At 38.3% G+C, this 72,089-nt stretch overlaps 2 protein-coding genes across 2 annotated transcripts; one reads left to right on the top strand and one right to left on the bottom strand.

Moving 5' to 3' along the window:
• The first annotated feature begins 38,056 nt into the window (after positions 1 to 38,056).
• On the top strand, positions 38,057 to 63,034 carry tmco4 (transmembrane and coiled-coil domains 4). The gene is made up of 14 exons (XM_073834288.1): positions 38,057 to 38,188; positions 39,015 to 39,150; positions 40,604 to 40,778; positions 41,569 to 41,596; positions 43,354 to 43,483; positions 43,973 to 44,070; positions 45,684 to 45,827; positions 46,366 to 46,485; positions 50,639 to 50,803; positions 53,986 to 54,122; positions 55,321 to 55,405; positions 55,656 to 55,776; positions 57,764 to 57,881; positions 60,400 to 63,034. The coding sequence occupies exons 1-14, from the start codon at positions 38,143 to 38,145 to the stop codon at positions 60,907 to 60,909; spliced, it is 2,013 nt and encodes a 670-aa protein (XP_073690389.1). The 5' UTR covers positions 38,057 to 38,142; the 3' UTR covers positions 60,910 to 63,034.
• A 315-nt stretch (positions 63,035 to 63,349) lies between these two features.
• Positions 63,350 to 71,540, bottom strand: htr6 (5-hydroxytryptamine (serotonin) receptor 6). The gene is made up of 3 exons (XM_073834289.1): positions 68,795 to 71,540; positions 67,358 to 67,492; positions 63,350 to 63,849 (listed from the first exon to the last, which is right to left on the bottom strand). The coding sequence occupies exons 1-3, from the start codon at positions 69,776 to 69,778 to the stop codon at positions 63,490 to 63,492; spliced, it is 1,479 nt and encodes a 492-aa protein (XP_073690390.1). The 5' UTR covers positions 69,779 to 71,540; the 3' UTR covers positions 63,350 to 63,489.
• Between the last annotated feature and the right edge of the window lie 549 nt (positions 71,541 to 72,089).

The following is a 72,089-nucleotide window of genomic DNA, read 5'->3' as shown; positions in this document are numbered from 1 at the left end:
TGTGATGGGGGAAAACACTAGGAAACACTAGACAAAACAGGCTATAATCCTGACAACAGCTGTGTTGGAGCAGGACTGGACCCAAGTCTGCAGGTCTATATCCGGACTATTACTTAACATCCCACTGGCACAACTTAACCCTGCCCCTTTGGCACAAATTACCCCAGCCCGACAATTTTGAAAGACTAGCATGATCCAGCAGTTTAGAGCTAACATAATGCTAACTGTATAGACTCACTGTGTAGCCTACTAAAGCACTAAAACATGAATATTTTCAAACGTGTCTATAATTGTTCAGACACAACAATCAAAAAACCCTGATCATATAAATTTTACTTTGAAAGGCAAAAAACTGTTCCCTTCCGGGAACTCTACACTGCGTCCTGAAACGCTGTGGGGAACGCCATTGGCGGGCCGCACTCTGAGTCATGTCCAACGTCCAATGAGAAACGGGAGTGACGTCACAGGCGCGGTGACGTCATCGACCAGGAAGTATAAAAGCATGTGCGTTTGAAGCTGGCGTCAGCTTTTGTCATTCAGCGAGAGCGCTCTGTGTTATTGTCTGTCTGATTCACATTCTGCTGTTTTTCAGTGCCAATTGCACTACTTTTATTTGAGCAGAAATGCCAGGGGGAAAACGTTCTTTTAAGAACGAACGTTCTTTTAAGAACGAGCGATCTATGGCGGTTCAGCAGCCACATAGACGGTGTGTCCCTCCCTGCCAACGCTTCATTGTTGGTGGGGATACACACGATCTATGTGTAGCCTGCTTGGGAGCGGAGCACGCTAGGTCAGCCCTTGAGGGGGCTGGCTGCCCGCAGTGCGAGCGGATGCCGCTGCGGTTGCTCCGTTCCCGGAAAGCCCTCTTTGAGGAGGGGGCTTTCGCTAGCGTTCCCCGCGGGTCTGGCCCCGCTTCCGTCGAGGCGGAGCGGCAGCTGCACTCGTGGGGTTCGCAGCTAGATCTGCTGGAGGGAGTTGAGACGGGTGATCCCCTATCTCTCTCCTCACCCAGCGGATCGTATGACCTCCTCTTGGATGAGGAAGCCCGCACTGCGGTTCCTTCCCTCCGAGAGGAGGAGTCAACGCTTCTCCTGTCTTCCTCCGAGGAGGTTGACATCGAGAGCGTTGACCTCCCACAACCGCCCCCCCATTCACCCCAGTATGAGGAGCTGGTGGAGGTGCTGACGAGCGCGGTGGCCAAGCTCAACATCAGCTGGTCACCCTCTCCAGATCCAGAGCCCCAGGCGAGCAGGCTTGATGAGCGCTTCCTGCGGGCTAAATCAGCACCTCCCAAACGGAGCCTTCCCTTTTTCCCCGACCTCCATAAAGAAATCGCGAGGTCGTGGGATAAGCCGTATTCCTCTCGTCTCTACTCCCCCGCCTCAGATTACTACGGTAATGTGGGGGGGATGGAGGGATACGGCTACAGGGCGATGCCTCAGGTCGAGCAGACACTAGCGAGCTATCTGTCTCCCGGCCTGGCATCGTCCCTGAAGGCTCCGTCCTTGCCCACCAAGCCATTAAAAGTAACATCAGGCTTGATGGGCAAGGCTTATGCGGCAGCAGGTCAGGCTGGTGCATGTTTACACACCATGTCTGTGCTCCAGGCGTACCAAGCCGACCTGCTGAAGGAGCTTAGTGATGGCGAGGAGGTGAGCGTGTCAGAGATGCGTAGGACCGCTGATCTGGCGCTTCGGGCCACCAAGGAGACCGCTCGCGCTGCTGGGCGGTCTATGGCAGCCTTGGTGGCCGCGGAGAGGCATCTCTGGCTGACCCTGTCCGACATGAAAGAGAAGGACAGGGTCACGCTCCTGGACGCCCCCCTGCACCCCGCTGGCCTCTTCGGTGACTCTGTTGACACAGTTGTCAACAGGCACCAGGAGGCCCGTAGGCAGGCAGCGGCGTTCCAGCGCTACCTCCCTCGCCGCACTTTCTCCTCTGGGGCTGCTGGACGGGAGCAGCCCCAGCCGCACTCCAGCTCCTCACACAGGGAGACCCAGAAAAGGAGCGTTGCTACCCGTGCCCCTCCAGCGCGGCCTAGAGGGCGGGCTCAGCAACGCTCCAAGCCGGGGTCCTCGAAGACTAGGCCCGACCTGAGGGTCGTCCTACAGTCTAAGAGGGCCGCGGCTAAACGGCCCTGATGGTCGTGGCCCAGGGCCAATGAGGGCAGCCCCTCTCGAAGATTCAGGTGCCTCACCGCCTCTGAGGAGTACGGTGACCACCTCTCTTCGGGGCCCTCAGGAGATTCGTCAGCTAACCCTGCCGGTGTTACAGGGCGCGGCAGTCTCCCGCGAACTTCATTCTCTGGTCCTTCCGCCCGGAAACGTAGCGGAACCAGAGTGTTCGCCACCCCCACGGGGGTCTCGAGAGCGCTCACTTCAGGTGCATCCTGCCAGTTCGCTGCTACAGGTCACCAAGTTAGCTCCTCTAATAAATCCAGAGACCAGTCTCGAGAGGCTGGTTCCCTTAGTAGAATTTCTGGCAGCGTGGAAACTACTGCCAAATATTTCTATGTGGGTCCTGCGTACTGTAGAGAAAGGTTATTCCATTCAATTCGGCGCCAGGCCGCCACCTTTCAGCGGGGTATTTCCTACTCTGGTAGGCCCCGAGCAGGCTCTGGTATTGGAACAGGAAGTGAATACTCTCCTGAGGAAGGAGGCCATCGAGGTGGTCCCTCCTCAATACAGAGAAGCCGGGTTCTACAGCCGGTACTTCATTGTTCCCAAGAAGGATGGGGGCCTGCGGCCCATTTTAGATCTCAGACAGCTAAACCTCTCAGTAAGAAAACTGAAGTTCAAAATGTTGACTGTCAAACAGGTCGTGTCCCAAATCAGGTCCGAGGACTGGTTTGTCACGATAGATCTGAAAGACGCATACTTTCACGTCTCCATCCTTCCTCAACACCGGAAGTTTCTCAGGTTCGCTTTCAGGGGCAAAGCTTACCAATACAGAGTTCTTCCGTTCGGCCTAGCGCTCTCTCCCCGAACTTTTACGAAGTGTGTGGATGCTGCTCTGGCTCCATTGCGACTCCAGGGCATCCGCATACTCAACTACATAGACGACTGGCTCATTCTAACCAGTTCAGAACAGTTAGCGGCTCAACATCGAGATGTTGTTCTTGCTCACATGAAAAAGCTGGGGTTGAGACTCAACGCCAAGAAAAGTGTGCTATCTCCATTACAGAGAACCACTTATCTAGGTGTAATCTGGGATTCGACCACGATGCAGGCACGATTGTCACCTGCTCGGATAGAGTCGATCCTTACTGCAGTAAATGCGGTCAAGCTAGGCCTGCTACTCACTGTCAAACAGTTCCAAGTACTGTTAGGTCTTATGGCAGCTGCATCCAACGTGATACCTCTTGGGCTGCTGTACATGAGACCACTGCAGTGGTGGCTCAAAACCAAAGGGTTTTCCCCGAGGGGGAACCCATTCCGCAAGATCAAGGTCACGCGGCGCTGCCTACGTGCCTTAGTCATGTGGAAGAAGCCCTGGTTCCTACTACAAGGTCCAGTGCTGGGAGCTCCTTGCCGCCGCGTCACGCTAGCGACAGATGCATCCCTCACCGGGTGGGGAGCGGTCATGAGTGGCCGCTCCGCCCAAGGCCTATGGAACGACCAGCATCACTCCTGGCACATAAATTGCCTAGAGATGTTGGCAGTGTTCCTGGCTCTGAAGCATTTCCTTCCAGACCTGAGAAACCGTCACGTGCTGGTCCGCACGGACAACACGGCGGTGGTCTACTATATAAACCACCAGGGAGGTCTGCGTTCACGCCCCTTATACAAGCTGGCGTACCAGATCATCCTGTGGTCACAAGGGAAGCTTCTCTCATTGAGAGCAGTTCACATTCCTGGACGTCTCAATGTGGGAGCAGACGTCCTGTCGAGGCAGGGGCTGAGGCCCGGGGAATGGATGCTTCACCCTCAGGTGGTGAAGCAGATATGGAGAGTTTTTGGTCAAGCCCAGGTGGACCTCTTTGCGACTCAGGAGACATCGCAATGTTCCCTTTGGTACTCTCTAGTTCCTCCAGCTCCTCTAGGACTGGATGCCATGGTACAGACGTGGCCGAGGCTTCGTCTGTACGCTTTTCCCCCGATCGCTCTGCTCCCGGGAGTTCTGGAAAGAGTGCGCCGGTACGGAGTACGGCTGCTGCTAGTAGCCCCGTACTGGCCGGCCCGAGTATGGTTCTCGGATATAATCGCTCTCCTCGACGGCTCTCCATGGGAGATTCCTGTCAGGAGCGACCTTCTTTCTCAGGCTGGGGGCGCAATACGCCACCCCCACCCAGAGAAATGGAAGTTATGGGTGTGGCCCCTGAGGGGGCACAACTCATAGAAGCTGGTCTCTCAACCGAGGTTGCTGAGACCATCCTTCAATCCAGAGCTCCCTCTACGAGGAAACTTTATGGCCTAAAGTGGAACCTGTTTGCGTCATGGTGTCACGAACCCAGTCCACTGCCCGATCGGTACAGTGCTGGAGTTCCTGCAAACTCGTTTGTCCGCTGGGTTAGCTCACTCCACCCTGAAGGTGTACGTGGCGGCTATATCGGCTTACCACGCCCCTCAGGGCGGCCTTTCAGTGGGCAGAAACCCCCTGGTCTCACGTTTCCTCCGCGGTGCACTCAGGCTGAGGCCTCGTGCAAGACCGAGAGTCCCTACATGGGACCTGGTTGTGGTATTAGAAGCGCTGTGTAAGCCTCCCTTCGAGCCTCTGGAGGAGGCCTCCGATCGGATGCTTACCCTAAAAACAGCACTGCTGTTGGCGCTAACATCTCTCAAGAGAGTCGGTGACCTACAGGCCCTTTCAGTGGCCCCTTCTTATATTGACTTTGCCCCAGGGTTGGCCAAAGCATTCCTCTACCCAAGAGCTGGGTACACACCCAAGGTCCCCTCAGTAACACCACAGCCAATAACGCTGCTAGCGTTTTATCCTCCTCCATTCGTGGAGCACGACCAGAGGAAGTATAACTTAATGTGTCCAGTAAGAGCACTAGACACTTATGTCCACAGAGCTGCCCTGTGGCGTAAATCAGAGCAATTGTTTGTCTGTTACGGCCCCCCTAAGAGGGGGTGCCCGGCTTCCAAGCCTACTATCAGTAAATGGATCGTTGATGCCATCTCTACTGCATATGAGTCCTCTGGTCTCCCATCCCCGATGGGAGTCAAGGCTCACTCAACTCGAGGCGTCGCAGCCTCCAAAGCTCTGATGGCAGGTGTCCCAATCAAGGACATCTGCAGTGCGGCGGGTTGGTCCTCACCTCTTACGTTCGTCAGATTCTACGAACTAGACCTCAGAGCCACTCCGGGCTCAGTCATCTTTCAGCCCTAGCATTAAGGCTAGGCTCAAGAGGTCAAAAAGGCGCTTTCCTTCGAGTAAGGAAAAGAGTTTTTACCCCTTTTTGTTCTGGCAAAATTCCCCAGACAAAGGCGTATGACTCTCCTCTACATTCCTTCCAGCCTCGTGTGCCTGAGGGCCGAGGCCTGTATTCCTCGTGTCTGGTGGTTGATCACAGACAGAGATGAGTTCCAGTGTCCTGGCAGGATCACCAGGCACTTCCTATGTCCCTCTTGTACTGGCTGTACGCAGACAATGGACTGCCATTTCTCCTCGTGTGCCTGAGGGCCGAGGAGCTTTTTCTCCCTCTGCACTGGTCGTGTGACAGGCAGCGGTTGAGAACCCTAGCCTCGTGTGCCTGAAGGCCGAGGTCTCTTATCCCTCTTGTCTGGTGGTGGATCACAGACAGAGATGAGTTCCAGTGCCCTGGCAAGATCACCAGGCACTTCTTGCGTCCCTCTTGTACTGGCTGTAATGCAGACAATGGACCACTATCTTTCCTCGCGTGCCCAAGGGCCGAGGAACCCCTTTCTTCTCCCCCTGCGCTGGTCTGTTGACAGGCAGCGGTTGAGAACCCTAGCCTCGTGTGCTTGAGGGCCGAGGCCTATTCTATCCCTCTTGTCTGGTGGCTGATCACAGACAGAGATGAGTTCCAGTGCCCTGGCAAGGTCACCAGGCACTTCTTGCGTCCCTCTTGTACTGGCTGTAACGCAGACAATGGATCGCCACTTCTCCTCGAGTGCCCGAGGGCCGAGGAGCATTTCTCCCCCTGCTCTGGTCGTGTGACAGGCAGCGGTCGAGAACCTCGTGTGCCTGAGGGCCGAGGTCTCTTATCCCTCTTGTCTGGTGGTGGATCACAGACAGAGATGAATTCCAGTGCCCTGGCAAGGTCACCAGGCACTTCTCGTGTCCCTCTTGTACTGGCTGTAATGCAGACAAAGGACCACCATCTCTCCTCGTGCGCCCGAGGGCCGAGGAGCTTTTTTCTCCCCCTGCACTGGTCTGATGACAGGCAGCGGTTGAGAACCCTAGCCTCGCGTGCCTAAGGCCGAGGCCTACTCTATCCCTCTTGTCTGGTGGCTGATCACAGACAGAGATGAATTCCAGTGCCCTGGCAAGATCACCAGGCACTTCTCGTGTCCCTCTTGTACTGGCCGTAACGCAGACAAAGGACCACATCTCTCCTCGTGTGCCTGAGGGCCGAGGCTCATTATCCCTCTTGTCTGGTGATGGATCACAGACAGAGGTGGATTACCACTCGCGTCCTGGCAAGATCACCAGGCGGAGTTACTACAGTGTCTCATCAGGTAAGTATTGCTAGACACTGTCCCTTCTCGGTCTTGCGAGACCAGACGAAGGATGACATGACCTTGTGGGCTCGAGGGCCGAGGTCTCTTTCCCTCTGATCTGGTGGGCTACACAGTCAGAGATGTATTACCGCCCATGTCCTGGCAGGATCCCCAGGCTGAGGTTTGTAATGTACTAACGCTGTCTTTTTCCCCCCTTGTTCTAGCAGACACTAGGCAGGGTGCGGAAATTATGGGGACGTTGATACCTCGTTCCCCACAGCGTTTCAGGACGCAGTGTAGAGTTCCCGGAAGGGAACGTCTCAGGTTACGTATGTAACCCTGGTTCCCTGAGGGAACGAGACACTGCGTCTCGGACCATAATTCCCGCATCCCTGCTGCGCTCGCTTCATGCCTATGAGCTGACGCCAGCTTCAAACGCACGTGCTTTTATACTTCCTGGTCGATGACGTCACCGCGCCTGTGACGTCACTCCCGTTTCTCATTGGACGTTGGACATGACTCAGAGTGCGGCCCGCCAATGGCGTTCCCCACAGCGTTTCAGGACGCAGTGTCTCGTTCCCTCAGGGAACCAGGGTTACATACGTAACCTGAGACGTTTTTTGAGCTAAAATGTGCTTAGCCCTCATGCCATGTGTCTCTCTTCTTTGAGGGATGGGTAAATTGGATGGCTCTTCAAAAGTATGTGGTCAAATGACCAATTTCTTCTATGGTTTCCTAGAAACAAGGGGTGGCACAACTTCCCCACTGGCACGAATCACCCCACTCTCCCCTATATTATATATTTTAACACACCAGGGCCCATATTCATAAAAAAATTATAGTGCAAAGAGTTGCTCCTAGTGACAAAATATTAAGAAAATTCTTAAAAATGTGGGTGTTTCCTCTGAAAATATCCTAGTACAGAAAAAAAGTAATCCAGAAAGCATCTTAACCCTCAAACGTAGGGTTGGGTATCGTTTGGTTTTTTCGATACTGGTGCCAAATTGATACTTTTAAAACGGTACCGGTGCCAAAACGGTGCCTGAACCAATACTTTAAAAAAAAGCCACAAAAAATGGTGAATGACACAAGAATATCTTTTTATTGGACAAAAAAGTTCTTTAAAATAAAAAATGTATTAAAAGTTTAAAGTATACATTAATATTTAAGTAAATACAAAACACAACAATAAAACCTAAGCCACCTAACCCAACTACAATAATTTAACAGCTTCAAATTTCAGCAATTCTTTTGCAGAAATATTACCATATTTGCCTTCTCTGGCAAAATAGGACACCTCTCCTGACTTATTGCATGTCCTGGTAAGACTAGGGCAGGGGGCAGGGTTGTGGCTAGAAGGGATACAGCTCCGACCGGAAACTAACAAATGAAATTAATTGTTCTACCTAAAAGATTGTGTTTTTTTAACGTCTACACCTACCCCAACCCTAATCTTAGCCCTTACTATAATACAAATACAGTATTATTGTTGTACAGTGTGATAAATAACGTTAGATTGATGTGCGCATGCCCAGTGGTCAGATCTGTCTCCCTTCTAGTCTAAACCAGGGGGCAGAGGGGGGCTTTTGAAAACCTTTTTTCTCTTCCTACAGGTGGGAGGTTGACCAAATTGTTAGTGTAATTTGTTACGTGTCACGTCATGAAATGTTTTTAATACGAAAACTGTCTAATGTGATCATAATTTGATAAAAAACATTGTAAGTTAGGCCTATTAATTGTAATGATTTAATTTCAAACAAATAAATTATATAGAGAAAGTGAGCAAAGTATAAACAGAGCTTTTTGAAACTATTTGAAACTAATTACAAATAAGTAAACCACTGTGTCACAAAATGATTCACTGTTTCGAAGTGCTCCATTCGGATCGCGAATCATTTGATTCATTTGATTTGATTCATTTGAAAACGAAACTTAAAAGCAAGTACGGTGAATCATTTGATTTAGAACAGGACTTTAAAGCGCTGATCGCGAAAAATTTGATTTAGACGATTTACTTCAGGACGTAGGAGAGCTTCACAGGATGTTTTATCCCCACCGGGAATAAAACAAATTCAGCAGAGGCAGGGATGCATAGACTAGAGCAAATCGCGCCCTGCTGATAGTGCCAGCTGATGTCCGCAAACTGTCAAACACTGTACATCCCTCTGCTTTCAAGTTTATTCCACGTGCCCTCAAATGTTTCATTAAGTTTGACGTGTTTTCCCCCTTTACACACAACTGTTGTAAAACATTTGCAGCATGTCTCAATGTCTGAATCATTTCTCGTGAAATATAGCCACACTTTAGAACATTTAGTTTTTGGCATTTTAAGTTAAGCGTGTTTAACTGTGTTTAATGTAGCTAGCTAAGCTAATGGCAGACCACCTGCTGCAGTCAGTGCAAGAGTAACGATAGAAGCTACATTCACGCGCTTCTCGGATGGTTTTATTTCCCGACGATTTGAGCTTTAAATTCGAAATGTGAAAATGATCAGTAACTACAAAGATGTCTTGGATTCGTATCATCAAAGCTTTCCGACGTTCACGTGAGTTTTCTCACTTAGGAAATAATTTTTCCGATCATGCAGTATTTAAATTTAACTAGCGATCATGCATGTTGACAAATCAATGCTTCTTACACCAGAAGACAAATATTTCAATAGACGGTTCAGGCACTTAAGTGGCACTGAAATGATGCACCGAAATTTGCGTTCTGTTTCAGTCCGGTACATACCGGTCATATGGGTGCGGGTTTCGGTACCCAACATCCCAATATCAATGCATTCTATGGCATCTTTAAAGTCCAAAATTGTTAGGAGTACAGACAAGGACTTTTAAGAGGCTTAAGAGTTTCTTTAGCAGTGGAGAAAATTAACAAAACATTTTGCACACAATGCATGTGTCACAGTTCTGTCTGTTTGTCATTGGTTTTTCCCATTTGTCTTTCCCCCGTTGATCTGTCATTTGGTTTAGCCCTTCGTCAGTGTGATTCCCTGCACCTGTCCTTGTATAATTAGTCACCTGTGTTTAATGATTAGTCACCCTTTATAAGTTTGTCTTTCAGTTCAGTTGATGTCGGTCTTTATTTGTTGTTACTGTTACATGTGTGTGGATTATCCTGCCTGTTCCTGTCTGTTCCTTGAAGAAGATATTAAATATAGTGTTAATTGTTGATCTCGACTTCGTCTCGTTCATCCAGCACGTCTATACCGTAACAGAAAGACCGACCAATACAGTTTACCCGGCACGTTTTCCCTGCGTTTATTTTTTCAGTTTTTTACTCAGTGTTTGTTTTTTCTGTTATTATGGACCCTACTGTTCTCCTGATCCTCCTGAGGCAGGGGGAACGCTCTCTTGAGGACCACACACGTGAGTTTCTCTTCCTGGCTAACCAATCACACTTCCCGGATAGCAGCCTATGCATCCACTACCGCTTAGGACTGAATTCCACCACCAAGGCGCTGCTATCCGGGGAGGGTCCTCAAGAGAGCCTGCCGGATTTCATCGAGTGGGTGCTGGCGTCCTGCCGATCATCCTGGACTGTTGACATCGTCAAGGAGGACGTCAGCCCCACTCCAGACCCAGAACCCAGCCAACCATCACCCCGACATGCGGAGTTGCAGCCCGAGCCCACCGCAGATGGAGAGACAGAGCCGAGAGCGATAGAGCCAGAGCCTGACCCATCTGACCAGGTGCGAGAGCCGACTACAACATCTGTGATGGTGGATTGCCACGTGGAGCAAGAGAGGGCGATAGAGAGCCCTGCCCACTGCACCGCTGAGGGTGAGCTTGGACTAAATTCTGGGGATTTAATAGACTTTTTCTCGGATCTCATCGAAGATAACTCTGGTAACTTAATTGACTTTGATATGGAAATATCCGTCTGTCCTGTCTGCCCGGAATTCCCACCCACCCACCCTCTGTCATCCGATGCCATGTTCGTCTGGCTGCCGCTGTCCCCTGACAGCCCCTCAGCTCACCCTCAGCCCACCACCTGTGCAGTGGGCTCGCCGCGGGACTGCCAGCTTCCATCGGCGTCTCGGCTGGAGGATCCCTCAGCTCCGCCTCCAGCCTCCGAGTCCAGGACTCCGCCTCGGCCCTTCGACCCCGCGGTTCCACCACGGCTCTCGACGCCCTCCTCTACACCGTCACCCGTCGATCCACCAGCTCCACCGGGCTCCATCGTCTTTTCGGCTCCGCCCTGGTCAGTCGTCACCCCATCGTCACCTCAGGACTCTGCTCCTCCGGCTGTGCCTCGTCGCGCCGTCCCACCGGCTCCTTGGGACTCCTCCTTCCTGCGGGCACAGCCTCCATCCTCTGTCGCTCCGGGTCATCGGCTCTCCGTCTTCGCCTCGGGCTCCTTCTCCATCTGCTCCGCCTCTGTCGGTCGGCCCCATGGAGTCGGCACGCCTTCGTCCACCATGGTTCCTCCCTCCGTCGGCTCCACAGTGGGCCGTCATCATGACTGTGGTCTGGGTCTGTTCCTCCTGCCTTAAGCCCCACCCATGTCCTCCCTGGCTCCTCCCTCCGTCGTCGCCCCTCTGGACTGTACTGTCTGTCACCTGGACTTTTGTTTTGGTCCCCCTCCTGGGGTGGCGTCCTCCGCCGAAGCCGCCATGGACATTTTCCTCTTTTTTTTTCGCCCCTCTTTTCTGTTTTGTTTTTCTTTTTCTACGGCGCGAGGACGCGCCTATTCGGAGGGGGGCGTAATGTCACAGTTCTGTCTGTTTGTCATTGGTTTTTCCCATTTGTCTTTCCCCCGTTGATCTGTCATTTGGTTTAGCCCTTCGTCAGTGTGATTCCCTGCACCTGTCCTTGTATAATTAGTCACCTGTGTTTAATGATTAGTCACCCTTTATAAGTTTGTCTTTCAGTTCAGTTGATGTCGGTCTTTATTTGTTGTTACTGTTACATGTGTGTGGATTATCCTGTCTGTTCCTTGAAGAAGATATTAAATATAGTGTTAATTGTTGATCTCGACTTCGTCTCGTTCATCCAGCACGTCTATACCGTAACAGCATGACAGTGAGTACGTTTACATGGACAACAATATTCAGATTTTAACGCGATTAAGACAATACTCTGATTAAGAAGCAACCATGTAAACTGATATTTTTGATTAATTTAATCCGACTAAACTCATAATCGGAGTAAACACAAATCGAATTAAGACAGGTGGAGTATTCCTATTTTAGTCGCATTATGGAAGACATGTACACACCTTAATCACACTGTTCCCCTTGTGTAGGACTTTTCGCCACATTTTGCAACAGGATACACACTAATGCTGTGTTCCAGGCAGGTTTTTGAGCTCGTAAATCACGACTTCAAACCACGACTCACGTTCCAGGCGTTCCAGGCAAGTCACGCCAAACGGCCTAAGCGCATAGTATTATTTGTGATTTGAATTTTGTAAATGGGATTTCCGCTATAGGAATTACAGATCTGGCCATTAAAAATGCGTCTATTTTCACGCGGCAGCCTGCAATTCGGCACGCGTGGGCACGCGTCCTGCCGCAGCGGCTTTTTTAGATTTTTTTACAACGTTGTTGCACTTCATATAATATCCACCAGGTGGCGCAAGGAACAACATTCTGTAGCCAAACACCATGGCCAGCTCTAGGGGGCGTTGGTCACAAATACCAGTACAATAGTTCAATGATTCCTCTTTCCTGAAATTATGGTTCAAACCAATAGCAAAAAGATAGCCTATTCATAAGCAGGTGCAGTTGTATTGTTATTTTGTTTTCTTTCTTTGTTTTCCTGACGAACATTTATTAGACTGCATCGGAAACAGAAATGTTAATTTCGGTTATTTTATTTCTCCAACCGACAACTGACGTAAACCGCTAAATTCGTTTTCAGGGATTAATTATACACAAGCAAGAAGCAGCATAAACATCAGAACCTCACGTGCAGAGTTTATGCACAGAGAAAAACCCAATAAACCTATATATAATAATAAATAAAATAGGCCCACATAAGAAATATGTTTTTCTTTTCTGAATGAATAATAATTTAACAAATTAATAAGTAGCAAGCCTATATGCAGAATTTAAGGCAATTTCTGTGATGCGCCCTTAAACCAGCATCTTGTTTCCATTTTTTTTTTTTTTTTACAAATAGCCTACGCGTTTTTTTTTTTTTAGTTTTTTTTTTATTTTTATTGTGATTGTACACAAATAACAGAAATATGTAAAATATCATAGTTTTAAGCAATGCCGTACTCTTGAACGAGTATTGTAAGCTGTATCCACTTTATTAAGGGGAAAAAAATCAAGTGATCCTGACGGCGCCGCGGGCAGTTAAATTACTCGACAACTTTCACCTTCAGAATAAAATACATTAGGCTATATATTTCGGCGTTTTAAAGCAACATCAAATTAAGATATGCATGTTTAAGAGGTAGTTCGTCTTTTTCTTTTTCTAAGATACACAATTTTAGATACTCTGACAATTAATTTGAGTAGAGACAGATAGAAATGGGAAGGATAAATATAAACTACAGTATTTTTGCGATTTTGGTGCTTAGAAATATATTCTAAGCGGGCCGCGGGCGAATAATATAGTTAATATAGCGCGGAGCGGGTGGATGCGGAATAAAGTTGTAGGATGCTTTTCACTTTTACTTTCGAATTCATGATCTTGGTTTTGCTTACAGTACATAGGCTACACCTATCAATTTTGAGATTAAAACAAATTCCTAAAAGATGGATTTGTTATTTTTAAGTAAACAGCACAACAATAAAAGAAAACTAGCTTATATAGCATTTATTAACAAAAACTAATAAGGCATGGACTACATCACATGATGTGCTATATGCCGACTAAAACAAATATTACAGGGCGCACTAACACTGAGCAATCAAATGAATTAATATAAAATAAAAAAGCCTCCAAAGCATAATGTGAGGTAAAATATAACAGGGTTTTCAAAATGAAAACAAAAAACAAAAAAAACAAAAAAAAAACTAAACTGGCTTTCGGTGACCGTGTTTGCGTGTTTTTTTTCTCCTAAAAACTGACTGGCTTTGAAGCTCGCTCTATGGAGCAGACGCTTTGGAGCAGTGCAGCAGCTCGCACAAATGCGACCACGGCAAATTTGAACTCAGACATTCTAAAAAAAATGTTACATATGTCCAGAGCCACTTCGAGCTTTTGTAAAATTAAAACCAAAACATTCAAAAGTCTATAACGAAGATGAACTGATAGCGTCGTGTGTGGACGTAATGATGTGTGTCATTAATCGATCTATGTACTATAACATGTAAAACAGGGATGTGAAAGGAATATTCTAAAAGCAATTCATTCAACACCTTAATCATATTATTGTCTTATTCAGAATAAGGTCATTAATTAGTTCCCTTCCGAAGGGAACTCTCACTGCGTCCTCTAGAGGGCGCTTTTGGGGAACGCTGCAGCGTGCCTCGAGTCTGAAGAATGCATAGAAAAACTACATGAAATGGCCGGCGCCAGCGTATGACGTCACCGCGGCGCGTCAGTCGCTGCCGTTGCGTCACTACCGGGCGACCATAACATAAAGAGGCGCCCGTGCAACACAATACATCTTCGCTGTCTTCAGCTTTCCCGGTTTGGATGTGCATGGGAAGAAACGGTAAGAATCCTTTCTTTGAACTACTATCATGGCAAGCACTAGCAAGTCGTTTAAACGGTGTGTTCATCCGTGTCCGCGTTATTTGACACCTGATGACACACATGATCTTTGCGATATTCTGTTTGGGCTAAGAGCACACACGCGATGTCCTTGAGGGGGCATTGTGTATACATTATGAGCGCTTCTCTATGAAGAAGCTCCGGTCTCGTCTGTCTCTCTTTCTGAGGAAAGATGAGCGTCCACTTGCCCCTCGCGGTTCGGGTCCTGCCGTTGCCGAGGCACGGAGGAAACTGAGCTCGTGGGGCTCGCAAGTGGAACTGGCTGACGATCTTGAGAGGGGTCTCTCTCTCTCGCCAGCCGGAGACGACGACAGGCTCCTAGCTGATGATGGTGCGTTATCGCTGACGTCATCAGATCCAGGAGCAAGTGCTCTTTTGGGTTCCACCCAAGAAGAGCAGGAAATGCTAGAGATGGATGAAGACGCTGAGGCTGAATCCTCTCTACCTTCCTGCCCTGCATACGAAGAGCTGCCAGAGGTTATGGACCGCACCACGGCCAGGCTTGTCCTGCTGTGGAAGCGGGCTAGAAAGATAGCGCCGCGGGGTCGCCTTGACGAGCGATATCTTTTCAGGCCATAACCATCCAGCTCTGGTGAGTCTCCCATTCCTTCCCGATCTTCATACTGAAATCGAGAGGGTCTGGAAAAAGCCGTACGCGGCGCGCATTCATAGTTCGTCCATTGCGAACTATGCTAGTATCGAGGGTTTGCGCGACCACGGCTATGAGAGGACGCCCCTTGTGGAAGAGATGCTATCTCTCCACAGGGCGGGCTTTCTCTCTCAAGACTCCCTCTCTGCCTTCTCCGGCCCTGCTGAACGGCAGAGCGTATGCAGCAGCAGGTCAGGCGGTGGGTGCACTGCACACCATGGCAGTGCTCCAAGCCTACCCAGCCGATCTGCTGAAAAATCCTTTATCCCTCGAAGGTCCAGGTATTAGCCCGAACACCACAGGGGTCCTGCTCCGCCTCCTTCTGAGGAACGGAGGTAGGTGCAGAAGGCTAGTGTTGCATCCCGCGCTCCTCCCCCGCCTGCGAGCAGGTCTAGGAGGCGACGCGGATCGAGAGGTGACAGACAGGATTTCAGGGAAGTCATCCAAGCGAGACAAAATTCTCGCAGGGGTCAGAGTAATACCTCTCCTTCCCTCGGTCCAGTCGGGTCGCCATATTAATTCCCCTGTCTCCATTTAAGCTTCCTGCACTCCCCGGACCCATGATGTCCTTTGGGGGTTCTACCTGTATAGAACCCTAATTTTCGGACGGTCTGGAATCAGGCGGTCTCTGAAAAAAAAAAAAAAAACCCCGCCTCTTTCTATGAAACAGGATGCTTTTAAATGGGTGAGTATGATCCATTTTTTACGTGAAGGAACTTCATACTGTCTCAGACCTGTGTATGTTTTTCTCTATTCACAGAAGAAATACGACGAGTCTACGGCAGACGCCCCCTCTGATCCTATGGATTAAGGTTACGGCAGTGTTTGCCCTCTCCACTCCACAGGCTGTGCGGTAAATCAACCCTTACAGCATATATTACACATAGGACCTCTGTCCTCTTCAAGGTAAGCTCCCTAAGTTTTTCTTAGGTTTGCCCTTGGTATGCTTATGCTGTCCTTTGCAGGCCTAGTGTAGACTTATGTCCTGTTGAGACAGGAGCATAACTCCCTAGTTACGCCCCCCTTATGGCTGGATAGGCGTGTTGCCTGCAGGGTTTGGGTTGCGTGTTGTGTTTTTCCCTCAGAAAAGGAATGTGGAAACATCTCAACGGAGCACCCCTCCCTTCCGGTTGTATGGTGGTGTCCGTCTACACAACACTCGTTCCAGCACAATCGGGCTTCTCCCTTCAGTGGTTAAACGAGCAAAAGGAAATTTTTCCTTTCTCCCTAGGTAAGCATCTTAAGATATTTATATTTAAGATTGCACTAGTATGTTTAACTCTGTTGCAGACGGCCTGCGTGCGAGGATCCGCTTCGTGTCCTCTCCTAAATACGGTTTCTATGGAAACTGAGTGTCTACACCTGTTGAGACAGGTGTTCACTTACATAGGAGTACCAGCAGTCCGGAGTGCTCGCTGCGGACTCGGAGCAGGTTTGGTTGCTCCCTTTTCTGCGGAAAAGGCTTTTTATTTGAGCACCACCTGGTGACACGCTTTCCAGCTGGGGTCTTGATTCTCGGTGTGCGCTCCCCTTTCTGAGGAAAGGGGTTTTTATCTGAGCGCTACTTTGAGACTCTCTCCAAGTCGCCTCATTCTAAGCCTGAGGGCTGAAGCAGCACTTGATGTAGGATCTACACCCAGGCTGTCGAATGTCTCCCCTACAGAGGGTTTGAGCATCCTTCGGTGTTTAACACCTTAGAAAGCCGTCACTTTAGGATCGATTCTCGCTCCCCAGGCCTAGTTCCACTTCCCTTTCTGAGGAAAGGTTTACGAAGTGTCTGAACTAGGAAGCTGCCCTTATTCATTTCGGAGCTTCCCAGAAACTTTCAAGGCAAACAGTGCTCCCCTTTCTGAGCTGAGTGCTCCCCCTTCTGAGGAATGGGTTTGTTAAGGTTAAGAGCTCACGTTCCTCCCTGTGCGCAGGATTGCTGGAACGGACCTGAGCTCCCCTAATTCAGGGTTTCCTTCAGAGCAACTTCCCAGGACTGAATGCTTCCTCCCTCCTGAGGGTAGGAATCTACCAGGGACAGACCTTTGAGAGTTATGGACCTGCTACAAGGATGTTGGCGTGCCCCCTTTCCAGGGTTCACTTATAAGAGCACCACTCCTTGGTGGCCAAGTTCTCCTCCCTGTTTCCCAGGGTAGGAGCTTGACCTTCATGCTTCAGGTTTCTACTCTCCAGCCTTTATTCTGGATGTATGCTCCCCTCTATGAAGGGTAACAGTGAGAGCATTCGCTCCTGTTCGGTTGTGCAGCTCCCCTTCTGGGAAGGGTCTTCTATGAGCGCCAACCCACCTTCGTGAGATTGCCAGACCTTCATACAGGTCGCGTGGACCGGGCTGTGCACGCTTCCCCTTTTCATTAAGGGTTCCCTAAAAAGACAGCAGTGCCCCCTTCTGGAGAAGCGATTCTCCCTGTGGATCAGGGTCAGGATTTTTGTCCTCCACTGTCGTCCACTATTGCAGGATGGTCTCAGCTCCATGTTCTTCTCTGTTGACAGATAGCTTGCGAGCTTCTGTCCAGGGGAGGGTTAGTGTGGCAATCCCCTCACCTTCAGGGTTATCCCCTTTCCGTCTCTTCAGACGGCATGGAGCTGATAGTGAAACCCTCTGGGAAAACACTCTCCTTAAATCCGATCATGTCGGTAAGCGTCCCACGCTATGCCTGGGCGTCTTCCAGTTAAAACCACAAGTGTGGTAAGTGCACACACACCTGGGGCACTTCTATAAAATCCACGTGTTGGTAGGTTCCCACCAAGTTTGGGTTCCTCTTTTAAATCCCTTTTTGGTATGGGTCACACGTTTTGCCTTGTTCCCATCTATTGGAGTCGGCTCACAACCCCGGTTCCCTGGGTTCGACTCCTTTGATATCTTAGCTGATGTCTGCTGACCATCCACTATTAGGGCGCGCCACTACTAGTGGCCCTTTGAACGGACCCAGGACAGGTTTCTGCCCTCATATGGGAGCCAGTTCCTGAGGGAACTAGGCCCTATGTTGCGGTAGTTTCTGGTTCTGACAAGTCTAAGTTTCCATCGAAGCTTAGCCGTTTCCCTCAGAAGGAATTACTATAATTCCAAGCCTGAGCTGTGCCCTGGGTTCTACCCAGTCTGGTAAGTGGGTAACAGGTCAGGCCTCTGGCCGGGAGGGGTAACGTTTTGACAGCCGTCACCACGTCCTAGTAGGGGCAATTCCTCTCAGAATTGTTGCTTAGTGCTCGCTGGCTTAGCATGCACTCCCCTCAGCATGGCAGTGTTGGTATACCGTTCCCCAAAAGCGCCCTCTAGAGGACGCAGTGAGAGTTCCCTTCGGAAGGGAACGTCTCAGGTTACGTATGTAACCCTAGTTCCCTGAGAATAGGGAACGAGACACTGCGTCCTCTAGGCTTCTTCGCCATGCTTCGGACGATAAAGCTTCAGACTTTGAAGATGTATTGTGTTGCACGGGCGCCTCTTTATGTTATGGTCGCCCGGTAGTGACGCAACGGCAGCGACTGACGCGCCGCGGTGACGTCATACGCTGGCGCCGGCCATTTCATGTAGTTTTTCTATGCATTCTTCAGACTCGAGGCACGCTGCAGCGTTCCCCAAAAGCGCCCTCTAGAGGACGCAGTGTCTCGTTCCCTATTCTCAGGGAACTAGGGTTACATACGTAACCTGAGACGATTTACCTGCTATTGAGAGCTGTAAACATTCACCTGAAGTATGTGCACAGTCTTGAATTGAACATGGTTTTATGAAATACTGAGTCTTAAAGTAAAACATAGTCTATCATTTTGGTTTTGAGTACTGAATGAAATGCTTGACTCAAATGACTCTGCTGAATCACAAACCGATTTCGAAATTAAAACATATGACTCGCGTAAATTATGTACCGTCGAGTCCTGAATATGATTTGCATACTGAGCTCCGAATTAAAACATGACTGAAACGACTCACCTGGATCAGGTACTGACCCATATGACTCACCTAAATCTGATACCGAGTCTTGAACAAACCGACGTGATTCACCTGACTGACTTCTCACAACTGTAAGAACTGTAATAATTCACTTGAAGTAGGCACAACGTACAAAGTCTTGAATTGAACAGTGTTTCACATAAATCCCCTAAACCTTGAAGTAAAACAGTCTCTTGTTTTGAGTCCTGAGTCCTGACTCGCGTAAATTATGTACCGAGTCCTGAATTAAAGAATATGATTCGCATACAGAACTCCGAATTAAAACATGACTGAAACGACTCACCTGAATCAGGTACCGAGTACTGAGCGTCTCCTGCACACAGAAACACGGTGAACAAAACACACGTGAGCGCTTTTGGGAACTCCATGATGGATTTAAGCCAAAATCACAGTCAGTTCTGGACGTTTTAACGCGTCTACATCGCCCAGGACACTTTTTATTCAAATGTTTCTAAAAGACGAAAACTCGCTTTCAGTGCAGTCCGTTACCGGAGCTTTTTTATATAACTGCAATAAAATCGCAGCTGCAGCACCTGCGCGGCTTTTCTACATGATTTACGCGAAGTAAGAATGAAATAAACACGCAACGTTTTGCTTTCCCATGAACTGCTCAGTGTTGATCAAACCCCGTTACGGATTAAAAGTGTCTCTCTCTGCTACTGAATGCAGCAGGTTCCCTCCCGCCCCTCTGTGCTCTGCGCACTCCTCCTTCTCCATTGCTTTAGACGGGTACCAGCGTCATCATCTTGAACCTTTGCCCGGTTTCTGGTCCTTCTGATCTTTATGTTACAGTTATTTTCTTGCTAGGGAATGGGCATATAATATGTATCATTATGGGTAACTAGAACTGGCCACTTGGGTCAGTACAAACTTGGGAGTTCAGTCGAGCCTTTTAGCTGACACTGTTTTTAACCATGGTACCATGGCAATACTTTTAACTGCACCATGGTAATATTGTGTTGTGTCAGTGTACTTTAACAGTATATACAATGATCAAGGCTGCATTTATTTAGTGAAACAGTAATATTGAAATATTATTACAATTCAAAACTATTTTCTATTTGAATATATTTTAAAATGTAATTTATGTCTGTGATGCAAAGCTACATTTTCAGCATCATTACTCCAGTCTTCAGTGTCACATGATCCTTTAGAGATCATTCTAATATGAATGAAGAAACATTTGTGATTATGATGATTGTTGGAAACAGTTTTGCTATTTATACTGTTGTGTTGGGTACTGTACAAATGACTCTCTCTGTAAATATACTTACTATATAAATCCTATATTACCCTCAGCTAGTTGAACACCACGTGTATAGACATGGAACTGCACTTACTATTCTTGAACTGACCAAAGTTTTTAAAGGGACAAGGTTATATTACAAACAATTACAAAACACATTTTAACATTAGATGTGAAATGTTAATGTTGAGTTCTATAGTCCATACTACATCGGTTACGTCAGAAGTAATGGTAATTATATTACAAAAAATAAATAAGAGTAATCCCTTACTTTATTTTTTCAAGGGGAAAAGTCTCTTCTTGCAGCAAAACCAGTCAAATTTTGTAGTATTTTTACTATTTATAGTATTTTTCTTTTTGATTTTAAAATAATTTATTCCTGTGATTTCAAAGCTGAATTTTTAGCATCATTACTCCATCATTACTTAATTGCTGCTTAAAACTATTACGTTAAAACTATTATGTTGAAATAAGATTTTTTTCAGGTTTCTTTGATGAAAAGAAAAACAGCATTTATTGGAAATAGAAATTATTTGTAACATTATAAATGTCTTTATCATCACTTTTAATCAATTTAAAGCCTCCTTGCTAAATAAAAGTATTAATTTCTATCATTTCTTTCCCCAAACAAAACAAAAACATTATACTGACTCCAAGCTTTTGAATAGTATAGTCTATAATGTTACAAAAGCTTTTTATTTCAGGTAAATGCTTTTAGAAGGATCATGTGACACTGAAGACTGGAGTAATGATACTGAAAATTCAGCTTTGATCACAGGAATAAATTAAATTTTAAAATATATTCAAATAGAATAGTGTATAGTAATAGAAGCAGTATCTTGGATCAAATAAATGCAGGCTTTACTTTAAAATAATCTTACGGTTCAAAAACTTTTGACTGGTAGTGTATAAATAGATGCTTAAACTGACTTTCAGTATCTTTCTGGAACAGATTTTGGATATTTTTGTTGGTTGACTTTAATAATAACATCTTATGAACATGGTTTCATTTTATTCTGTTTGCCTTACAGGTATGAAGACAGAGGCACTTAATAAAAGACACATGTGAGTCACTTCAGTCACGTGAGAAAATGAGATAAATTCTCAGTTTAAGTAGGAAGTAGTAAAGGCAACACTGTTGAATCATGCAGCATAGTTCCCATACAGCGTTAAAAGATCCCTAAAGCTGTGCTCACCATTACACACCTACTAAGCAAACAGATGTGATATGATGTCTACAGCGTTGAATTGACTTTTAGTAGCTTAACCGCAATTCCTCCTTTGAACTATCCCTTGGCAAACCCCATGGAGAGTTCAAAACCTATGCAGAGATTGTAAAATGAATGACTGGATATTGCAGTTCATATATATATATATATATATATATATATATATATATATATAAGCGTGAGCGTGCAACACAATGTTGTGTGCTGCTGCGCCCAACCAGTCTAGACACGCAGTGCCCCAACCCTCATATGGCTGTCATCATCTGTACAGTGTCCAGCAGAATCATTCATCCAATAAATCAGGTGCATCTCTGCACCTGGAAAAATTCGCTTTGGAATGTATTCGAACAGCTTTCGTATTCACTCCCGAAGCAAATGGTGCAATCCTCTGTTATGCTCATTGAAAGTGAGGTAATATCATTCCAGAGAGTTTCGAGAGTGGAAATAAAGTGGGAAGAGAGTGATTTGAATATCAAATGGCACTGCAGAGGAGTTGTTAATCAGGGGCCGAGTCAAAAAGACAGAGCATGGGCTTTCCACTTGAATTTCAAGAGCTTGATGAAAACAGAAATAGGCCACTAAGTTCTCAGTCAAAATGGCTAATAGGTGTTCAAGTGAGCACGGTCTGGGAATTGCACGGTCACATGATCTCACTAGAGTACATATGAACTGGATTGTGAGTCAGTGGATGTGAGTGGATATGAGAGACGGGCACAGGCATGGCACTCAGAAATAGTGGAGTGGAGCTCCTCAGAGACGGCTCGGCTTTCTCAGTTAAAGGGATAGTTCCCTCAAAATGGAAATTCTGTCATCTTTTACTCACTCTCGTGTTGTTTCAAACCCTGTGCGAGTTTCTTTCTTTTGTTGAAGCCAAAAGAAGATATTTTGAAGAATGTTGGTAACCGAACAGTTGCTGGTAGCCACTGGCTTCCATAGAATAGAAGAAAAAATACTGTTGAAGTCAATGGCTATCGTCAGCTGTTATTTTTTCAAAATATCTTCTTTTTTGCTCTACAGAAGTTGCTAAGATGCTGTGGGTGGTTGCTAGGCAGTTGCTAGGAATTGTTTTTTTTTTTTATATAGAGTTGTGCATGGTTGCTAGGGCATTGCTGAGTGATTGCAAGGCAGTCGCTAAGCTTATGTGAGTGGTTTTGCTAGGCGGTTGCTAGTGTGTTTTTCAGCGTTTCTAGGGAGTTGCGATGTGGGTAGCTCAACATTTGTTAGGGTGTTGTGGCTGTTTTTTAAAGAGATGCTGTGGAGTTGCTAGGGTGTGTTAAGTGGTTGCTGGGGTATTCCGGGTGGTAGCTAGGGCGTTGCTAGTCTAGGCAGTTGTTAAATAATTGTGGGTGGTTAATAGGCAGTTGCAATCACAATGTAGTTTCTAGGGCATTCTGGTTGTTTTTAGAAAGTTGCTACAGTGTTGCTAGACAATTTCTGGGCATTCCAGGTGGTAACTAGGGTGTTGCTAGGCTAGGCAGTTTTAAAGATGTTGTGGGTGCTTGCTAGGCTAGGCAGTTTTAAAGATGTTGTGGGTGCTTGCTAGGCAGTTGCAAACACCATATGGTTTCTAGGGCATTTTGGTTGTTTTTAGAGAGTTGCCGTGCAGTTGTTAGGGTGTGCTGGATGGTTGCTAGGGTGTTGCTAGGCAATTTCTAGGTATTCTGGGTGGTAGCTAGGGTGTTGCTAGGCTAGGCAGTTGTTAAGATGTTGTGGGTGGTTGCTAGGCAGTTGCAATCACAATGTGGTTTCTAGGGCATTCTGGTTGTTTTTAGAGAGTTGTTGTGCAGTTGTTAGGGCGTGCTGGATGGTTGCTAGGGTGTTGCTAGGCAATTTCTGGGTATTCCGGGTGGTAGCTAGGGCGTTGCTAGGCAGTTTTTAAGATGTTGTGGGTGCTTGCTAGGCAGTTGCAAACACCATGTGGTTTCTAGGGCATTTTGGTTGTTTTTAGAGTGTTGCTGTGCAGTTGTTAGGGTGTGCTGGATGGTTGCTAGGGTGTTGCTAGGCAATTTCTGGGTATTCTGGGTGGTAGCTAGGGTGTTGCTAGGCTAGGCAGTTGTTAAGATGTTGTGGGTGGTTGCTAGGCAGTTGCAATCACAATGTGGTTTCAAAGGAATTCTGTTTGTTTTTTAGGGAGTTGCTGTGCAGTTGTTAGGGTGTTTTGAGTGGTTGGTAGGGTGTTGCTAGGCTAGGCAGTTGTTAAGATGTTGTGGGTGGTTGCTAGGCAGTTGCTAGTGTGTTTTTCAGCAGTTGCTATGTTAGTATTGTTTGACCGGTAGCCAATTGCTAGGGTGATGTGCATGGTTGCTATGGTGTTGATACAAAGCTGCTAGGGTGTTGCTGGGCAGTTGCTGGTGTGTTTTTAGTGGTTGCTAGGGTGTTGCACTTTTACTCCACACTACTTATAACCTCTATTTCCATTTATAATTCTATTCTAATTCCGTAATAATAAAGGTGACTATAGTCTGTGCAGTATTTGGAGGATTTACCATTTGGAGGATGTGCAAGACTTGATAAGCAACACAAATGCTTCAATAAATTTGCCATTTCAGATTAGAACTGACAAACTAGTTCTGGATCTGGTTCTCAAGGGTTCTAGTCCTGCTCTTTGTCTTAGAGGACTTGCTATTGACTTGCATAAACCAGGCTGAACCACTAGTGAATTCATACTGGTCACAGTAATGGTAAGCAGCTCTTAAACTCCCTTAGAAAGAGTTGTATGTAATTGAAGATAATACTAGTTTTTTAGTAAATAAAAAACAGTTCTGTGCACTTTAATTCTCTCAGCTGTCAGACTGAGACTTCAAGTCGAAAGCAGCCTGTTTATCGCAGGCATACAAATAAACAAATCCGTAATCTGATTTCTCTTATCTGTGCGCAGAAATGCAAGCAAGGCAGGTTGAGAGACGATAATCAGAAGCACCCGGCACAAGGAGCCTGTGAGGCCCATACGCTAATGAGGACCAGGCAGGAGACATAAATAACGACGTTCCACTCAAAAACCGACAATGCTGAGGGGTTTCCCATCCCGTATTTGTAAGGATCTACCTTCCTGGCTCTAAAAGTGACTCTTCACTACCTGCGTCATTTTGACTTCCCTCTTTGTGTCTGAATGACCTGGCTTCCAGTTCTTTCCACACTCAAGGTTTGTTGTTTGTGCACATTTTACGGCTTCCCATATGGGCCCCATGTGTCGGTATGCGTCTTTGCCTGTAATGGCCTTGTAATCTGTGTTTGTTCACCCACATGTACATGTTTTGTATCTATAGCAATCAGTCGCTCATCATGGACAATATGCATAATGGAAAGCTTTTTCCATCTCTATAAGTTTGAGGGGAAAGCAGCTGTTTCATCACAATTTGAGCATTCAGAGTTTCCCAATTTTATTGCACCAACACCCACTTTACAACTTTTCCATGCTGCGCTCCCACACTGCGTCTCTCTGCCAACAGTAGCGTCGCATCTTGACAAACCAATCCATCACATCCATCGCAAATTGCGACAACATTGGTGCAGTTGCTAACCGTGAACAGGGGTCCCTGATGTATTTACAGCATTCCAAAAAGCTCGGAAAGAATTCCTCACTGGAAGAGGAATTTTCAAAAAAAAAAAGAAAGCTATTATATTCATGGACAAATACAATGAGACCCTTGTGTCCTCTTCTGGTGTCCGCTAAAGGATCCTTTATTTGGAGCGTGTTTGTGCTGGAAATGATCGTTTTGAATGGAAACCACATAATGTCTTGGGTTAAAACTAGTAAAGCACTCATGATCTTTTTCATTCAGCTCTGATTTAGTCATCTGTCGTGTGACTAAGCGCGGATAAAGGCCATAGGGTGGACTTGCTGACTTCATGTCAATGGGTGACAGCTTATTTTCCCTTGAGAAAAAGCAGCAGCAGAGGTTGAAAAGAGGGTCTTGATCCAGAGCGGTGTTTATAAATGCACGCAGATGCATGGAAGAAGTCTTGAATGCTCACAGTGCAGCCAGAGGAATTATATCGCTTTGAGCCAAAATTGCATTAACCTAATTCTGTTTTCTAGCGTACTGTTTTTGTTTAAAACAAAACAATATTCTTGGTTTAATATAATTTAAGCTTAAAAGGCAAAAAGCAAACCAAAAAAGTGTCCTAATTTATATATACTATATAAATATGATCTAATGAGTTATATATATATATAATATGAATAAACAAATAAAATACATTCAAATAATAAATTATATATGTTTTCATCTTCCATTTTAATTAGTATTAAAAGAAACTGATTTATTTATTTATTTATTTATTTTAAATTGATTTATACCTGGACAGACATATTTATTTATTTATGTTTTCTAGTATACTGTTTTTGTTTAAAACAATATTCTTGGTTCAACATAATTTAAGAGCAAAAGATCTAATTAATTCTTATGTAAATAATATTAATAAAAAAAATAATACATAATAATACATAAAATAATAATGCATTATATTTATGCTTTCATCTTACATTTTAAGTATTATTGAAAGGTTTTCAATACAATTTAAGCTTACAAGCTATATATATTATATAAATATTAAGATCTAATTAATTATGATATGAATTATATGTAATATTGATAAAAAATAAAATACATTATAAATATATATGCTTTCATCTTCCATTGTAGTTATTATTGAAAGAAACAGAATTTTTTAAATTGATTTATGGCCGGACAGATAAATAAATATTTATGTATTTATTTATTTATGTTTTGTGGCGTACTGTTTTTGTTAATTCTTAATATCAATTAATTAATATACATAAAAAATAATACATTTATTTATTTATGTTTTGTGGTGTACTGTTTTTGTTAATTCTTTATATATATATATATGCGTTCATCATCTTCCATTTTAGGTATTATTTATGTTGTTGTTTATTGATTTATGGCCAGACATATTTATTTATTTTATTATTTAATTTACTAAATAAGTAGTAAATGCTGTTTTCTGGTATACTGGTTTTTTGGTTTAAAACAATATTCTTGGTTCAATACAATTTAAGTTTAAAAGGCAAAAAACAAAACAGAAAAAATACATTTCCTCATGACATGTTTTTTTTTTTGTATTATATGCATAATTGTGTTACTTTTTAAACTGATATGCACATTTCAAAATTGAAGCACTTAAAATAGATGTAAGTTAGACCAAGTTTCTGAGGGTTTAAAAGCAAAATGTAAATACAATTTGATTAATTAATTTTATTTTATATGAATTCATCTGACAAGACATCGAAATTTTAAACTCTGATATAACTTCCCACCTAAAAGGTTAATAGCCATTTATTCACACTAATTGTTTTGTGGCAAATATTTTTAATAAGTGAATATATGTTTCATTGTAAGTGCCTCACTATAAGAGATTTTTGCTTATGTTTAAGAAAAGCAGAGACATGTACAAACACATTTTTGTAGTTATCAACATCATACCACAAGTGCTGCTGATTAAGCTTAATTTAACTCTGTCAACAATTTATGTCTATACTAAGAAATTATAAAAGAAAAGAATAGGTTTGCAAAGTATATATTTCTAGTAGCTATAAAACTAATGAGAATATCAGCTCAAATCATTTTGTCTTAAAGTCGATGACAAATGTCACGTTCATATTAAAGGAGTAGTTCACTTTCAGAACAAAAAATTACAGATAATGTACTCACCCCCTTGTCATTCAAGATGGTCATGTCTTTCTTTCTTCAGATGTAAAGAAATGATGTTTTTTGAGGAAAACATTTCAGGATTTCTCTCCATATAATGGACTTCTATGGTGCCCCCAAGTTTGAACTTCCAAAATGCAGTTTAAATGCAGCTTTAAAGGGCTCTAAACGATCCCAGCCAAAGAAGAAGGCTCTTATTTAGCAAAACCATCGGTTATTTTCTAAAAACATTTACAGTTTATATCATTTTCAATCTCAACCGCTCGTCTTGCCTAGCTCTGCGTGAACTCTGTGTATTCCAGTTCATGACAGTTAGGGCATGTCGAAAAACTCCTCCAACTCCAATCTCATTTTCTCCTCCAACTTCAAAATCATCCTACATCGCTGCAGAAGTACCGTCCCAGCGTTTACAAAGTGAACGTGCAAATAAGATCAAACACCCTTTACAAAAAAAGATAAAACAGCGATGTAGGGCGATTTTGAAGTTGGAGGAGAAAATGAGATGTGAGTTTTTTGTCTTGAACCGGAATACACAGAGTACACACAGAGCTAGACAAGACAAGCATTTGAGGTTAAAAAATATAGGAATTGTAATTTTTTAAAATAAATAACCGATCGTTTTGCTAGATTAGACCCTTCTTTTGTTTAGAGTCCTTTGAAGCTGCATTTTGGAAGTTCAAACTCGGGGGCACCATAGAAGTCCACTATATGGAGAGAAATCCTGAAATGTTTTCCTCAAATAACAATTTCTTTATGACTAAAGAAAGAAAGACATGAACATCTGGGATGACAAGGGGGTGAGTACATTATCTGAACATTTTAGTTCTGAAAGTGAACTACTCCTTTAAGATCTCTAACTTTTAATTGCAGGTCAGTGAGATTCTTGCATGTTCAAGCACAGTTTTAAGAGTCTAAGTAGCAAAAGTCTCCATTTAATCTCGCTGACCTGTCTAGAGGAACATTAAAGATGTCTTATTTATGATGGGAACCCCTTTTTCACTCCGCATTCTTCCCATTCCCCTAAGTCATCATTAGTTCCTCACATACTGTCATGCGTTTCCATGCAATTTCCCCATTTTGGCCTGTGTCTTATACAGCTGCGGTTTTCTTTTATATCTCTCCTTAGACGTATCATGACCTATTCTTCCACTCCCCACCCCCCTGGTTCCCAAAAGACTGTACAGCTGCCTTTTTTCCATAGAAACACACATATACACAATCACACACAAAACTCGCTCCGTATCGGCCTTCTACGCGTGTGTAAGGAAGCCGAACAGGCCTTATGGTTTGATGTATGTTGCTACAAAGCCGGTAGTTATTTTGAGAACATGTTTGTGCGCTGCAAATGATCTTTTTAGTGTGTTTACCTTATCTGACTAAGCGGATGTCAAAAGGGTGTATTTAGTTTATATCGCCTTTGATTGGGCGCCAAATTCCCCAAGAATCCCCCTTTGCTGCGAGGGCCTGTCTCGACAGATTCGGCTGCGGATGTGCTGAAAACACACACTTATTGTAGAACAATGGTTGCAAGGACCGATCTTTCTAAGTGTGTGTGTATGTGACTCAGGTCGGGAGGTGGAAACCTCTGCTCTGTTATCTCTCAACAGATGTGAGGAGCTCTTGATGACAGGGAGATGACGGTAAACCCAGTGCACTTCTAGCTTTAGCACCTTTCTTCTGTTTGCGTGTGCTTTTCTGTTGTGTAGTTTGCGATTGAGCGTATCAGGCTGATGGGAATGAGATGGAGTAGGTGAGGAGCCGTAACACTGTCACTGTCACTGACCCCAAAAACACAGTCTGTCTATCTAAACAGTTACACTTGCAAATCTGAGCAAAGAAAAGATCTCACTTAAGTAAGATAAGCTCAACTAACAGTGCCAAAGTGAGCCAAAAAGATAAGGCTCTACAGAGGCATAAAATAAGCTGACATTTTCCATAAGATTTGAACAGAAGTGTGCTTTATTTATTTATTGTTCCATTTAACAATGCAGCTTTATAGATTTTTACAGTCTTTCCATAAGATTTGAATTGAAACTAGAAAGTGTTCAAATACCATTTACCTTATTTTGTTATTGAATAAATTAACGTATTTATTGTTTGTTTGTTTGTTTGTTTGTATAAGATTTAACTTAATTAATTAACTTATTTATTTTTAAGTTTGTTCAAATGTTTACTAGTTAAATATATTGTTATTTTATTTATTTATATATTTGTTTACATGCTTGTTTACCTGCTGTAAAGTTTGTTAAAATATTATTTACTATTACTATTTTACTATATTGTTACCTAATTTTTTTATGCATGAAAATAAGCAGACATTTTACATAAGATTTGAATAAAAGTATTTATTTGTAGTCCCATTAAATGGTGCTGCTTTATAGATTTATACAGTCTTTCCATAAGATTTGAATTGAAACTAGAAAGTGTTCAAATATCATTTACCATTACTTATTTTGTTATTGAATAAATTAACGTATTTATTGTTTGTTTGTTTGTTTGTTTTAACGGCATAAAAAATATAGCTTTATAAGATTAACTTAATTAATTAATTTATTTACTTATTTATTTTTTAAGTTTGTTCAGATATTTTCTATTTTAATATATTGTTATTTTATTTATTTATATATTTGTTTACATGCTTGTTTACCTGCTGTTAAGTTTGTTAAAATATTATTTACTATAACTATTTTACTAATGGTTAATTAGTTAATAAATTAACTTATTTATTGTTTGTTTGTTTGTTTGTTTACTTTAACATAATAAAACAATATAGCTTTAATTGTTTTTTTATTTAACTTTATTTATTTACTTACTTATTGTCAAGTTTGTTTAAATATTATTTACTATTACTATTTTACTATATTGTGACTTTATTTACTTATTTATTGTTAAATATTACTTTACTTTTTAGCTATATTGTTACTTCATTTATTTATTTATTATTTAATAAATTAACTTATTTACTGTTTGTTTGTTCACTTTAATATCATAAAACAATATAGCTTTAATTTTTTCATAAGATTTAAAATTAAATCAGAAAGTATTTAAATATTATGTACTTTTGCAGTTTATTAATTTAAGTTTGTTAAAATATTATTTACTATTACTATTTTACTATATCGTTAATTTTTTTATTTATGTACTTATTTATTGTTAAGTTTGTTTAAATATTAGTTACTATTCCCATTTTACTATATTGTTACTTTATTTATTTATTGTTAGGTTTCTTTAATTGTTAGTTACTATTACCATTTTACTATATTGTTACTTTATTTATTAATTAATTAATTTATTTATTGTTAAATTTGTTCAAATATTATTTACTATTTTACTATATTGTTATTTATTGTTAAGTTTGTTTGAAAATTATTTACAATTTTACTATATTGTTACTTTATATATTTTTGTTAAGTTTGTTTGAATATTGTTTACTATTACCATTTTACTATATTGTTAGTTACTTTATTTATTTACTTGCTTTATTTACTGTTAAGTTTGTTCAAATACTATTTACTATCACTGTTTTACTATATTATGACTTTATTTATTTACTTTATTTTCTTATATATTGTATACTTTATTTATTTGTGTACTTGCTTGTTTACTTACTGTTAAGTTTGCTCAAATATTTGTAACTATTACAATTTTACTATATTGTCATATTATTTATTTATTTACTTAATTATTTATTAAGTTTTTCAAATATTATTTACTATTTTACTATATTGTTATTTTACTTATTTGTTTGTTTACTTGCTTGTTTACTTATTGTCAAGTTTGTTCAAATATTATTTACTATTACTATTTTACTGTATTGTTACTTTATATATTTTTGTTAAGTTTGTTTGAATATTGTTTACTATTACCATTTTACTATATTGTTAGTTACTTTATTTATTTACTTGCTTGTTTACTTACTGTTAAGTTTGTTCAAATATTTTTAACTATTACAATTTTACTATATTGTTATATTATTTATTTATTTACATAATTATTTATTGTTAAGTTTTTCAAATATTATTTACTATTTTACTGTATTGTTATTTTGTTTGTTTGTTTGTTTACTTGTTTACTTACTGTTAAGTTTGTTAAAATATCATTTACTATTACTATTTTACTATATTGTTACTTCATTTATTTATTTATTGTCAAGTTTGTTTGAATATTGTTTACTATTACCATTTTACTATATTGTTACTTTATTTATTAATTAATTTATTTATTGTTAAGTTTGTTCAAATATTATTTACTATTTTACTATATTGTTATTGTATTTATTTGTTTACTTGCTTGTTTACTTACTGTTTGTTCACATATTATTTACTATAACTTTTTACTATATTGTTACTTTATTTACATATTGTTAAGTTTGTTAAAATATTATTTACTCTTTTATTATATTGTTATTTTATTTATTTATTTGTGTACTTGCTTGTTTACTTACTGTTAAGTTTGTTAAAATGCAATTTACTACTATTTTACAGTATTGTTACTTCATTTATTTATTGTTAAGTTTGTTTGAAAATTATTTACAATTTTACTATATTGTTATTTTATTTATTTGTTCATTTGTTGTCAAGTTTATTTGAATATTATTTACTACTACTATTTTACTATATTGTTACTTTGTTTTACTTGCTTGTTTACTGTTAAGTTTGTTTAAATATGATTACTGATTAAAAATTACTGTTTTACTATATTGTAACTTTATCAATTTACTCATTTATGGTTAAGTTTGTTCAAATATTGTTGACTATTTTACTACATTGTTACTTAATTTATTCATTTACTTATTTATATATTCATTTACTTATATATTGTTAAGTTTGTTTAAATATGTATCTAGCTGTTTAACATTGTAAAACAATACAGCTTTGTATGTAGTTTTTCCATAAATGCTCAGATATTATTTACTATTTATATTTTACTATTTATTTATTGTTTAGTTTAAAATCATAAAACAATACAACTTCAGAAGTACAGCTGATTTATACAGAATTTATACAATATCTAAATATTAAAATTTGATCAAGTGTACATCATAAAACAGTTGTTAATATATAAAAGTTTGACACTAGATGTTAGGACTGGTATTGTTTAATTTATTCAATCTATCCTCCATGTGTATGCTGCAAATGTTTTTAATTTAAAGAGCTTTGTGAATATCTGTTTTGATATTCTGTTTCTGTGAGTTATGAACACTGGGCGTGTTGCACCACAGATGATTTTACATTAAATAAAAATGGAAAAAATGACATTTGCTTACATAGTCTGTCAAAGCTGATGATGTTTTTGTGCTCTGCATCTCTCTTGCAGGTTGCATGTGAGCCTCTTCAGTGGAAACGGAGAAAGAAGTACAAATAAAGATGTAATTCACACCGGTGTATAAACGGAATGTTTTGACCTCAGATGCAAAAGTAAGTTTCTTCACTGACATTTATTTATATGAAGAAAGGAGCAGGGCTTGTATTAGGTAATGCAGACAGCCAGCTCTTCTTCTCTTTTCTCCTTTCTTACAGTCTTGACCTCATAACCTCTGTAAAAAAAAAAATATGGTACCAGGCACAGAAAGGAATGAAGACAAGAGAGAAAATACAGACATGACACAAAGACAGCAGATATGTGCAAATGCTCTCACTTACTCTAGTTGTGAATATCAGTTTCATATTTTCCAGTTAGATTCTTGTAAAAAGAATATGAATAGACATGTCCATGATTCTGTGTACAGACTTGTAAAGCTGTGAAAACACATTCATATACAGTTATTGCTCTAAGGAGATTGTTGCTCAAACAGTAGGTATGCTTTTTTTGGTTTTAGAAAATTATGTAATCATGCATTTCACAAAGCGTTCTCCTGGATCATCCCAAGTATGGGCCTTTACTTGAAAAAGCAACAAGACACAGCAGCTCACAGACCTTATATAACACCAGGAGCGATCAAGATAAAAATGCACAGGTTAAAAATGAAACAGAATGAATCTAAAAAAAAGGTTTCAGAAAGTTATCACAATGTGAATTATGTAACTCAGACTATTTGCTATAAGCAATCATGTGTCGTTTTAAAAAGATGAGCAATTACAGACTTATTCAGGGATTGCATAAAAGCATTATAAACACATGCATTTGTACTGTGTTTTTATATCAATACAATAAATAACTGATCTAGCATGGGTTTCATATAGTGGCAGTTTTATATTGGCCTCTAATGCCCTCTACTGGGCGCAAATGGCAATATTTCTAGCTTGCATATGATTTCATGTATGGGCCATTATACAGAATTGCTGTCCCACAACCAAAAAAACACACTTAAAAAGTATTTAAGTATTAAAATCTTAGATGTTTACTAAGATCATTCTATTATCTATTAAAACCCACAATGATATTTAAAATATTAGTAAGCTTAATATATGTAAAATCAACATTTTTTTGGTATTTGCAATTAGGAGGTGACTGTTCAGAACCCTAACCCCTAAATAACTTACGAAAATGTTATTGGGAATTTTTTTTTCCATTGTTGCTTTTTAAACGTATCTTTTTGAATCTTTTAAAATGTGAAGTTAATTAGTTTTTTGTAAATTATGAAACTTTATGTAAACAAATGTGTGCCTCATTTTTCACGTCACTTCCAAAACAGTGTTTGTTTTAGTCCATTGGCTGAGACTGATTTGAACTACACCCCTACATTTATGATCAGGAAAATCAGGGGGGTTGTCTCTACCGAAATGCCACCAAATGTTTCGGTCATGACTGTTTCGGTAGTAAAATTGCAAAAAATATATAGATTTACTATGTAGATGTAAGCTAAATCTTAATGGGTCAATATAACCCTTTAAAATTAGATCTAAATTAGATAAATTAATCTTTGTTTTCTTGGGGGGTGTTATCCTATAGAATTGTCACTACCAAAACAGTCATGACTGAAATATTTTGTGGAGTTTCGGAAGTGATATCTTAGTTTTTTTTTTTTTTAGGTGTTATCCCATAAATTTTTCACTACCAAAACAATCATGACAGAAACATTTGGTGTCGTTTCGGTAGTGACATCTTTGTTTTTTTGGGTGCTATTCCCATAAAATTTTCATTACAGAAATAGTCACAAACTAAACATTTAGTGGCAGTTTGGTAGTGACATCTTTGTTTTGTTTTTTTGGATGCTATTCTCATAAAATGGCCTCCACCGAAACAGTCACAATCGAAACATTTGATTTTGTTTAGTTTTTTTTTTTTTTATGGGGGTGTTTTCCCATAAAATTGTCACTATCAAAACAGTCACAAACTAAACATTTAGTGGCGTTTTGGTAGTGACATCTTTATTTTTTTTTGGGTGCTATTGTCATAAAATGGCCACCACCGAAACAGTCGCAATCAAAACATTTTGTGTCGTTTCGGTAGTGACATCTTTGTTTTTTTGGGTGCTATTCCCATAAAATTTTCACTACCATAACAGTCACGACCGAAACATTTGGTGGCGTCTCACTGGTGACATCTTTGTTATTTTTTATTATTTTTTTTGGTGTTAGCCCATAAAATTGTAACTACAGAAATAGTCACAAACTAAACATTTAGTGGCATTTTGGTAGTGACATCTTTGGGTTTTTTTTGGATGCTATTCTCATAAAATGTCCTCCACCGACACAGTTGCAATCAAAAAATTTGGTGGCATTTTGGTAGTGACATCTTTTTTTTTGGGTGCTATTGTCATAAAATGGCCACCACCGAAACAGTCGCAATCAAAACATTTGGTGTCGTTTCGGTAGTGACATCTTTGTTTTTTTGGGTGCTATTCCCATAAAATTTTCACTACCATAACAGTCACGACAAAAACATTTGGTGGTGTCTCAGTGGTGACATCTTTTTTTTTTTTTTTTTTTGGGTGTTATCCCATAAAATTGTCACTAACGATACGAAACAGTCGCGAACTAAACATTTTGTGGCATTTCAGTAGTGACATCTTTGTTTTTTTTTGTTTTTTTTGGTGCTACTCTCATAAAATGGCCACCACCGAAACAGTCGCGAACTAAACATTTTGTGGCATTTCAGTAGTGACATCTTTGTTTTTTTTTTTTTTTTTTTGGGTGCTATTCTCATAAAATGGCCACCACCGAAACAGTCGCAATCAAAACATTTGGTGTCGTAACGGTAGTGACATCTTTGTTTTTTTGGGTGCTATTCCCATAAAATTTTCACTACCATAACAGTCACGACCAAAACATTTGGTGGTGTCTCATTGGTGACATCTTTGTTTTTTTTTGTTTTTTTTGGGGTGTTATCCCATAAAATTGTCACTTCCGAAACAGTCGCAAACTAAACATTTAGTGGCATTTTGGTAGTGACATCTTTGTTTTTTTTTGGGTGCTATTGTCATAAAATGTCCTCCACCGAAACAGTTGCAATCAAAACATTTGGTGTCGTTTCGGTAGTGACATCTTTGTTTTTTTGGGTGCTATTCCCATAAAATTTTCACTACCATAAAAGTCACGACCAAAACATTTGGTGGTGTCTCATTGGTGACATCTTTTTTTTTTTTTTTTTTGGGTGTTATCCCATAAAATTGTCACTAACGAAACAGTCGTGAACTAAACATTTTGTGGCATTTCAGTAGTGACATCTTTGTTTTTTTTTTGTTTTTTTGGGTGCTATTCTCATAAAATGGCCACCACCGAAACAGTCACAATCGAAACATTTGGTGTCGTAACGGTAGTGACATCTTTGTTTTTTTGGGTGCTATTGTCATAAAATGGCCACCACCGAAACAGTCGCAATCGAAACATTTGGTGTCGTAACGGTAGTGACATCTTTGTTTTTTTGGGTGCTATTCCCATAAAATTTTCACTACCATAACAGTCACGACCAAAACATTTGGTGGTGTCTCACTGGTGACATCTTTGTTTTTTTTTGTTTTTTTTTGGGTGTTATCCCATAAAATTGTCACTTCCGAAACAGTCGCAAACTAAACATTTTGTGGCATTTTAGTAGTGACATCTTTGTTTTTTTTTGGGTGCTATTCTCATAAAATGGCCACCACCGAAACAGTCGCAATCAAAACATTTGGTGTCGTAACGGTAGTGACATCTTTGTTTTTTTGGGTGCTATTCCCATAAAATGTTCACTACCATAACAGTCACAACCAAAACATTTGGTGGAGTCTCACTGGTGACATCTTTGTTATTTATTTATTTATTTTTGGTGTTAGCCCATAAAATTGTAACTACAGAAATAGTCACAAACTAAACATTTAGTGGCATTTTGGTAGTGACATCTTTGTTTTTTTTTGGGTGCTATTGTCATAAAATGTCCTCCACCGAAACAGTTGCAATCAAAACATTTGGTGTCGTTTCGGTAGTGACATCTTTGTTTTTTTGGGTGCTATTCCCATAAAATTTTCACTACCATAAAAGTCACGACCAAAACATTTGGTGGTGTCTCATTGGTGACATCTTTCTTTTTTTTTTTTTTGGGTGTTATCCCATAAAATTGTCACTAACGAAACAGTCGCGAACTAAACATTTTGTGGCATTTCAGTAGTGACATCTTTGTTTTTTGTTTTTTTTTGGGGTGCTATTCTCATAAAATGGCCACCACCGAAACAGTCACAATCGAAACATTTGGTGTCGTTTCGGTAGTGACATCTTTGTTTTTTTAGGGGGGGGGGGTGTTTTCCCATAAAATTGTCACTACTGTAACAGTCACGACTGAAACATTTGGTGGTGTTTCGGTTGTAGCAATGTTGTTTTTTGGGTATTATCCCATAAAATGGTCACTACTGTAACAGTCACGACCACAACATGTCATCATTGTTTCGGTAGTGAAAAAAGGAAACACATAATCCTTTATTTTGGGGGAAATAAACACAATTCTTGTACAGTTATGCAAATGTTTTGTATTTTAGTATGTTTTAGTAGTGTTAGTTTGAAAGCATTACTGTCACTACCAAAAAAGTACAGTCATTACCAAAACATAGGATGTTTTGTCAAAAATAAAGTGTGAATTATCAACTAACATGTTATGACATTTTTTGATTCAGTGTATGCCTTTTACAAAGAAAAACTGGATTCAAAATACAACAAATCCCATAAATTACACTTGAAATATGGTTAAGAATTTAATTATTGATTAACCTCTGCAAAAAAAAAAAATGACATAATAGTGTAAATATATATTTACAATGTAGATGTAAGCAAAATCTTAATAGCTCAATATAATCATTCTAATTAAATTATTTACAGTATTGTGTTTCGGAAGTGACAAATTTGAGGTGAGGACATATTCCAAAACTTTCTGAAAATGCAAAATAAGAATTAACTGCACAATTACTAGAAATGTGTATCTTATACAATTTGCATACAGTACATACAAAATTTATGGAAAAAGACGTTTCCAACTCTGACTTTGGACCAGTTCTGTAAAATGGCTCATATATTATGTTTTTTTGTTTGTTTGTTTTACTTTTACTTGCTGCACCTGTAAATACACCAGTATTTCTTTCTAGCCAGCTGATAGTAATTATATGCTAAATGTATTCCTATCATATTATCAGGTAAAACTTAAACACGTAATAGCATAAATCATTAGCGTTTCTCAGAACGTTTTTAAATAAATCTAAAATGAAAAGGCAAAATTTGACTTTGCCAAGTAAACATTCCGATACTATCCAGTCACATAGCGTTATTATTATTATTCACAAACCAAACCAACCTCGCTAATTTGCCAGCTGATTACGCCAACTGTACTAACGTCTTCTATTCAGCCAATCAGTGAAGCCAACTGGGCGAACCTGATGTTGCGTAATTAATATTCATAAGCCAATCCTTCGCTTTTAGAATTCGCTTATTCGCCAGCCGAGTAGCGGAAACCTCGCCAACGTCTGCAGCTCAGCCAATCGGTAGAGCCAGCTGGACAACCGTAATGCTGCGTGATTAATATTCATAAGCCAGTCCTCCATTGTTCGCAAACTCTTTTGACGATAGAGGGCGCTGCTGCATACAAGAACAACTTAGTGCTGAACTTTCATCTGTCACGACAACAAAGTAACAACTTTCCTAAGTTACATGGCGAGAATAAATCTGCTGTAGCTTACTGTGAGGATAAACCAATGGAACCAGCAAATAACAACAACGAGGAGCCGAAATTAACTCCAGGTATTTATAGACTTCATTAACAGTGCGTTTTTAGTTTATTAGAGACTTTTGGAAGGTTTTAATCTTGCCAGATAACAACAAAATAAGAGTCTTTGGTCATTCTTATTTTGAGAGAATTTAGTTGTTTTTGTCAGTCATGTTGTGTCACATTCATTTCTTATAATGAGATTTATATTAATGTTGTTTTCTGTCGATCAGATTTGAGTCCGTTGTGTGTAACGTTAACTTAACATACATACGTGTCCGACAGCCGCTAGGCTCTCAGGTCTGGGTTTTAATCACAGATGCAGGATATGATCGAGGCCCTAAGCATGTTTTGGTTAAACGAGACATTTGAGTCACATAATAACATTGCATTTTTTGCATTGCATTTTCAATGTGTTTTCAGGACCTAGAGACCAATGAGTATTACGTATGCTGTACTGTTAAGACACAAAGCATCATGTTATAAGTGTCGCATGTTTGTGCAATTGCCTTATGCAAAGTAGAATTTTACAATAACAGAGTTTTATCTGGTCTCCAAAGCCAGAAAACATGCAAATGAAGTTTGATCTGGAAACAGCACATTTGCAAAAGCACGAAGAAGCACAGACATTTGGGCCCAAATGGAAGATTTGTTTGTTAAGCAACAACAAAAAATAATTAAATTGTTTAAAAATTGATCATTTTAAGAAACGTTTTGTACTTGGACCCCGTGTATTGAAAATTTTGAGGACTAGATTTGTTGCAAGACGGTCTGTGTTTTTCTGTTATTGAACACTTACACATTCTTCAAAGGAACTTTGTGCATTTTTTGATTTTGCATTTTGTCATTTTAATGTTACAGACCCAGGAGGACCGAGGCATGATCAGTCAGTTGCAGAGAAAGTGTTTGGGCGACAGCTAAGTGAACCGGGGCGTTTTGCGTACGCTGGGTTATGTGGAGTGTCCTTGGGCCAGCTGTTTCAGGGACCTGAGCAAAAGTAAAAAATATGTAACAATAAAAGATAAAAACTTGAATGTGCCATTTACTAATATACACTAGTGTTGGAACAAATGTTTGGGTTGGTAAAAGTCTCTTAAGCACACCAAGAATGCATCAAAAATATAAATTAGAAAAAAATATAGCAATAGCAGTAAAATTGTGAAATGTTATTACAGTTTAAAATGTTTTTTATTTTAATACATTTTAAATTGTAATTTTATTGTTGTGATGCAAAGCAAAATTTTCAGCATCATTACTCCAGTCTTCAGTGTCGCATGATCAAAAGTTATTAAACAGTAAGATTTTTTTATTTGATCCAAAGTACAGGAAAGACAGTAAAGTTTTGAAATATTTTTACTATTTTAAAAACTGCTTTCTATTTGAATATATTTTAAAATAGAATTTATTCTTGTGATTTCAAAGCTGAATTTTTTGCATCATTATTCCAGTCACATGATCCTTCAGAAATCATTGTAATATTCTGATTTGCTACTCAAAAACATGTATTACTATAATTATTATTATAATGTTAAAAACAGCTGAGTAGAATATTTTTCAGGTTTTCTGATGAATAGAACAATGTTCCTCTGAAACAGAAATCTTTTGTAACATTATAAATGTCATCACTTTTGAACGATTTAAGCAATTAATTGCTAAATTGCTAAATAAAATTATTAAATACTATCATTCAAAAAAATTATTTCAGATAAATGCTGATATTTTGCTCTTTTCATTCATCAAAGAATCCTAAAATGTATTCAACTGCTTTAAATAATAATAATAATGATAATAAATGTTTCTCGAACAGCAAATCAGAATATTATAATGATTTCTGAAGGATCACTTGACACTGAAGACTGGAGGAATGATGCTGAAAATGTAGCTTTGATCATAGAAATAAATTGCATTTCAAAATATATTTAAATAGAAAACAGTTATTTTTAATTGTAAAAGTATTTCAAAATATTACTGCTTTTGCTGTACTTTGGATCAAATAAATGCAGGCTTGGTGAGCAGAAAATACTTCTTTAAAAAACCATTACTCTTTAAGAACTTTTGAATGGTAGTATAAAATGCTCAAAAGAATAGCGTGTATTTAAAAACAAAAATCTTTTGTAACATTGTAAATGTTTTTACTGTCACTTTGGATTTAATGCTTCTTCGCTGAATAATAACATTTTTTTTTTTTTTTTTTTTTAAAGATTTATTTTTTGGCCTTTTTTGTGATAGGAAAGATCAGATAGGACAGGAAGCGAAGTGGGAGAGAGATTAGGGGAGGGATCGGGAAAGGTCCTCGAGTCGGGACTCGAACCCGGGACGCCCGGAGCGCACCAGCGCTATATGTCGGCGCGCTAACCACACGCCTATCTGCGCCGACAACTGAATAATAACATTTAACATTTTTGAATGATGTGGGTTTGTAAAACTTAACTGATATTTTCCCAATGCAGAAGTTTTCGTGAGACGTATCTGGAAGCTCTTGTTCAGTGGCTGAATCTCGATGAGTCGGTCATGCCGGTAATGCAAGCATTTCTGGCAGGGCTTGGGTTTGAAGGCAGTGACACCTTCCTGTCCATCTTGCATGCAGAGCCTCTGCTCAGGGATGGAGCTTTACCCATCACTCAGGTACGCAAGTGACATTAACCCAACTGAACGATTGCATTAAAGGTCCCATACTGTCGAAATCGAAATTTCCTGGCTTTTTTCATGATAACTGAGGTCTAGGGGCTATGTAACTACCATATGAGTTTCAAAACAATCAATCCACAGTAAACTGCACACAGCCTGCTTAAAGTAGCTGTTCATTTTCACGAGCCGCTGTGACTTCCGCAAAGATGTGACGTCCGATCTAACGTGCATCATCACTACAACACTGCCTTTATGGTTCTGGCTTTTGTTCACACAGCGCTCGTTCCCGTAATTTTCCAGAATCAGCGCGCATTGTGAAAGGGGCTTTACTAAAGCAACAGTTATGTAGCTTACTGCATTCAGTGTTTGAAAAAGAAAAACATTAATGATCGTTCTGAAATATCCTGTTGAGTATCAGCAGGCTAGGCTCTCTCTATGGCTCTGGGCTCGGCTAAAGCATACATGACCGTAGTTAACTGTGATTGGCCTGGCTGTGCGTCACTCAGAAAACAACAGGCCAATCAGAAGAGAGGCTCATGAATATTAATTAGATGGGTCAAAATCGACCTGTTCTTGACAGAGCTCCTAAAAAAGGAGCTGTAAAAATATATTGAGATGGATTTAGGCACTTGTACCGCAAATATATATTCTTAAGGACATCAACGACTAAAATAAACCTCCAGAAATGTGTACAATATGGGACCTTTAACATATAGATGCTCATACAATTCACTGTTTGCGACAAACAATGTTCAGACAGTGCTCATTGTTCTCTTCTGTGTTTCAGGATCTTGTGTCGTTCTCTGTCAAAGATGGTGAGCTGTTGTTTTACAATTGATTAGCTGATCTATTTTGCTGTTGCGTTCATAACAATGAGCTGTTTGTTATTTAAAATAATAAATAATACAATTAAATCTCACGAAGAAATGTCAAATGTTCCTGTTCAAAAAAATTAAATAAATTAAACTTATGGTTTCTGGTATTGGAGACCGCATAAAAAATTTATGACATTTTATGACACTATATCTTGACGCTTGGTACTTTAGTAATACAGCATACACTAGTACTATTTTTTTTTTTTTTTTAAGTTTTTTAAAGTCTCTTCTGCCCTCCAAGCCTGCATTTATTTAATCCAAAGTACAGCAAAAAGGTACATTTTTGAAATATTTTTACTGTTTAAAAGAACAGTTTTCTATTTGAATATATTTTAAAATTAAAAAATAAATAAATAAAATTTATTTCTGTGATCAAAGCTGAATTTTCAGCATCATTACTGCAGTCTTCAGTGTCACACTATCCTTCAGAAATCATTCTAATATGCTGATTTGCTGTTCAAGAAACAGTTGTTATTATTATTATTATCAATAATTAAAACAGTTGAGTACTTTTTTTCAGGATTTTTTTAATGAATATTAAGATCCAGATCAGCATTTATTTTAAATAAAAAGCTATTGTAACATTATACACTATACCATTCAAAATGCAGGAGTCAGTATAATTTTTTGGGGAAGAAAGAAATTATAGAAAATAATAGTTTTATTTAGCAAGGATGCTTTAAATTGATCAAAAGTGATGATAAAGGCATTTATAATGTTACAAAAGATTTCTATTTCAGATAAATGCTCTTCTTCTGCACTTTCTATTCATCAAAGAAACCTGAAAAAAATCTTCTCGGCTGTTTTCAACGTAATAAAAATAAAAAAATGTTTTTTGAGCAGCAAATCAGAATTTTAGAATGATGTCTGAAGGATCATGTGACTGGAGTAATGATGCTAAAAATTCAGTTTTGAAATCACAGGAATAAATTACATTTGAAAAATATTAGAATAGAAACAGTTATTTAAAATAGTAAAAATATTTTACATTTTTACTTTTTTTCCCCTGTACTTTGGATCAAATAAATACAGACTTGGTGAGCAGAAGAGACTTCTTTAAAAACAAAAAGAATAAAAAAAAAAAAATACTGTTCACAAACTTTTGAATGGCAGTGTATTATTTATAGCATATTATATTATATATTTATATATAAATATACCATAATAAATCTGAATGTTTCATTAGTTTTTATTTATTTATATTTGAATATTTTAAATTTTTACTTTTTTTCCCCTGTACTTTGGATCAAATAAATACAGACTTGGTGAGCAGAAGAGGCTACTTTAAAAACAAAAAACTAAAAAAATTAAAAATCTTACTTTTCAAAAACTTTTGACTGGTAGTGTATTATTTATAATATATTATATATTTATTATTAAATATATGTATTTATAAAAAAAAAATGCTCATTACCATAATACGTCTGGGTGTTTAATTTGTTATTTTTATTTATTTGGTTTTGTTTCATATTTAAAGTTTGCAGTACTGATTCCTGTTTAAGACTGCAAAGCTGCTTTGAAACAAATAAATGTGACGAAATGCTTCCGAAATAGTCTTTATTTTCTGTATGCAAGATTGTTTTTTCTTTCAAATGTTTTTTGGAAAAGCACAAACTGGACATTTTCTGTGAGATTCATTACTCTTCTTCCAGTCTTGTTTTCCATGTAATGACCATTTCTTGATTCTTCTCATGTAGGACATTATGATGCCAGAGCTCGAGTTCTGATCCGACATGTCAGCTGTCTGCTGCGTGTGACCCAACAGCAGCTGGAGGATTTTGAAGAGACTCTCGGAGAGAAATTGAGAGAAGCAGGAGAGGAGAGCGAGTGAGTGAAACTTCCTTCAATCATCAGCTGCTGCCTCTGTATGGGGTTTTTGGGGGTCGCTGAGAAACACACACCGGTTTCGCTGTAGGGATGGATCATTTACAAGAGATTATTTCCACAAAGCCTGTGTAGAGCCATCTACAGATTCACAAAGAAAAGTCAATGCAAATTAGACCTGAAAAACAGCAGCACGATCAATATCATTGTGAAATCAAGTGCTATAATAATTTTGACATGAGGAACGAGCTTGAATCCATTTACTGATTTTTGTTTTTTTTTAACGTGTTCTTTGCTGCATGTGATGTGGACCGCAGCACAGCCGTGAGTATTTTGTGTATATGCAGTCTAGGTCAAGGTTTTTCCTTTCAGTTCAGCGCTTTCATTTTGGTTTTAGTTTCTAATAGAATTCTGTTGACAATGAACCAGACCTCTGAGCTTTCAGCGGCTCCAGTGAGCACGTTATGAATCAAATTGACATTCTCTCAACAGAGAAGAGTCATCAAGAAGGCAGAAGAAAGAGAGGGGTCGTAAATTGCGCCGGTATCTGCTCATCGGACTTGCCACTGTGGGTGGAGGGACAGTAATTGGTGAGTCTAAATGCCACAGGACGTTTGTTCTAAACTACATAGGTCTCCTCTAGGTGAATGTCAATGAAAAGGCTATGAAAACAAGCATAAAACCTGTTTGTTTGTTTCTTCAAAAAAAATAATTTATTTAGCAAAATTAGGCCTTTCATGCTTTTCGATCATTATATTTTTTGTTACTATTAGGACACTGAAAACAGAATCGTTACTGTTAGAGCTGCAGCTAACGATTATTTTTATTGTTGACTCATCTATTGATTTTTTTTTTTTTTTTGATTAGTCGACTAGTCTATTGATTATTTTTCATTTATTATTTTCTTATCAGTTAATGAATTCTTTAGTTAGACTCTTAATAAATAACAGTGACTTCTGCTATTAGTCTTTTACTATTTTATTCAAACATTTTCTCATAATTAGTTACTTTACTTATAATGAAAAACAAAGAAAGAAAGAAAATAATAATAAATAAAGAAAAGTAATAACAAGAAAAGAGAAAGAAAGAAAGAAAAGAAGCCAAAAAAAGAAAGGAAGCCAGAAAGAAATAACAAGAAAGAAATAAAAAGGATTAGAATTTCAGGGCAGTGATACAATACAATCAATAGAAATGCACATTATGCCTGCATTCGGAGTTACTGTTTGGGACTGACTTTAAATATTGTATTTATTCGGCAGATTAAAACATCTGCTTGAATAATTGAAGTAAGCAATTTTAAATTATGCTTAATTTTAATTTAAAATCTTTTTTTTATATTTATAAATAATTTAAAATAATGTTTTGTGTGTTATGCTAAAGATAATTTGAGGGGGAAAATGTATAAATATAAATTTTAAAATAACCATAATTTCAAAAAAATCTTTTAGAAACAATTATTTTGTTTAAATAATTATTATATGTATTTAAACTAAATATGCATTTATTTAAATTATTTAATATTTAATCTGGATGTTTAATTTGTGTTTTTTTTTATTGTTATGTATAGATAGATAGATGGATAGAATTAAAGTACAACATGTTACCATAATATAGAGATTTTTTACTATTTAAATGATTTTAATTATTTTTGTGTGTTGTGGTAATGATAATTTGAGGGGACATATGCTTCAGTTTAATTTTACAAATAATTCAAAGTAATCATAATTTAAAAAAAACATTATTTTTTTATTTATATTATTATTATTATATTATTTTCATTATATTAAATTAAATATATATTTATTTAATTTTTTTTTTTTCAAAATAATTACTGTACTTCATTTAGATGTTTCATTTTTGATATTATTATTATTTATTTAAATATATATTTATTGATTTAATTTATATTTAACAACTTTCATTACTCTAATGCATCTGGATGTTTTATTTGTGCTAGGTGCTTAATTTTAATTAAAAAAACATCTGTAAATAATTAAAAATAATCATATTTTTAAAAAATCTTTACTTTAAACATGATTATTTTATTTATATTATTATATTTGTATATTTCCATTATTTACCTTGATGATTAAATTACCTAAAATGCTTTAACTCTTAGTTATTTCTCTGAAATATGACTAGTTTTTAATGAGATTTAATTTAATTTGTCTGGTGTTAATGATCATGTATGTGTATTTATCAGGTGTTACAGGAGGGTTGGCGGCTCCTTTGGTAGCCGCCGGGGCAGGAGCGGTGCTGGGGGCGGGTGGAGCCGCTGTACTGGGATCAGCCACGGGCATCGCCATCATGGCCTCCTTGTTTGGAGCCGCAGGGGCCGGGTTAACAGGTGAGCTAGCTGACCTAGCTGAAGCTTGTTTATGCTGATAATAAAACATAGTAACAATAATAAATATTATATTGTGATTAATAAAAAAACAAGTAATAATAACAGCTGTTATTATCAAATGAACTATTTATTGAACTTTAATGCAGTGTTGCTATATAAGTTTCTGTTCTTCTGGAATGCAAGAGATTTATATAATTTCCTGCATGATTCTTGCAACCAAAAGGGTCACCGTTTTGCATAACTAGGCTGCGTTACAAGATTGATAGTTGAGCAGATGAATTAGCAGACTGACAGTGATGATAAAGTTACAGTCTGTTTTCTGGTTCGATTAGAGTTTTATATAATCCTGCTTTCAGAGCACATTGTCTGAACTGAGCTCAAGGTTATTGGAGCTGCTTGGAGATGCTTGAAATGCAGTGTGTCTGCCTCTCTTTATTTCTGTTTGCAGATCAAGTTTTCTCTGTTTCATATCTATGTTTATGTTCATTCATTTTTATGCATAAAGATAACACAAGGTATATTTACAAATTTTTTTCAGGCTATAAAATGAACAAGCGTGTCGGTGCTATAGAAGAGTTTGAGTTTCTTCCGATGAGCTCTGGAAAGCATCTTCATCTCACCATAGCCGTGACAGGCTGGCTGTGCAGCGGCAAATACAGTGAGCACCACATATTTGACCTTGGACGCAAAACCAGTCTTATTTAGCACACTAGTAGTAATAGCCAACAATACATTATTTGGGTCAAAATTAGGAATTTTTATTTTATGCCAAAAATCATTAGGATAGTAAGTAAAGATCACATTTCATGAAGATATTTGGTAACACTTTCTATGAAGCCTGTATTTATAATGCATTACGAGGACATTCTTAATGCATTATAATGCATGCATAATGCCTTATAAACAGCATTATAATATGTTATATAATTTTATAAACAATCATAGCAACAGTTACGATGCACTATAATACTTACCTTGTGTGCTTATAACTTTGATGAGTACAATGCATTATATCACCAGATGAAGTATGCATTTACAATGCATTATAAGGGCGTTCTTATATGTATGTTCTTATTATGCATTTTAATACATTAAGAATGCCCTTATAATGCATTGTAAATGCAGGCTTCATCTGGTGTTATAATGGTAAGTATTATAATGTGTTGTAACTGTTTTTATGATTATTAATTAGATGATACAGCAAATCATAATTGTGTTTATAAGGCATTACGTGTGCACTATAGTACATTAATAATACCCGTATGAAGGATTATAAATGGAGACTTTATCTGGTGTTATAATGCATTGTACTCATCAAAGTTATAAGCACAAAAAGGTAAGTATTATAGTGCATTGTAACTGTTGTTATGATTATTTATAAAAAATATATAACATATTATAATGATGTTTATAAGGCATTATGCATGCATTATAATGCATTAAGAATGTCCTTATAATGCATTATAAATACAGGCTTCATAGAAAGTGTTACCAGATATTTTGTAAGTTTTCTATTGTAAATATATCAAAACTTAATTTCTGATTAGTAATATGCATTGCTAAGAACTTAATTTGGACAACTTTAAATTTTTTTGCACCTGCAGATTCTAGATTTTTAAATAGTTGTATCTCAGCCAAATATTGTCCTATCCTAACAAACCATACAACAATGGAAAGTTTATTTATTCAAGCTTTTACAGGTGCTTTAAAATTTGACTTTTTTAAATTTAAGGCCTGGAAAACCCTTGAAAATAGCAATATTCCTGAAGACGTACTTGAAAAGTGCTTGAATTATTGAAAGACAATGTAGCTACGAAATAAGCACATCTTTTTACGCAAAATTCACGCAATTCAAAAAGTTTAATAAAACAAGCACGCTAAACGAGTGCTAATACTGACAATGTCATGTAAACATGGCTGAAGGTGTGAGAACCCAATCAATTGAGTCATTTACGCTGGATCCACTCTGATTGATTCAAACTAGTGACTTTGAGCAATTCAGTTTAAGCGATTCACTAGCCAGATTAAATTTAAAGAGCCATTCATTTTTGAATTTCAACATTGCTTGTAATGATTTAAAGGATAACTGTTGCCAAAATGCAACCTGGGCTGTTTTTTTTTTACTGTAAACGAGACAAACTTATATCTAAAAGCATAATTACGACAAACGAGCCGTTTTTGAGATTGACCGTGATTTAGTTTTGTGGTCAATGGCCGGTGAATGGGAGTACTAGGGGCATACATTTGAGCGCATCAAAATCGATATTTTTACAACACTAAGAAGGCTCGACACGCCATGACACTTTGCTCGAAGTATCGCCTGGGTCTCTACACATGAACTCGAGCATTGAGAACATTGTTCGTGCACACACAAGAAGTGTCGATCTCCGAAAGCGAATGAATGGACTCCATAGGACGAAATATTAGGCTTATTTGAGGCTCTTTTTACAACTAGAAGTTTAATATTGTTTTTCAATTGCGACAAAACAACGAATTAGCCGTGCATTTATATGGAAATATGCTTTAGGAGCTATCCATCCTCGCATTCGGAGATCGACACGTCTTGACTGGCAAGACGGCCGCGAGCGGAAACTCAAACAGTGAAAGTGAGTTGTTCAAAACCTTTCTTTTTAGTAAACTCTGTGTACACAAACAATGTTCTCAATGCTGGAGTTCATGTGTAGAGACCCAGGCGATACTTCGAGCAAAGTTTCATGGTGTGTCGAGCCTTCTTAGTGTTGTAAAAATATCGATTTTGATGCGCTCAAATGTATGCCCTTAGTACTCCCATTCACCGGCCATTGACCACAAAACTAAATCACGGTCAATCTCAAAAACGGCTCGTTTGTTGTTATTATGCTTTTAGATATAAGTTTGTCTCGTTTACAGTAAAAAAAAAAAAAAAAACAGCCCAGGTTGCATTTTGGCAATAGTTATCCTTTAAAAAAAGCACATTGTGATGAGTGAAACGGAGCTTTTCGAAACTCCGAATCAGTTAAACCATTGCGTTGCAAAATGATTTACTGATTCGAAGCGCTCCAATCTAATCACAGATCGCAAATCATTTGTTTCAGATTGGGACTTCAAATTGCCTGTCGTGAATCATTTGTTTTAGATCAGGACTTCAAATTGTGTATCGCAAATCATTTGATTTAGATCTAAACTTAGCATATGACAATTTGATTCAGATCAGGACTTAAGAGCACGTATCGCAAATCATTTGATTTAGATTGGAACAGGTTTGTGAATCATTTAGCAAAATTGAATGATTCAAATCAAAGATCGGACTTCGGAGCCTGGATTGCAAATCATTTAATGTAGATCGGAACTTTGGAGCAGGTTCGGGAATCTTTTGCTTTAGATCAGAACTTTTAAAATGTGGATCGCGAATCATTTGATGTAGATTGGAACTTTGGAGCAGTTTGTGATTATTTTGCTTTAGATCAGAACTTTAAAACGTGGATTGCGAATCATTCAGATTGGGACTTCGGTGTGAGTTTGCAAATCAATTGAATCATTTCGCAATTTCGGTGCGTGTATGGCGAATCATTTGTTTCAGATCAGGATTTTGAAGTGGTTTTACAAATCTTTTTTTCAGATTTTTTTTTTATTAAGCAGCAGAAAAATTCAAACAAAGGCAGCAGAAAAAAGAAGTATACAGATCCCTTAAGAAAATTAATTGTTGTTATACTATAGTAAATATGTAGTATACTTTGTAATACTTCACGTGCTTAATTTTATTTTAGCGGTTTTGTTTTATTAGTATATTTTTATTTATCTATTTTTTTTTTTTTTTTTTTTTTAGAATTTGTTTAAAGTCCTTGAAAATCAAAAACGTGGAGCTTAAAAAGTCCTTGAAAGTCCTGGAATTTCATTTTACAGTACCTGTACAAACCCTGCTTTCATGATGTATAAATCTCAATTAAAAAAACTGACCCTTATGACTGGTTTTGTGACCGAGGGTCACATATTATATCTCCATCAAAATAGCATTTTTTTTCAGTTACTAACACTTTTTGACATTTATTCATTATTAAAAGAATAGTTCAGCTAAAAAGTGAAAATTTGCTGAATATTTACCCTCAGGCCATCCAAGATGAAGAGATGAATTTGTTTCTTCAACAGATTTGGAGAAATGTAGCATTACTTCACTTGCTCACCAGTGGATCCTCTGCAGTGAATGGGTGCCGTCAGAATGTCCAAACAGCTGATAAAAACATCACAGTAATCCACACCACTCCATTCAATCGATTAATATCTTGTAAAGAGAAAAGCTGCATGTTTGTAAGAAACAAATCCATCATTAAGACGTTTTAACCTTAAACCGTTGCGAGTCAATAATGACACTTCCTCCAGTGAAAAAGTCCTTCTCCTGTTGTCCTCTCACATTAAAAATCCTCCCATATATTTGTTTAGAGCTGTTTTGGCTTTTAAACAGCGCTTGATCTGTGCAGATTTCTCTTCTGATTTAGACAAGAAATTTTGACTGATGTGTAAAAATGTTTCAATAATGGATAACACAGCTTTTTACTTCGCAAGATGTTAATTGATGGACTAGAGTCATGTAAATGACATTGCGAATTATTGTGATGTTTTTATCAGCTGTTTGGACTCTGAATCTGACGGCACCCATTTACTACAGCAAGTGATGCAATGCTAAATTTCTCCAAATCTGTACTTCTTGTGAAGAAAAAATACTCATCTACATCTTGGATGACTATGCAGATTTTCATTTTTGGGTGAACTATTCCTTTAATAAGACCCATGAAATACTGTTCACACTAAGGTTCAGATTCTTTTGCCCATCATAGGTTCATTTCAGGCTCCCTGGTCCAGTCTTGGAGCGTGTGGTGAGCAATACTGTCTGAAATGGGAGTCACGTTATTTATTGGACCTGGGCTCTGTTCTGGACTCATTATGGGATGGGCTTGTTAGTGTCGTGGCTCAGGAGGCCCTCAAATACACAGTGCTCTCAGGTATGTCTGCTTTATTATACCAGTGCTGTTAAAACCACTGTTTTGAGGTAAATAGAAAGTCTCTTATGTTTTTTCTTGTTTGTGTAAGTGTTGAACTGTGCAGTCATAATTATTCACTTTATCTTACATTTGTGACAATTGTCTCAGCAGGGATGTGTCTAATACAGTCATGGCCAAAAGTTTTGAGAATTACATAAATATTGGAAATTGGAAAAGTTGCTGCTTAAGTTTTTATAATAGCAATTTGCATATACTCCAGAATGTTATGAAGAGTGATCAGATGAATTGCATAGTCCTTCTTTGCCATGAAAGTTAACTTAATCCCGAAAAAAACTTTCCACTGCATTTCATTGCTGTCATTAAAGGACCTGCTGAGATCATTTCAGTAATCGTCTTGTTAACTCAGGTGAGAATGTTGACGAGCACAAGGCTGGAGATCATTATGTCAGGCTGATTGGGTTAGAATGGCAGACTTGACATGTTAAAAGGAGGGTGATGCTTCAAATCATTGTTCTTCCATTGTTAACCATGGTGACCTGCAAAGAAACGCGTGCAGCCATCATTGCGTTGCATAAAAATGGCTTCACAGGCAAGAATATTGTGGCTACTAAGATTGCACCTAAATCAACAATTTATAGGATCATCAAGAACTTCAAGGAAAGATGTTCAATTCTTGTTAAGAGAGCTTCAGGGTGTCCAAGAAAGTCCAGCAAGCACCAGGATCGTCTCCTAAAGAGGATTCAGCTGCGGGATCGGAGTGCCACCAGTACAGAGCTTGCTCAGGAATGGCAGCAGGCAGGTGTGAGCGCATCTGGACGCACAGTGAGGCCAAGACTTTTGGAAGATGGCCTGGTGTCAAGAAGGGCAGCAAAAGACATCAGGGACAGATTGATCTTCTGAAAAAAGTATGGCGAATGGACTGCTGAGGACTGGGGCAAAGTCATATTCTCCGATGAAGCCTCTTTCCGATTGTTTGGGGCATCTGGAAAAAGGCTTGTCCGGAGAAGAAAAGGTGAGCGCTACCATCAGTCCTGTGTCATGCCAACAGTAAAGCATCCTGAGACCATTCATGTGTGGGGTTGCTTCTCATCCAAGGGAGTGGGCTCACTCACAATTTTGCCCAAAAACACAGCCATGAATAAAGAATGGTACCAAAACACCCTCCAACAGCAACTTCTTCCAACAATCCAACAACAGTTTGGTGAAGAACAATGCATTTTCCAGCACGATGGAGCACCGTGCCATAAGGCAAAAGTGATAACTAAGTGGCTCGGGGACCAAAACGTTGAAATTTTGGGTCCATGGCCTGGAAACTCCCCAGATCTTAATCCCATTGAGAACTTGTGGTCAATCCTCAAGAGGCGGGTGGACAAACAAAAACCCACTAATTCTGACAAACTCCAAGAAGTGATTATGAAAGAATGGGTTGCTATCAGTCAGGATTTGGCCCAGAAGTTGATTGAGAGCATGCCCAGTCGAATTGCAGAGGTCCTGAAAAAGAAGGGCCAACACTGCAAATACTGACTCTTTGCATAAATGTCACGTAATTGTCGATAAAAGCCTTTGAAACGTATGAAGTGCTTGTAATTATATTTCAGTACATCACAGAAACAACTGAAACAAAGATCTAAAAGCAGTTGAGCAGCAAACTTTGTGAAAACTAATATTTGTGTCATTCTCAAAACTTTTGGCCACGACTGTACAGTAGAAGTGTCTCTAATTGTTGAGTTGGAGTTCTGTTTCTTTTATTCATGTTTGTTATAATAAATTATGATCCAGAGCTGGAAGTTTTAAAAGTTTCAATGTTTTGCTGAGTGGCCTTTGCAGTTAATCAGTGGCAGCATTCTCTCCTTCAGTCTTTTCTGCAGATCATCGTCTATTTTAATGGACTTACAAAACCCCAAAAAACAAATGTGTTTTTGTTAAAGTGCAATGTTTAGGACACACATTTTAAGAAAATATTTACATTTCAAATAAATTTGAAATGCATTCAAATAAATTCTATTCATTAAAGAATCATAGAAAATGAATGAATCAGCATATTAGAATGATTTCTGAAGGATTATGTGACACTGAAGACTGGACTAGCAACATTACTCCAGTCTTCAGTGTCGCATGATCTTCAGAAATAATTCTTTTTTTTTTTTTTTTTTTGGAACCTGTGATACTTTTTTCAGGATTCTTTGATGAATAAAACATCAAAAAAGATGTTTTATTCATTTTAAGATGTTTATATTTATTTAAAATAGAAATGTTTTGTAACAATATACACTACCATTCAGAGTTTAAGGTCACAAACATGAGTTGTCAGAGTTTAAGGTCAGTACTCTAAGGTAGTTTAAGGTTTTCTTTCTTTCTTTATTTGAAAGAAATTAATATTTTTATTCAGCAAGGATGTGTTCAATTAATAAAAAAAGTGATAGTAAGGACTTACATTGTTAGATTTTGAGTAAATGCTGTTCTTTTTAACATCTTATTCATCAAAGAATCCTGATCACTGGATAATAAATCAGCATATTAGAATGATTTCTGAAGGATCATGTGACACTGAAGACTGCAGTAATCATGCTGAAAAATCAGCATTGCATCACAGAAATAAAATATATTTTAAATAGAAAACAGTTATTTCAAATAGTAAAAATATTTCAGAATTGTACAGTTTTTGCTGTACTCTGGATCAAATAAATGCAGGCTTGGTGAGCAGAAGAGACTTCTTCAAAAAAAAAAAAACATCAAAAATCCTACTGTTCAAAAACTTCTGACTTGTAGTGTATATTATAAAAAGAGGCTAAGATTGTAAAAACTGAAATATATATATATATATTATATACGTATACAGCGTGTGTGTGTGTGTGTGTATATATATATACATACACATGCTGTATACGTATATAAAAATGTTTTTTAATATTTTAATATTTTGTTTTTTTCATGTTAGCCATTTATGAAAAAAAAAACAAATCATAGTTTTAAATTGCAAAAATATAATTAAAAACAAATAGAAAATAAAGCAGCTCATATAGTATTTTGTTTGTCCCCTGACGCTATTTTATACCTTATTTTAAATCGCCTCAAAATGGCTTCTTTCAATTGTACCATCATAAAAGAATGTTTTAATTGTCACACATTGCTTTAAGGTGTCCAGAATAAGTGCATTGCTCATTATCTTGTCTGTGTTTCAGGCATAGTAACGGCTCTGACATGGCCTGCCTCTCTGCTGGCTGTGGCCAGTGTGATCGACAACCCCTGGGGAGTGTGCCTGAGTCGCTCAGCCGAGGTGGGAAAACACCTCGCACAGGTGCTCCGGAGCCGACAGCAGGTCAGAGTCAAGCAGAGTCATGCAAGACATCGACTTTTTCGACATTCTCTTTAGTCTTTACAAAAAATGTTTACAATTACCAATGTAATCAGTCATCTGGGTAACTAAGGTGATAACTATTAATTTTTTTTTTTTTTACCCTTTTCACCAACGGTGTCTCGCCACATTCTTCAAAATAAGTTTTATGTTCAACATGTTTTATGCTTAAAAAAACTCTAGAGTGAGGAAATGACAGAATTGTAATTTTTAGGTGATTGTAGGCAACAAACGCAAAGGAAAATCACTCACTGCTATTGACTGAAAAACTTTAATACAGTTGCTTAAGAGTCAATGTATAATTTGTGTATATAGTGTTTTATTTTTATATTTGTAAATTCAGTTTCTTGAATGCTACTGATAAATACACCTACTGTACCTGAAAATTAAAATATTTGTATATTATGTGTATATCATGTAGCCTATCTTTGTTCTTATTTTTTAATAACATAAGAACAAAAATAAAGACAAAGATTTTTATTTTTGCCTACTTTGGCCTAAACATCTGCCTTCCTTTTTATTTTATATTTTGTAACCTTGTAAGGCTTGGTTTTAAAATAGGAAAATTAGTTTGGCTGTTCTGGTCAGACATCTTGCAAAATAGTAAAACCAACATGACAAAGAATCGTGATTAAAATCGTGATAATACTGAAAAATTTGTGATATATGAAATTTTTGCCATATCGCCCACACCTATGTATAGCAGACTTAGATAAAATGCATATGAATATCACTTGTGACTCTATGTCTTTTATTAATAGTAGATAATATGTGATCCTGGACCACAAAACCAGTCATAAATAGCACGTGTGTATTTGTAGCAATAGCCAACAAAACATTGTATGGGTCAAAATAATCATTTTTTTCTTTTATGCCAAAAATCATTAGGATATTAATTAAAGATCGTGTTCCATGAAGATATATCTTCCAGAAATATATCAAAACGTATTTTTTGATTAGTTATATGCATTACTAAAGCCGATTTTCTCAATATTTAGATTTTTTTGCACACTTAGATTCCAGATTTTCAAATGACAAAAATTTTGATCATTTAAAGGCCTTATTACATATTAAATCTGATTCGGTAGGCTGTATAGAGTTATTCTCCCATATACAATTAACCTTTCAAATGTATGTATATTTATCTTCTATCTTTCTCCAGGGAAAGCGGCCTGTCAGTCTAATTGGCTTTAGCCTTGGAGCTCGTGTCATCTACTTCTGCCTAGAAGAGCTCGCTAATGATCAAGGTATGCTTTTTATTCATTTTAATGAGTCCGTGGTAATAAGGGAGGAACGTTCTTTTGTCTTTAAGACCTTGCGTCTCAAGAAGTGTCCACATGAGAGAGCTGGATATGGTCAAATTTCCTGCGAGCTAGATTGAGTCGTGTTCCCATTGTCATCGTAATGAAAGATGGAATCTGAGAGGTGTGATGCTGTAAATGAGAATCTGATCGCACGGAGCCGTTTGAAAGACTTTCGTCTCTTATTATCGGGCAGGTAGCGAAGGTGTGGTGGTGGAGGATGTGGTGCTGCTGGGAGCCCCTGTGGACGGATCCGAGAAAGCATGGCAGCGACTGTCCAGGGTAGTGGCTGGGAAGATTGTTAATGGATATTGCAGGTAACAAGGATGCTATTAATATTACTCCTCCTTAGGGTAAAGGATATTATAACAATTTAAAAAAAGGTTAAGTCTTCAGTGTCACATGATCCTTCAGAAATCATTCTAATATACTGATTTGCTGCTTGAAACTTGTTATTATCAATGTTGAAAACTGTTTTTGTTGCTTAATATTTTTGTGAAAACTGATTTTTTTTCTTTGAAATAACAGCGTTTATTGAAACAGAAATACGCTGCCAGTCAGAAGTTTTTGAACAGTAAAATTTAAGACCTCTCTTTTGTTCACCAAGCCTGCATTTATTTGATCCAAAGCACAGCCAAAATATCTTTTTACTATTTAAAATAACTATTTTCTATTTGAATATATTTTAAAATGTAACTCATTCCTGTGATTTCAAAGCCGAATTTTCAGCATCATTACTCCAGTCACATGATCCTTCAGAAACCATTCTAATATTCTGATTTGCTGCTCAAAAAACATTTATTATTATTGTTGAAAACAGCTGAGTAGATTATTTTTTTTTTTTTTGACGAATAGAAAGTTCAGAAAAACATTTAGCATTTATCTGAAATAGAAATCTTTTGTAACATAAGTGTCTTTATCATTATAGAAATAAATAAAAGTATTAATTTCTATAATTTCTTTACAAAAGAACTCCAAGCTTTTAATTTCAGATAAATGCTGATATTTGGATATTTCTAATAATCATAAAATAATTTAATAATGTACTCAACTGTTTTTAAATATTGGTAATAATAATAATTATGTTTCTTGAACAGCAAATTAGCATATTATAATGATTTCTGAAGGATCATGTGACACTGAAGACTGAAGTAATGATGCTGACAATTGAGCTTTGTTCACAGGAATAAATTACATTTTAAAATATATTCAAATAGAAAGCAGTTATTTTAAATTGTAAAAATATTTCAGAATTGTACTTTTTTTGCTGTATTTTAGATCAAATAAATGCAGGAGAGGAAAAGCAAAAGAGATTTATTAAAAAAATACATTAAAAATCGAGTATTGTCTAACCCTATAAATGTCTTCACTGTCACCTTTTGTCAGTTTAATGCATCCTTGATGAATACAAATATTAATTAATTAGTACAAGTAATTTGTACATTCACAGTCACTGTGGTTGAATATGCAATTTCATTCATTAGGTTCATTCCGAACAGTCCTTGATCAAGTATTTATTATTATAATTATCAATATTTAAAACAGTTGAGTACATTTTGTTTCAGGATTCTTTGATGAAAACAAAGATCGAAAGATCAGCATTTATTTGAAATAAAAAGCTTTTGTAACTTATACACTATACCATTCAAAAGCTTGGAGTCAGTATTTTTTTTTTATTTAGCAAGGATTCTTTCAATTGCTTAAAAAAAAGACATTTATAAAGATTTCTATTTCAGATAAATGCTGTTCTTCTGAACTTTCTATTCATCAAAGAAACCTGAAAAACTTCTACTCGGCTGTTTTCAACATGATAAATGTTTTTTGAGCAGCAAATCAGAATATTAGAATGATTTCTGAAGGATCATGTGACTGGAGTAATGATGCTAAAAAATCAGCTTTGAAATCACAGGAATAAATTACATTTTAAAATATATTCAAATAGAAAATTTTAAATGGTAAAAATATTGCAAGCTTGGTGAGCACAAGAGACTTCTTTAAAAAAAAAAAAAAAACTTTTGTCGTTTGACTGGTAGTGTGTTAGATTTCGTTTTATTTAATTAGATTATGATGGGCGATTAGTTTAAAAATCTAAATTAAACACTTACTGAATTACATTTCAGGCCAACTGATAAAAGAATTAAAATTGGCAATTTATTCAATTAGTTATTTATTAAAAAGTGCAAACAAATCTGGAGATTACATCTATTAATTTTTTTTAATAACTATTGTTAATTTTAATTGACAGTCCTAGTTATTACATTAACATGTTCGTAAATATGTTTCTTTCTGTTTTAATTGGTTTAGAGGGGATTGGCTTCTTGGATTCCTGTACCGAAGTTCGTCTGTCAGGCTGTCTGTTGCTGGGCTCCAGCCAATCAATTCACAAGACCGCAAAATAATCAATGTGGATCTGTCATCAGTGGTAAGCAAATTCGTGTGTGCATTGAGTATCAAGTCCCTGATGTTCTTGGTAGATGTTCTTGTATTAAGTGTTCTGGGTGTCTGTGAGATGCATGTAGATTCAGATTCAATTCACCGCCTGAAATAGAAACCATTCAACACAATGGCACGACATTATATTATCGCAAAGTCAAAGTTTAATTTCCTTCCAGTCGATTAAGATTTGAAGTCATCTGAAGTTACCTTTTTTTTTTTTTGGACAGAAATGATTTAATGCTTTTTGCAAAACACCCCCCTGCCATGAATAGAAAGGGCATTGCTAAATTGTCACCCTCAAAAGACCACAATTACTGTAATTACTGTCGGAGGAAGTGTCTCGTTGATATTCAAGTGGAGTCCTGTGCTGTTAACTTATAAAAAAAAAAAATCTAAAAAATGTAATTTTATGCAATGCACAAATGTAAAAAATAATCACTTGAACTTAAAATGATCCATTCATAACAATGCCTTCTGTGTTACAATGAGCAACAAATAGTCTGTAAATCACAAAAAAAGTCATGACATTGTAAACAAAAGGCTGAATCTGAGATCTCCCTTAACTCACAGACACACAATACAGGTTACATCAACATCACACCGGACAGATAAAGAAATGCTTGTTTTGGCAAAGCAGTCAAATGATTTTCATGTGCGAAATAATAACACAGCTTAGATAAATCGGCTGGAGATGTGGCAAGGTAATCAGTTCAAGAACCCTGGTTATGCGACTGCAATGTGAGGCATGTGAAGAATTGCACCTTCGTTTGGCATGTGAAGAAATGGTAATGAGCAACTCAATTTGCATTTCCTGAAATAAATAGCCGTGCTTGTAAGACGGCACAAGAATAGTGTTACAGTTTTAGGTTTATCAGGTTAATCTCGCCGTTCGCATACAAAATTAGTAGATGTCACATCATGTGATGCTGCTGTGTCAAAGCAGCTATTGTGAAAATAAATTAAGTAGACCACAATTCAGTGTGCAAATATAGCAGTGGTACCATAATGTTTACCAAATGGTGAATAATAGTCAAAGGGAGATTTTCAAAACTAAATAAAAATGTGTAGGTATTAAATTCTTAAGGGGAGACACTGCAGGCAAAAACGCTGTTTTTCATGCACCTGTCAAGTTTAAGATTTTGGGCTTTTTGGTTTTTCATAGTGTTTTTTTTTTTTAAGACTTTTGGAAAGAAAACATCCAAAAGACACTGTTAAGTGTTTCTTTTATAGCGCTTAATCTTATTTTGTCAATAGATTTCATTTAAAATACATATTTTTAAAGGCGTTTTCTCAATATTTGTTTTTTCTCCTACACTGAGCCATAAATTTCCACATTAGCAACAATTACACACACACCAAACTTTAAATTTTTATTCCTGTCTATAATGCACCATTTGCATATTTAAACCTAACATTTTAGAAAACTTATAATACAAAAAATGTTTGTAATTATCAATGTAATTAATCAATTGGGGAAGTTACGCAATAACAATTAGTTAATTTTTTTTTATCCTATTCACCTGCAGTGTCTCGCCACATTTTTTAGCTCACCTAAGATTTGAAATTATTCAATTTTTTTGCGATCTTGGACTCTTTTTATAGTATACACTACCAGTCAAAAGTTTTTGAACAGTAAAGATTTTTGATGGTTTTCTATTTGAGTATATTGTAAAATGTAATTTATTCCTGCGATCAAAGCTAAATTTCAGCAGCATTACTCCAGTCTTCAGTGTCACATGATCCTTCAGAAATCATTCTAATATGCTGATTTTCTGTTCAAGAAACATTATTATTATCATTATTTAAAACAGTTAAGTACATTTTTCAAGATTCTTAAAATAAAAAAAACATTTTAGTATTTTTTTTTGGAAGAAATTATAGAAATTAATACTTTTATTTAGCAAGGATGCTTTAAATTGATTAAGTGATGATAAAAGACATTTATAATGTTACAAAATATTTCTATTTCAGATAAATCCTGTTCTTCTGAACTTTCTATTTATTAAAGAAACCTGAAAACAATCTACTTAGCTGTTTTGAACATAATAACAATAGATGTTTTTTGAGCAGCAAATCAGAATATTAGAATGATTTCTGAAGGATCGTGTGACTGGAGTAATGATGCTAAAAATTCAGCTTTGAAATCACAGGAGTAAATTACATTTTAAAATATATTCAAATAGAAAACCATTATTTTAAATAGTACAAATATTTATATTTTTACTGTTACTTCTTTAAAGAAACATTAAAAATCTTACTGTTCAAAAACTTTTGACTGGTTAGTGTATGTCTGATCACTTAAACTACTAGCATACATTGCATGGTTTGAGGTATCCTGCACGCCTGAGTTATGCACCAAAGCTCAATCTTTCTGAAAAGTTTGCAAGCACCTCTAAAATTAGACTTGAGGATATAAATATAATGCACTGCAAGCACTGTAAAATTCTTAGGTAATGTAAAGTATTTTTCACTTGCCTTATGAGTATGTTCTGTCCATCTCTTAGGTAAAAGGACACCTGGACTATATGCGTCAGATGGACACCATCCTAGTAGCAGTAGGGGTTCCCACCAGGGAAGAAGCTGGTGCCATGAGTGGCAAACTACAGCTGGTACATTTATCTCAGGAAAAAACAGACACTCCAGAATCAGCTGGTCAGACGGGAGAGCCATCCATAGACATTTCAAACCAAGACACCTCAGAGGTAAATGTAGATGAATACAAGAAACAGACACAGGAACGCAGTGAGAGAAAGGACTCTGAGAATGGCTGGGATATCCCTGATATATCTGATTTACTAGACTCCATCAGCGAAAGTGATGGCGTCCTTGAAGCCTGTCAAGGGAACAGAGTCAAGGATCATGTTGAACCATCTCAAGGTGAGGACAAAACAGATAAAGATGAAAGCGAAACAGACTGTGAGCACACGTCTTGGGACTGGGACGAAACGAACTGGACTACTGAACAAAACTGCACAAACACAACCCACCAGTCGCACACTGAAGCACAGGAATAAATAAGCAATGGCAAACCTGCTTGTTCTGAGCCAAAAGGAATGAAATCATGATCATAATTGACTATTTCCATAATTCACAACCCACAGGATGTGTCTAGATGGTAAACTTCGTTCCAAGAAACTCCTGAGATTCGCATTTGCTGCTACTAAGATAAGGGTTAAGCCCAAAGTGCTGTATACTGGATGAAGCTTTCAAGACCTGCGCATTGGACTAAAGTACGCCTACAAAAACAAAGTTTACTTTGGGCTTTAGGCGTAGGGTTGCTGTGGGACGCAAATAAACACAGTGAATGTTGCATGTGAATCTCATAAGACTTTTAGCAGAAGAAAGTTTGCCATCTAGACATCAGCGAGAATGAAATCTCTCAGTACAATTGAAGTCAAAAGTTTACATACAGCTTGCAGAATCTGCAAAATGTTAATTGCTTGATCAAAAGAAGAAGCATCCTGTAAATGATATGAATAAGATATTTCACATAAAAGACGTTTACATATAGTCCACGAGAGAAAATAATAGTTGAATTTATAAAATGACCCTGTTCAAAAGTTTACATACACTTGATTCTTAAAGGAGTAGCTCACTTTCAGAACAAAAATTTACAGATAATGTACTCTCCCCCTTGTCATCCAAGATGTTCATGTCGTTCTTTCTTCAGTTGTAAAGGAATGGTGTTTTTTTAAAGAAAAACATTTCAGGATTTCTCTCCATATAGTGGACTTCTAAACGATCCCAGCCGAGGAAGAAGGGTCTTATCTAGCCAAACGGTCTGATACTTTCTAAAAACATTTACAACTTGTATACTTTTTAACCTCAAATGCTCATCTTGTCTAGCTCGACAAGACAAATTTTTGAGATTAAAAAGTATATAAATTGTATTTTTTTCTTTTTTTAGAAAATAACCCATAATTTTGCTAGATAAGACCCTTCTTTCCTCGGCTGGGATTGTTTAGAGCTCTTTGAAGCTGCATTTTGGAAGTTCAAACTCAGGGGCACCATAGAAGTCCATTATATGGAGAGAAATCCTGAAATGTTTTCCTCAAAAAAACAATTTCCTTACGACTGAAGAAAGACAAACCTGAACACATTGGATGACAAGGGGGTGAGTACATTATCTGTAAATTTTTGTTCTGAAAGTGAACTACTCCTTTAATACTGTAATACTGGCTAACTTGTTACCTGAATGATCCACAGCTGTGTGTTTTTTTTGTTTTGTTTTTTTATTGATAGTTGTTGATGACTCCCTTGTTTGTCCTGAACAGTTAAACTGCCTGCTGTTCTTAAGAAAAATCCTTCAAGTTCCACAAATTCTTCAGTTTATCAGCATTTTTGTGTATTTTAACCCTTTCCAGTAATTTCCAGGACTCATATGTAACTATTACAGAAGGTTCAAATACTCACTGATGCTCCAGAACAAAAAAAAAAAACATGCATTTAGAGTCAGGGGTGAAAACTTTTGAACAGAATGAAGATGTGTACTTTATTTTGCCTAAATATCTTTTTTTCCCATTTAGTACTGCCCTTCATAAGCTACTTACAAATTTCCTAGAAGACAAAAGTTAAATTTACCCTGATCTTCAAATTCAAAAAGTTTTCACCCCCGGTTCTTAATGCATAGTTTTTTCTTTCTGAAGCATCAGTGAGCATTTTAACCTTCTGTAAGTGTTGCATATGAGTCCCTCAGGTGTCCTCAGTGTGAAAAGACTGATCTCAAAATCATACAGTCATTGTTGGAAAGGGTTCAAATACACAAAAATGCTGAAAAACCAAAAATTTGGACCTGGGGGACCTGAAGGAATTTTCTGAAGAACAACGTGCAGTTTAACTGTTCAAGACAAACAAGGAACTCAGGAACAACTATCACTAAACAAAAAACAGCTGTGGATCATTCAGGTAACACAGTATTACGAATCAAGGGGATGTAAACTTTTGAACGGGGTCATTTTTTATAAATTCAACTATATGTAAACGCAGTGTGTATGATCCCTCTTATTTTGCTACAATAATAAACATTTTGCAGATTGTGCAAGGTGTATGTAAACTTTTGACTTCAACTGTATAAGCTAGAAGCAACTGGAACCTTGTTTTTGTCATTCTGGAATTGTCTTGAATAATATCTTTAAGTTATTTGTGGATGTGATTTTATCATCATTAATTAACATAGATTTTTAAGCACTGCTAAATATAATTTGACACGTGAAAACCGTCAGTATTTGGTGTATACCATTTGCCCCCTTCATTAGAAGTGGTTTGTTGTTTAATTAAGATGTGAATTACAGCTCCACAGACAGCCCACTTGACATTGTGTGAGGTATTAGTGAGATTTCTTTCGCTCTCGTCTGCTTTATCCATCTGTTGTTTTGGTTGTTATGGTAATGAATGAAGCGGGATGCGTGTCGAGTCCGTTCTAAATGTACAATCTCCGTGATCTGCCTTGAAGAGCGATGCAGCTTTCCAGTTTAGGCACGACTTTCCCATTAACACTTATCCCATTGATTTTTTTCAGCACGGTATGTTTCAACACATTCAACAAGTCTCACATCTTGTCATCCACAGTATATTGCACTTCTTTTGTTAGCATGTCAATCGTCTAATGTATCGACCTGGTTAGGCAGCAGCAAGGGCAGGTCGATCCCGGCGTGTTCCGCGTCGAGAAGGTTAACGGCGTCCGTAGCCGTCGCCGGTAGCTGAGGCGGGTCGGACACAAGGGAGGGTGGTTCGGTGGGCAGTTGTGGCTCCCCTGAGTTGCGTAGAGAAAGAGAAAGTGGCAGCGATGGCCTACGAGGGGCTTGCGATGAAGAACAGCAGGGTAGAAGCCGTGCCAAAGCCCTCTTGAAATCCCTCATGAACATGGGGTATATAATTGGGTTCATGGTGCTGTTACAGTAGCCCAGCCAGGTGATGGCATCGAAGAACGAGGGTGGTACGCACTCGCACACCGCCTGGACGTACAGAAGAAAAGGTCTTAGATCACAAAGTCAATACACAACGCAGCCGAGACTCGAAAAGGTCAAGCATGTCTAGTTCATCGAAAGTGGATGTTGGGATGCCACGGATGGAGAAGGGGAGAGTAGGAGACTGAGATGGAGTGCTATTCACACACCATATTGTGTGTGAAGGAGGGCTAGAGACAGGCTTGCCCAGAAGCTCGAAATCTGAGCAAAGTGAGGGACACAGATGGGGGACGGGATCGTTGAAAGCTCGAGAGCAGGGTAAGAAATAATTGCTCGATTGAATAGGAATCTCTGTGCAATTAATTTGCCACACATTCCCTTTTTGTTACATGCCAAAATGAAAATCAGCCCATGATTTACTCACCCGCAAGGTGTCCAAGGTGTATATGACTTTCTTCTTTCAGTCAAATCCAATTGGAGTTATATTAATCCTCGGGTCAAAATTTTCTTTTTTTCTGAAAATACCAGTTAACGTTATCGCATTGGACTCAGACTTCCTGACTTTGTTCACACAGGGTATAAGTAGTTCTCCGAATTTTCTTTTAATTTTCGTTGGGTTTTATTTCACCTAGTCACACTTGGGGTTGACTCCAAACAATTGCTGGAGTCAATCCAAATATTGGATTAAATCTTTTTGTCAACTAGTTCTCTTTCATTCAGGACTGGTTTTGTGTTTCTATTTGCATCTGATTAATCGTAGGCCTCATTTATCTAAGAGTAGGTACCTCGTTTTTTCAGTGACAAAAAAAGAATAATTTTCACAATATTAAACAAAATTATATATATAAAAAAAAAAAAAAGGGCACTGTTTATCACAGCAGTGTTCCTTAATATTTAATGAGGAAGTTTGCTTTTAAATACTTTTTTTGTACAAAATTGCAAAAAGTCACATTTGTGGATTTTCTGGTCAAAAATGACCGGACTCCAAACAATTGCTTATAAATCTCAAATTTTTCTATATTATCATAAAATATTGGATTCAGTCTTTTTGACAACTAGTTTTCTTTAATTGTGACCCTGGACCACAAAACCAGTCTTAAGTCGCTGGGGTATATTTGTAGCAATAGCCAAAAATACATTGCGTGGGTCAAAATTTTTGATTTTTCTTTTATGCCAAAAATCATTAAGAAATTAAGTAAAGATCATGTTCCATGAAGATTTTTTGTAAAATTCCTACTGTAAACATATCAAAATGTAATTTTTGATTTGTAATATGCATTGTTAAGAACCTAATTTGGACAACTTTAAAGGTGATTTTCTCAGTCTTTTTGATTTTTTTGCATCCTCAGATTTCTGATTTCAAATAGATGTATCTCAGCCAAATATTGTCCTATCCTAACAAACCATACATCAATAGAAAGCTTATTTATTGAGCTTTCATGTGCTGTATAAATCTCAGTTTTGTCAAATTTAACCTTATGACTGGTTTTGTGGTCCAGGGTCACAATTTAGGACTGGTTTTGTTTCTATTTGCATCTGATTTATCGTAGGCCTCATTTATCGGAGAGTAGGTACCTTGTTTTTGAGTGAAAACATTTTTACAATATTAAACAAAAAAATATATACAAATTTGCACTGTTTTTCAAACCAGTGTGCCTTAATATGTAATGAGGAAGTTTACTATGAAATACTTTTATTTCATACAAAATTGCAAAAAGTCACACTCGTGGTGTTTCCGGTCAAAAATGACCAGACTCCAAACAATTGCTTGTAAGTCTCAAATTTTTCTATATTATCACCAAATATTGGATTCATTCTTTTTGTCAACTTTTTTTCTTTCATTTAGGTGTGTTTTTGTGTTTTTGTTTGCATCTGAATAATAGTAGGACTTATTTATCTGAGAGTAGGTACCTCATTTTTTTGAGTGAATTTTTATATAAATAATTTTCACAATATTAAACAAAAAAAAATATAAAAATTTGCACTGTTTATCACACTAATGTTCCTTAATGTTTAATGAAGAGGTTTGCTTTTAAATGCTTTTATTTTGTACAAAATTGCAAAAAGTCACACTTGTGGTGTTCCCGGGTCAAAAATGACCGGACCACAAAGAATTGCTTATAAATCTCTATTTTTTTCTATATTATCACCAAATATTGGATTCATTCTTTTTGTCAACTTTTTTTCTTTCATTAAGGACTGGTTTTGTGTTTCTATTTGCATCTGATTAATCATAAGCCTCATTTATCTGAATGAATTTGAGTGAAAGAAGCTTTTTATTTTTCACAATAGGAGATAAAAAAAAATATATATATATGAAAATTTGCACTGTTTATCACGCTAATGTCCTTTATTTTTCAATCAGGAAGTTTGCCCTTTTTTTTGAGATTTATTTTTTGGCATTTTTGCCTTTATTACGATAGGACAGTTCAGACATGACAGGAAGCGAAGTGGGAGAGATATGGGGGGCGGGATCGGGAAAGGTCCTCATGTCGGGATTCGAACACTGAACACCCGGAGTGCAACGGCGCTATATGTCGACGCGCTGCCCACAAGGCCATCGGCGCTGACGGAAGTTTGCTTTTAAATGTTTTTATTTTGTACAAAATCACAATCGTCAAAAATGGCCGGCCAATGAAAGTGAATGGAGAAGATCACAAAAAAACAAGACCTTTATTTTGAAAGCAAACTTCCTGATTAAACATTAAAACACATTAGTGTGAGAAACAGTGCAAACTTTAAGAATTTATTATCTAAAATTGAGAAAATTATTTATAAAATATGCTTTTTTCACTCAAAAAAATGAGGTGCCTACTTTCGGATAAATGAGGCTTACGATGAATCAGATGGAAATAGAAACACAAAACCAGTCCTAAATGAAAGAAAACAAGTTGACAAAAAGATTCAATCCAATATTTGGTGATAATATAGCATAAAGACAGATTTATGAGCAGTTGTTTGAAGTCCGGTCATTTTTGACCGGGAACACCACAAGTGGGACTTTTTGCAATTTTGTACAAAATAAAAACATTTAAAAGCAATCAAAGGTGCATCAAAGGTGTGACTAAAACTAAGACTAAAATTGAAAATAGCTGACAAAATCAACACTAGTGCCAAAGCGCAATGGCCCGAAACACAACATTAAAGACTTATGTTCGACATAAAAAAAGAAGACACTTTTTGCCCGGAAGACCTATATCGTTTCATAGCATTATGTGACAACGACAATATTGAGACGATAATGGATAATATCATTACAACGCATTGATTCGCTAAAGGAGGCCTTTATTTACCCCCGCAGCACTTTTTATTATGGATGGATGCACATTATTGGACTTCTTGTGGACTTTTAAACAGAAACACATGCCCACTGCCATTACAAAGCTTGGAAGAGCCAGGACAATTTTGAATATAACTCTAATTGGATTTGACTGAAAGAAGAAAGTCATACACACCTAGGATGCATTGAGAGTAAGTAAATCCTAGGCAAATTTTCACTTTTGGATGAACTTACTCTTGAAGGTCAATGTGAATGAGGATATTTTTGTAGACTGACCTGTGCCATGTTGGTGATAAAAAAGGGAAGCCAAGCACTGAAGAAAAGACCCAGGAGCACTCCCAAGGTAAGACTGGCTTTCAGAGCTCTCTTCCTTTGCCTGTGCGCCAGCCTGCGCTCGCTGTTCACCGACAGCTGAGAGAAAGAGAGAAAAGAATATATTCATCGAGATTTCACAGCTATTCGCCTGCTGAGAGACGGGTGGTAATGTTACCTTGGCCTGGGGTAATTATTTAAGCCTTTCCCTCTCTCAGATGAAAGCACTTGAAGGTAACAGTGCAGTGACTGGCACAAGGTCTTCGCTATAGTCCTACCCTTCAATTTCAAATGCCTTATTGGCACTCCGACACCCTCATCTCTTCTCTCATTACTTTGAGAGAGTCCTCAAAATTGAATTTTCCTTTTCCGCTACATCTCTTTCACCCTTTTGTGTTCGCGAAGGTGCGGGAAATTCTTTAGACTTTCTCAGCGTGCTGCATTGTGCCGGTAATCGCACAGCCTTCACTTGCATAAGCAGTGGCTACGTGAGTGAACAATAGGCCAGAACAGTTGGAGAAGGCATGCACTCCAAGTTAACAAGTTTGACTTGAGTTAAAGGAATCATCAGGTGCAAAACTCACTTTTATAAGTTGTTGGAACATTAATGTTTTTTATGTTTTATGTTTTTTAATCTTTAAAAGTAATATCCCCTTTTTAAAATCAGGTCATTCTCAGCTTGACACACGACAGAGGCCGCTCCCACGATAGTTGATTGACATGAGCGCCTTACTTTAGCCCCGCCCTCACTGAGCTGAAACAGTCCGACTCCAATCGCCATTGTGTCGACTCAGGTGCAGAGGAAAACAAGAATGTCTAAGATTGAGCGATTGAGGTGTTCTGTTGTTGAATGTAATAATGAACATAGCAGTCGTCATTTACTCCCGACATCTGAGCCACCAAAGATGCAGAGGATAACATTACTTTCATTTTTAAAAGGAAAGTGCAGATCCTGATCTACATATGTGTCGTTCCTGATGCAGCTTCACCCACAGAAGTGAGTGTAAGGGTTTTTATGCATCTTTGCAAACAGCCTTTTTTGATAATGTGCTTGTTGGCAAGTTTCGCCGCTAAAGGCAGCTAAAGTAAACATTACGGCTCATAAGCAGAGAGGGACGGAGTGAGAAGAGCTCATTTGCATTTTTACACTAGAATTGAAATTTTTTAACCAAAGTATATTATATGTGTAAGAGTAGACACCTGGGATAGGCAACGTCGGTCCTGCAGAGTTCAGCTCCTCCCTAATTTTCAGTCTTCATGATCACTAGGGCTTTTTTTTAGGGTTGGAACTAAAGTCTGCAGGACATCGGCACTCCAGAACCGACGTTGCCTATCCCAGGTGTCCACTCTTACACACAAACACCAAGTAATACATTCAAGAAACTCTTCAGGACTTCTCACCGGTGCTTGCCGTAAAACGGCTGGCTCCTGATGGCTGTAGTCGTCTCCATCCTGGACCGCATGCCCGGGAGAAGGAGGACGAGATGGTTCGCCGGGTGAGTGATGTGGGTAAGCAGGATGAGTAAGAGCCTCCACCTGTCGCGCCTGCCTTCTGGCAGCCAGCAGAATCCGGCAGTAGGTGAAACAGATGGCCGTAGAGGGCAAGAAGAAGGTGAGAAAGGTCGCCACGAGGGCGAAGGGTAGAGTCACCCTCAGGCGGCACTGCGTGGACGGCGTCCCTGACGTGGAGAGCTGGAAGTACGAAGAGGGATAGAAGGAACTATGATTCTCAGAGAGGTCTTGCGCACGACCCAAGCTATGCCAGTCCATCTTGATTGGCAGGAATGAAGTGAGGGCTGCCAACCCCCAAGCCCCACCCACCAGAAGCAAGGCGCGAGGCGGTGTCATGTGCTGTTTGTATCGCAACGGAGAGATGATGAGGAGGTAGCGGTCCAGACTGATGACACACAAGTTGAGGATGGAAGCACTACAGCACATCACGTCGAAGCAAAGCCAGACGGGGCAGAATCCGGGCGCCAGCACCCAGGTCCCACACAGCACGTTGAGCATAGCAGGGGGCATCACGACCAAAGCCACCATCAAGTCTGAGAGGAAGAGGGACACCAGGAAGCAATTGGAGGTGCAGCGCAGCGAGCGATGCGCAAACACCAGAGCGATCAACAAAATGTTCCCGCAAGCTGTCACCAGAATTATGAGGGACAGCATGACTGCGAGGAGCCAGGGACCGCTGCCACTGATGCTCCAGCTGCCACCGATAGCCCCGCTGTCATTGAAGCTCCTGTGAGCGTTCCAGGCATCCGCACCTGATGCTGCCTCGACTCGAGGAATAGGTGAGCCACTCATCATCGGGGAGTTGAATAGGACCACGTGCGCTTCCTGGGGTCTTGAAGAAGCAGACACGCATCCACCGCTTTTCAAGTGCATTGATAGGGCAATTGCTGAATTCGAAGGGTTCACCTCAGGTGGCAAGGAAAGCTCAAGATGTCCTGTTTCTAGTAATCCTTTCCATCTCTCCCCTCGTTCTCTGCGCCTCAGTCCAAGGATATTCAGCTGCCATCAGTCCATTTGTTAATGGGAGATGCGCTGCGCGGAGCAATAAAATGACATTTCCTTGTCAATAGTCTGGCTTCTTCAATGCTTAGCATCAGTATGAGCAATTCTGTGCCTGTCAGAGTATTTCAAAGCTACGTGTCATGATGACACTCTTTGGGGGAGGGCAACTGAGAGGTGGGCTTCGGTGTGAGAGAAAGAGAGCGAGCGCTACAAGAGCAAGACTAGATATTTTTAGACGGGTGAATTAAACAAACTTGTATCTCTCTTGCCTTTCAGGTGGATTTCTGGGCTCTCCATGCATTTTTATGAGCTTTGTGTTCTTTAATTGAGTAAAAGGGAGCGGACGAGTGCACTAGAGTTGTTGTAGACCGTGTTGGCGTCTTCGCTCTTCCCTGCGCCCTCCTAATCCCTGTATCGGCCACTTCAGGGTGCCTGCGGGATCCGAGCTCTGCCGCTGGGCATAAAGCGTGTCTGAGCATCGCGCTCTTAATGCGACTTCATGCGCATTCACAGTCGATCATTGTTCTGGGTTAATTGAGGCAAGCAATTAACATCTAACAAAAGGCTTATGTAAATGTGTGAGATGTTACAAATTATATAAGATTGCAACCAAATGACTAAAATGACTTAATCTTTAGTGTGTGAACACTTTTTCCTCTGTGCTTTATCTTGACTGATTTCCAGTAGTCTTGCTTTGTGAATGCTTTCCTGAGAAACAAACTGAGAGATGTGGATATTATAAATCAAGTGCATGTTTATTTATTCATTTTTTAAACTGATCATGATTGATTGTGCAATTATCAATCTGAGAATTAGAACTGGTTGTTGAAACTGAAGTTTATTCTAAGATGCAAAAAGCTGAAAATACATTTTCATACATTTGACAAACCAAAAGATATGTTTAATATTTGTAATTTTATACTCACAGCCATTTCTGCAGCCTTACTTTCTGAACAAGGTCATGCATTGAAACTTATATGTACTTTTATCTTTGTTGCAATAATGCAATTATGAATTAGCACAGCAGATTTAAAATAAAAAGCATCCTTGTACTTCACTATTGGAGGACTGTCACCATGCCAACACAGCTTTGGACACACACTGCAAATGTTTTTGCTTTAAGCGAAGTAGGTGTACTAGTTTGGGATGGTTGCCAAATATCATCTTGACCTGGGTCAAAAGGCAGATGACAGCGTGGGATGTTATCACTGGGGTTATAATAGAAGCCTATGATTTTTGGAACGCAAAAACAGAATCACATTCAATCTTCGGAATCGGATCGCCTTTTTTAATATTTTATTAAATAAACACAGACTGTCCTGTACAAGAACATGGATGTTGTGGAGAAAGAAAGACAACCAGTCTGACAAACCAGTCTGATTGTGTCAGGCTTTGAGTATGAAAAGCAAGGCAGATGACAGAATCCATAACTGGTGTGACTCTACTGCTCCTGAAAAAGACCGGAGAAAGCAGGTCAGGATTTGAAACACTTCAACTGAGTGTCTGATTTTTAATAAATGAAATGTTCACAGTGAACATCTATACAGTACCAGTCAAAAGACTTGTCATTTTTTCTGCTCAGCAAGCCTGCATTTATTTGATCTAAAGTACAGCAAAACAGTAAAATTCTGAAATATTTTTGCTATTTAAAATAACTGCTTTCTATTTGAGCATATTTTAAAATGTAATTTATTCCTGTGAACAAAGCTGAATTTTCAGCATCATTACTGCAGTCTTCATTGCACATGATTCTTTAGAAAGCATTCTAATATGCTCAATATGCTGCTCAAAAAACATTTATTATGTTGAAAGCAGCTGAGTAGATATTTTTCAGGTTTCTTTGATGAACAGAAAGTTAGAAGAACAGCATTTATCTGAAATAGAAATCTTTTGTAACATTATAAATGTCTTCATCATCACTTGATCAATTTAAAGCACATTCCTCCTTCTATAATGTCTTTCTCAAAAAATAAATAAATACAATAAAATACTGCATCTTTCTATTCATCAAAGAAACCTGAAAAAAATTCTACTTAGCTGTTTTCAACATAATAAAGTTTTTTTTAGCAGCAAATCAGAATATTAGAATGATTTCTGAAGGATCATGTGACTGGAGTAATGATGCAAAAAATTCAGCTTTGAAATCACAGGAATAAATTACATTTAAAAATGTATTCAAATA

This window comes from Garra rufa, chromosome 2 (assembly GCF_049309525.1).
Source record: "Garra rufa chromosome 2, GarRuf1.0, whole genome shotgun sequence".
In the NCBI taxonomy this organism is placed as follows: Eukaryota; Metazoa; Chordata; class Actinopteri; order Cypriniformes; family Cyprinidae; genus Garra; species Garra rufa.
Note: the sequence above shows the minus strand (reverse complement) of the source record. Positions and strands in the feature narration are given on the sequence as shown.

Coding starts and splice junctions, on each gene's coding strand:
- tmco4 (XM_073834288.1), top strand. CDS start 38,143: ATGGAACCAGCAAATAACAACAACGAGGAGCCGAAATTAACTCCAG. Junction 50,804..53,985: donor CAAATACACAGTGCTCTCAG/GTATGTCTGCTT, acceptor TCTGTGTTTCAG/GCATAGTAACGGCTCTGACA. Junction 55,406..55,655: donor AGAGCTCGCTAATGATCAAG/GTATGCTTTTTA, acceptor ATTATCGGGCAG/GTAGCGAAGGTGTGGTGGTG.
- htr6 (XM_073834289.1), bottom strand. CDS start 69,778: ATGCACTTGAAAAGCGGTGGATGCGTGTCTGCTTCTTCAAGACCCCAG. Junction 67,493..68,794: donor CCGTTTTACGGCAAGCACCG/GTGAGAAGTCCT, acceptor TCTTTCTCTCAG/CTGTCGGTGAACAGCGAGCG. Junction 63,850..67,357: donor TTATCACCAACATGGCACAG/GTCAGTCTACAA, acceptor CTGTACGTCCAG/GCGGTGTGCGAGTGCGTACC.